We start from the raw sequence: 72,089 nt of genomic DNA on the forward strand, positions 1-72,089 counted from the left end.
GCAACCTTGGCTGAGCATAGTTGCACGTGCAAAGAGGCAATTTTGGCCTTCTGATTTGTAACCCTCTCTTCCTTATGCCTATACATGTTTACAATGATGCCACCTTTTCCATCCTCATTGTCTAGCAACAGTTTATCTACCTTTTTCCCAAACTAGGAGATGACATACTTGTCCACCCATTCCAAACCCAAAATTACATCAAAGTTATCCATGTCTACCTAGAGAAAGGTTGTTTGACCCTTCCAATCTCCAGCTTCTACCTTAACATCTTCAACTATTGAGCACGCATTTGTGAATCCCTGGAGAAAATTGATTGCAAGATTTCGTAGAGGTTGTGGTTTCAAGCCAAATTTCCTTGCACACATTGGTGTTATGAAATTATGTGTTGTGCCATTATCGATCATAGCTTCGCACGTGTACCCATTGATTTCAACTTGTAAAAATAAGTTGCTTGTGTTGCTTAGCCTTGCATTAAGGTAGATAGGTTGTGCTCTAATTGCTCCAGCTTGAATTATGGTTTCATCTACGTCATCCTCATACTGAGTTATCGTTGCATCTGCTTCCCACTCGGTTCCTTCCTCGCCTTCGGCTACCTCAAGTTGGGAAAAAGCAGCTCTCACCTGAAATTGTTTCTTTATTGGGCATTCTGATGCAAGGTGCGGACCACCACACTCGAAACATCCTCACCTCATCACAGGACCATGGGATGATGTTGTCGGGGTATTATTGAGCAGCGGTGTGCCTTGCCCTATATTGCTCGTCCATCAATTCCACGATGCTTCTCCTCGAGTTAAACCTCTCCCCATCGAGTTCATTGTTGTCATCCAACATCTATTGTTGAAGGTAGTCGGTTGATTCCCATATGTCGGATGTGTATTTGCTTCGATGTCACTAATTCGTTCTACTAATCACATGGCTTCTTCACATGATTGTGGGTTCACCTTCTCCACCTCCATCCGAATATGTGGTCTTAAGCTCGACACAAACCCATGAAGCTTGGTGATTGGATGTAGATGGGGTAGTTGTAATACTAATTGATGGTATTTCTCAATATAGATGGTAAGTTGGCCTTCTCCCTGCTTCAATGCCTTCCACTCATCCATAACGCGTAAATGCTCATTCTGAGGGATAAAGTATTGCCGCAACTCTCTTTTGAACTCTGTCTAGGATGCAAATTCGAGAGTGCTTTCTTCGGACGTATACCAGTGTTGCGACGAACCATCTAGAAAACTTGCTGACACCATCACCCATCGCTCTGGCTCTACATGACTTTGAACCAGGAATAACTCTATTTCCCTTATCCATCTTGTAAGTTTATGGAGTTCCTTTCTCCTGCATATGTACGTGGTTTGATTGGTTTGAATGTACCAAGGTTGTTGCGGCAATCTCTGTCATTGCCTAATTCCATTCTTTGGATCAACTCTTCCAATCCCCCTTGTTCGCCTTCCTCGTGACTTCTTCCTTGCATTTCCATTGTGTTTACTCCTGATCCCTCCTCTTCTCTCAACCATCTCTCCCTTCCTTGCTCCTCCTCGTGATTCCTTAAGTGATCTGCTTCTTTGATTTCTTGCTCTACTTTGTCTTGTAATGTATTGCTCAGTGAGGTCCCTACCCCTTCATTCATCTCACCTGGGTTGAATACCTTTCTCATTCTCCTTTTTGCCATGAGTGTGAAATATTTGCTTCTCCCTTTGCTTCCTCTGTTGTGAAACTCAACCCTATGGATCTTATTGTGCTCTGATACCAAGTGTAAGGTTAAGACACAGAAATTTAAGGAGATAAGCTATATTAATTTTGGAAATCCCCAAACTAGTACTTATGGAATTATCACTAATAGTTATTGAAAACCAGAGCACATTTCCCCTTCCCAAACATGGGAGGCCCCCTTTTCTAGGAAGATGAGGTTTATTAAATAACCTACCTAGGAATGAGGAATAGGGATCGCTTCATGATTGAAACGATTCCTCTTCTTTTATATATTCATATTAATGAAGGGCTTCTTTATTTTAACCGTTGTAACACGTTATTTAATTTTTAGTCTATTAAATATATTCTTTTACGAAATTGTAATGATAAGATTCTATTTTGACTCTAGCATGACACATGTCGGAGCAAGGATGATGTACCCACGTCTATTCAATGTCTCGTTGTTTCTTGGTGACATTCCTTCATGGGGGTCTATGTGGTTCCTTATAGAAAATAGAGTTCGGGATTGATATTTTGTTAGTAGTAAATAGACCATCCCATTTGCAAGGTCTTTATGGCTATAATGTATGCATATATATGACTCATGAGTAAAATTATGCTCTCAAATTTATTGGCATATTATTAGCTTATATTTTTTTACTTATCCACATTGATCCACATTGGTTTCTCTATAGGTATTTGTGGCCATTTCTCTTATTTGTTTTTTAATTATGTTGCCATCGACATGTTTGTGGGTATCATTGATGTGTGTGTGTGTGGGTGGCAAAAGGTGAATCAAAACAAGGCAAAGATGTTATGTATGTACTGACCCAACAATAAGGAAGAAGAAGAAGAAGACAAACCTCTTTATTGTTGGGTCGGCACATACACAAAATCTTTGCCGTGTTTTGAGTCACCAACTCTAGAAAGAAGTAGAATAGGTAAACCCTTCACTTTTACCACAAAGAAACAATAAACCTCCTCTCTTAAAGAAGAATAACAAACCTTAAATCTCCACACCCAAAAAACAAATTTAAGGATTTTTTTCCCCAATAGTTTAACCGCCATCTTTAATTTAGATTAGATCAGATTTAAACAATACACCACACAACTCATACACGAACAAAAAAATGTGATTTTATTTATTGAAGTACATATTAACTTATGCATAGGATATCTAGTGTCTCGTGAATTTGCGAGCCACATTGCTTTTGTATTCTCCCCTACACATAAGATATTGTGTTTTCTTTTCTCTCTCTCTCTCTCTCTCTATATATATATATATATATATATATATATATATATATATTATGGCTATTTTAGAGGTATTTATATTCATTCAAAGAGGAAAGGTGTGGGCATTAAAACTTATACTTTATGCTAATTTAAAAATGGCATTTAAAAATGGGCAAATCCCTCATAGCTTCACATTCTTTGCCACTAACAACATGATTGCATACACAAGTTCTGATTTGTTGAATAGACGTCATAATTCTATATTAATGTCTAATGTATGGAAAGGGTGCAGTAAGAGAAGTTCATTGAGATATCAGACAAAAGATAGACCTTAGACAAACACCCATGTACTCCAAAATGGTTGGGGATATGTTATAAATCATGATAAAGTTATAACATGGTGCAACATGAAAATGCAAATGAAAAGCATTCAAGAAAGTCATTTTCTCATGCATAAACAAATGTTTCTAGCCAAGCACATACGTTACAAAAGCATCACGAAATGTAATTAAAGGCAAAATTTTGGTTTAATAAGTAAAATAATCAAAAACATTTGCATGAGTAGAAAAGACTTATTCAAACAAAGTGAAGAATTTGACAAGCAACTCAGCAATTTCTCCAAACACAAGAGAAAACACGTACATGTGCTCAATTTTGTGGAAACTTGAAAGGAAATGTGTTGAGAGTTATACTTTACATCTTTTATGGAATTTTGTATACATTGTAAGAACTTATATGAGTAATGGGTGAGTTCAAAATTGACCTCTAAGTATGATATTTCTCTCTCTATAACTACCTTTATCTCGCCCCCCCTTGGTTTGGTGTAAACACGTCATAAATTTGACGAAAGTAGAGCTTCATCCTTGCCAAGGGCTAGGCCCCATCCCATATATGGTGATCACACTTCCATGGAAAAGAAAAAGATCTCTCTCTCTCTCTCTCTCTCTTTGTGGTTTAGACTCAGCATCAACGTCATAAATTTTACGGAATCCAAGTTCCATCCTTGCCATAGGCTAGGTCTTGTCCCACATATCACAATCACTCTCCTATGAATATTAATAAGATCTCTCTCTCTCTCTCTCTCTCTCTCTCTCTCTCTCTCTTTGATTTACACCTCAGTATCAACGTCATAAATTTGGGAGAACCCAAGTTCCATCCTTGCCATAGGCTAGGTCTTGTCCTACATATCACAATCACTCTCCTATGTATATTAATATGATTTCTCTCTCTCTCTCTCTCTCTCTCTCTCTCTCTCTCTCTCTCTCTCTCTCTCGGTGAAAACACAATTATATTAACAAATGTGTGTGACAAACACTACTTACAATGGGTGGCACAACAATGTATGGTTGCCCAATATACCCACGAACTACATGGGTAGTGGAACATGTTGATTTGCCAATAGGCAAGATGAACACTCCATTGAGGAATGAATTTCCACTTGCTCCAATAAAGAAAATTGTCACATTAATATTCCCTTCAACTTTTGTAGATATGCATTCACTCCATGTTTACCATCAAATACAAAAGCATTGTGCATATCCCAATTATGACAAATCCCCAATATCTCGGAAATAGGAAAACGATCTCCATCTCTAATTTTGGGCCAATCTATCTAAATTGAGCAAACATCCACTATCTAGGCGTCAAATAACATCGTGATAAAACTTGCCAAATTTGAGATACGTAACTCCAAAGTTGACAAGCAATTGCACTTGGACATTGTATAAACTATGAGTGTTATCTTCCATTTGAACAAAAGAAACAATTGCCCATTGCTAGTCCATGTCGCGTCGTTGCTTTAGAGTTAATCCCAAAGGCAAATCCCCCCATCAAAACTCTCCAAATGAAGAGGTTTGCTACGAGTGACAAATCTCTCTCTCTCTCTCTCTCTCTCTCTCTCTCTCTCTCTCTCTCTCTCTTGTAATTAGGTTACCCTAATGGTAAGTTGTTACACCACAAGCACTGTGTCTTGGGTTCAAAACCCAATTTCCTCACCTCTCTATTATATACTTCATACATATGTCTTAATTCACTAGATGCCAACATGGAATGTAATGGTTGAATCCATGACCTCCTTGTCTCCATTTGGCAACCTTACCAACTGAACTACATTCATCTGGGCAAACTCTCTCTCTTTTGTTTAGTGAAAACACACAATTATATTAATAAATGTATGTAAAAAACACTACTTACAATGGGTGTGACAATGGAATATGGTCACCCACTAACTAAACTACTTGGGTAGTGGAACATGTTGAATTGCCAAATAGGCAAGAGGAACACTCCACTGAAGAAAGAATTTTCACTTGCCCCAATAAAGAAAATTGCCATATTAGTACTCCCTTCAACTTTCGAAGATATGTTTTCACCCCATGTCTACCATCGAATACAAAAGTGTTGCGCATGTTCCAAATATGACGCAATCCCCAATATCTCAAAAATAGAAAAACGATCTCCATCTCTGATTTTGGGTCAACTTGTGTAAATTGTGCAAACACCCATTGTCTAGGTGTCAAATAACACCGTGATAAAACTTGCCAAATTTGAGAAATGTAACTCCAAATCTGACAAGCAATCGAACATTGTATAAATTGATGAGTAATATCTTCCATTTGAATAGTGCAAAAAAAGCAATTACATGTTGCTAGTCCACGATGCTTTAGAGCTAATCCCAAAGGCAATCCTCCAATCAAAACTCTCCAAATGAAGACCTTTGCTACAAGTGGCAATTTAGAATGCCAACTACGTTGTAAGATCTACCACCACCCATGATCATATTTGTGTATTTTCCATTATTCTTCAGCCTTAGATGATAGCCATCCAAGAAACTCAACAGAGCAATGATACAAAAGATTTGTAGTCACTTGTAACGATGATGTTTGACCCTGTAAACACCAATCAAACCATGGTTGTTGTCCTGTTTGTAGAGGTAAGGAACCTTGCATCAATGGAATATTTTGTAGTTGTTGCCAAATAAACCCACAATTAGGTGGAATGCATAATAATTGTCAAGCTTCAACAAATTCCAAAATTCTTTGAGATGGAGCCTCAACTATATCTCCCAACTCTTTGACCCCCAAACGAAACAAACGATTAAATTGAGAGTGCAATCTCTCCTTTCTTGGCCAACATAATAACCGAGAAGACACAATCAAGTCTTTTTGCAAAGAATTACAATGCTCTCTACTAGTTGATGGTTTCCATACACATAACAATAGTGCTTCTTGCCATGAGGTAACCAAGTGTTGAACACATATAGAGCCCGGAATCCTAAGTGAAATACATCCATTCAGTAATTGCCATCATGAAGACTTAATCATTTTCCACCCATGTGTTAAACCCTTATTCTCAATGAAATATTGAACAATTTATATCCATGGTTGTGAGTTTGAACACATGTCTTGTAATAATGAAAATATACGAGCCATCATATGCATAGATAAGTTAAATATTCCAACTCCCCCCAAGCGCTTAGGGGTTGCTAGATGATTCCATGCAACCCAAGTGATTCCCATCTTATCCCTCTTCTTCCACAACAAATATCAAAGAGGTTGCAAAACAGAATGCAACGCCTTGTTTGTCCATGGCAACAATGGCAAGTAATATAATATCATGGGTTCCATAATACATTGTACAACCTTCAAGCATACATGTAATGGCCAAGATTGTGACTTCCAATACATGAACTTATCCCTCAACTTACTAGACATCCATTCAATCAATTGACCATTTGTAACATTCATTCCTAATTGGATAGCCCAAGTGTCGAAAAATAGATCCTTTCTTCACCACGGATCCTTGCCATCCTAAACATTCCAAATCCCTTTTAGTACATGATATGCGACTAGACTTCCTCCAATTAATATGTAATCCGGAAGCCAATGTAACTTGGTTTCATACAAGCATCCCCTTCTCAAGATTCTCTAGTGAGGCTTGTAGAAACATGAAAGAATCATTGGGCAAAGCTTGTGCTACTAGTTGCCCTCTAGACGGAAGGTGTAGACCCACAATGTCACCATTTGTTGCAAGCCTTGATCGCATTACTAACAAGGGATGAGTAACAATAGCAAACAACAATGGGCTAAGAGGGCATCCTTGACGAACGGATCTTGTGAGGGCAATATCTGATGTAACTCCCCCATTAAGCATTACTCGAGACAACATCTTGTCCTAATAAAAATATAAGGCAAGACATATGAGGTCCAAAGCCCATTGTATGCACTAACCCAAAAACAAAGGACCAATTAACATGATCATAAGCTTTCTCCAAATCTAATTGCGTCATAATCAATTCTTGATGAGTGTTTTGAGCATAATCCATGGTCATTCTTAAAACCGTGCCCACCTCATCCTCAGTGAAATCCTCATCCAATTCATGACTAATGAGGCCATGCACAATACATCCAACCACATCATAAAATTCATGACGTGCTCTACTCACCTCATTTGTCATTAACAATTGTGGGCCAATCAACTCCGTAAAGTAATGAACACATGTCAATTATTGTTGTAGCAATCTCTCTCTCTCTCTCTCTCTCTCTCTCTCTCTCTCTCTCTCTCTGGTAAAAGCACACAATTATATTAATTGTATGTAAAATCCACTTAGTTACAACACTTCTTAAAATCATCTCTACCTATCATATGCCTATGTAGGGAGAGGAGCGTCCTGCAATGCCATTAAAAAACCTGAATATGCATTTGAGGAAATGATCCCCATATGCTCTAACATCCAAAAAATCCACATGAGAATACCTTTCAGCTACTTTATGTAGGCTTTCACCCCATGTCTATTATCAAACATGAAAGCCTTACGCATATTCCAATTGTGTTGTAGTCCCCAATAACGTAAAAATTAGAACAATATCTCCATTTCATCATTTGAACCATTTTGAACATATTGAGAAAAAACCCATTGTTGAGGTCTCAAATAACAACAGGTTAAAACTTGCCAAATGTTCGATAAGTACTTCCAAACGGTACATGTTATAGGACATTTAATGAACCTATGTGTACCCTTTGCACAAAATGGTAGATGGGAATGCCAACCGCATTGTAATATTTTCCACCACCTTGCATTTGACTACATTCCACAACTTCTTTGCTTTAGGAGATAGCCAAGATAATGACGTCATTGCATGAAGATACAATATATTTGTAGTGACCTGTAAGAAGCGTGTACCATCTTATAGTTACCGCCAATCCACCCAAGGTGCACCATTTGTTTTTTCAATTGCAAAGATCCTAAATAAGTCTGAGAGTCTAAGTATCACACTTTGATACAATGCTCTACCTTTGATCATATTTGACCATACTTTCTACACATCTTCAACCAAGCCCAAGACGTGCACAAATTTATCTCACAACCACAATGTGCACACTCTCGATTGCAACATTCACTGGTAAAGTTCTTGAACATCGAGAGTCACTACTCACTTTCACACATATCACATGAAATGTAATTTATTTGGTCTCATAGGTGACCTCCGAAGACGATAATATAATCTATCTATCTCTCTCTCTTTGTGTGTAAGTGTGTGTGTGTGTGGTTGCTAGCTTGGTGTTTTACACCATCACATAGTCGTAAAATTTAGAGGAGCCAAGTTTGATCCTCACCATGGGCCAGGTTCCATATCATTTATTACGATCGGTCTCCTTGGATGTTAAAAAGATATTTACTATTTATCGTTTGTTGGCTTAGTGGTTGACGTTGTAGCATAAAAATGATAGAACCAAAGCTCCATCGTCACCAAGGTCTATGCCCAATCCCGTATATCTCAATTGGAATTCTTTTCAATGCACCCAAAATATTGATCCCAATACTCAGGGAAAATGTCAAAACCCTTCATCACCAAGGGCTAGGACCAATGACATATATCTCAATTGGACTTCTTTTCAAATACATCCAAAATATTGGCCCCAATACAATGTAAAATTGTTTGAACATATCCAATCGCATCTCACTACACCCATGAGCCTTGGATCTCCGTGAGCCTTAACACTTGTTTGAACTTGCTCACATAAGTTTGGTGTTGAGGTAGCATCATGTCATCATCACACAAACATGAAGATATGCAATGATAACTTAGTGAAGGATGAATATTACTTACTTATCATATGCTAAGAATATATGGTAATTTGTGCAAATATGATGACTTGTTATACATGCATGATAATATGACCATCATACTCAAACTTCCACAGAGGGGTGGGCACATATGTGTGCAAATTATTTTCACATAGAAAGTTTTTACTACAAAGTAGTAAGTGTAATCACCCTTCTTAGGAAGGACTCACATACAAGATTATATGCGTCATCATAATCTTGGCAATATGTTGATTTCGTCGTAGGTCAAATTTGGCCCCATTGTAGCCAACAAAATTGCTATTAAACTCTATTATTGTTTTCTTTGTGGTTTACACGATAACATCAATGTCACAAATATGATTCACTAGAGCTCCATCCTCGCATAGAACTCACTCCCTCTCTCTCTTTGTAATTAGGTTACCCTAGTTCTTACACTTCAAGAAGTATGTCTTGGGTTCTAGACCAAAATTTCCCACCTCTCTATTACTTCATACATATCTCTTAATTTATTAGATGCCAATGTGGAGTCTCTTTTTGTAATTAGCTTACCCTAGTTCTTACACTTCAAGCACACTATGTCTTGGGTTCTATACCAAAATTTCCCACCTCTTTATTACTTCATAATAATAAGTATCTCTTAATTTATTAGATGCCATTGTGGAGTCGAAATTTCTCACCTCTCTATTACTTCATACATATCTCTTAATTTTTTAGATGCCACTGTCTTGGAATTTAGGGCTTGAACACATGACCTCCTAGCCTCTATCGGGCAACCTTACCAACTTATCCTTCAGAAGTATTTGAATAAAATCAAACAACTTATCCTTGCCATACTCAACAGTCAAAACCTTCACAAAATGAATGAGTGTGTTGCGTAAATGCGTATGAGTTTTACTTTTCCTTGTTACGATTAAATACATTTTTGTTATATTTTCTTCTATTATTTCGCAAAAATTATAACATGTGCGTTGTATTCCTCTTAATATATTTAAACATTTTAAGATGATTTGAACATTGTGGTTTTTTTCCTCTTAAGAATTCATGTATTAATGGAGAAATTGATCTAGCAGTAGTAGTGACATGCTTGTACAAGTGAGAGATTTACAATCAATCCCCATGAACTAGTAGGACGTCATTGGATAGAATAACGAAACAACAATATTTTATCTGCAAATGGGCAAGTTCATGAATAGTCATTCTTTTTTACCCATAAAAATATCCTCCATTGGTATTAACATAAAATGGCCCAAGGCAATATACAAAATAGTCCACTACTACAAAGAAAATTGCAACATAATTAACTAGAGAAGTATTGAACGCTTGTGTAGCTTCAACGGTCTCAACAACACCGGGTTCAAAAAACCCCATCTTTTTACAAACTGAATATGTATTTTTTGGCTTTATCAAAGTAGTCTATGCCACCTATATTGCTCAACATCTCTTCTATTTTGATGCAAATTGATAGCGTCATATGTCACATAATACCTCTCCCTGCAATTTGAATACAACTTTGCCGATGAGTTCCAATGTTTGTTGTCAAAAAATGTACGTTGCTGCTAGCAACGTGTAGAACTTGGAACCAAAGTGATATAGATTTTCACAGTTTTCTTCCCCATCATCTACAACAAAGAAAAGAGAAAAACACTCTCCAAATCTCCCTTTCACTCCCTAGAAATGCTTGATCCTCCATTAAAATCCTCCATCTCTTCCACCAATTTAGATGAAGTATATATATATACATTCTTCCCCTTTCCATCTATAAGGACAGTTTCCCCCATCGAAGTTGTCCTTATAACATCAACCATTTCGACGTCGGATATCACCCAAAGGATGTACCTATGACAACAAAATGATACGGTAACCTCATCACCTCAAGAAAAAATGTTTTGGCCTCCACACCATCTTCACTCAACCTAATCAGAAAAAAATTCTTCATTCACTCCACATCGACCATGTCGCTGATTATCACCAAGTTCCTGTATAAATAACAACAAACCTCATGATCTGCTTCGGCCATCAGTCATCATAGTAAGCAACCTAAAGTCTTCTTCATTCAATCCACATAACAAAGAAAGGAGGAAAACACTCTCCAAATTTGAAAATTAATAAACACATAAGCAATTCTCCCTTTCACTCCCTCAAAATGTTTCATCCTCTATTAAAATCATCAATCTCTTCCACAAATTTAGACGAAGTATATAATACATTTTTTCCGCCTTTTCCCTCTATAAGAACGGCTTCCCCAATCAAAGACATTCTTCCTTTGAACTCCATGAGGAAAATAATTTATAAGGGGCATATGGTGTGATTATGGTATATAGATGAGATCACCTATTTTTCCCAATATGAAGAGATCTTATTTGGTTAATACATTCTTCTAAAATACAAAACATATAGGGTTGCATGTAGTGAGACCATAAAACATAGCATTTCCATAGTTTCTAACATCAAAATTATTTGGAGATCACAATACATAGGAGATACACAATGATCTTCTTATATTCTCTCTCTCTCTCTCTCTCTCTCTCTCTTAATCATAATAAGCTTACCCTAGTGATGACTTGTTAACACTACAAGCATTGCGTCTTAGGTTTGAAACCCACTTTTTTCACCTCTCTATTACATACTTCACACATATCTCTTAATTCACTAGATGTCATTGTGGAATGTAGGGGTTGAACCCATGACCACCCGGTCTCCATTGGGCAACCTTCTCTCTTTCTCTCTCTCTCTTCTTCTTCTTTTTTCTTTTCATAAATCAATGTTTGTTATTAAAACAAATGATAATACAACCCTTGTTATCTTCACTACATCATGAATAGTGACAATGCAAGGGGAACCCTCTCAAGTGTTGCAAAACTAGATGACATACCTCTATCTCCTCTTGGGACAATGTCCCCAAACAACATAGTTGTGAAAATTGCCACATCAACTTCCCTTTCATCCTACGAAGTTGTTGTGTTACCCCATGAAGGCCATCAAACAAGAACCCATTTCTCATGGTCCAATTAAACCAAACCCCCCAATACCTAAGGTAGTCAAACACAACCTTATATGATGGTGCGGGCATGCCTTTATCGTCATTAATAAAAACCCAGTGAAAAGGTGACAAAATATTGCCTGTTATCGATGCCCAAATTTGTGATATAACAACCCAAATGGCTTTAGCAACCGGACATGTAATGAACCTATGTCTAGCATCTTCCTCAACCACTATGCAAAAAACATGTCCCATTTGAAATATTTCTACGTTTTAAAGTCATCGCCAAAGGCAACCCACCTACAATCACAGGCGAAAAAAACACCTTAGCACAGAACGGAAGATGAGACTGCCATGCTGCATCCAAAACTCTACGCCACCACTTTACATGTCAAGTAATGTACCATGTGTCTAAAACCTTAGTTGCAAACCAAGCTTTATCTTAAACCAACTTATGGTATACATCATTTGTGTTCACCACAAACATTGGTTGTCCAATACCAAATGACCAATATTTCCACCAATATTTCCATGGATCCTCAACCATCAACTCTGGAAGTAGGAAAACTAATCTAGACAATACTAATATTGATTCCCAAATATACCCATATCCACGTGGTATACAAAACTTATTTCTAACTGTCTGAATACATGACTCTAATATACCATCTTCCACCGTTACCAAGCCTAGCCTGGCCATTCAATTAAACTGTGTATTTAGGCTTTCTTTTCCATCCCAATGTATTATCCTTGAAGATGCCAACACCTCAACTGCCAAGGAATTACTCTCTCTCTCTCTCTCTCTCTCTCTCTCTCTCTCTCTCTCTCTCTCGATTTGTGCATGTCATCCTTGCGCAAGGGCCATGCAAATCTTCTCTGTATCGTTCCAATTTTATTAGATGTCTCCAATTTTCTCACCTCTATATTACTCCATAGATATGTATCTCTTATTTCACTAGATGACATTACAAAGATCTCTCTCTCTCTCTCTTTGCATCAACATCATAAAATTTGAGGAAACTCAAGTTCCATCCCTCGGTCCTATCCCACAAAATGAAATCGCTCTTTATTTATCTATCTTCAAGAGCGTGATGTTGCATCCTATTGCAATGCTCCACATTCAAGATTAGTTCGCCCCATTTTCAACTCTACCACACATTTATATTCTCAACCATGTTGGCTATTATCAACAAACACAATAATTATATCAAAACACAAAAACCAACACACACATCACCAACCATGTGGGCATCCAATACAAGCATCATGCCCAAACACCAAATTCACTTATTGTGCCATTACAATGTCTCTTCATTATACCATTCTAAGTTTACCTAATTACTAAAATACCATGAGATAATCCCATGCAGACCATTGAATGGTGTTGCCATTAGAATGCAACCCTTTCAGCGTACCATTTAAATGTCACCGAAATTCAAAATTGTCATAAGATAATGTCATGCATATCGTAACCTAATGTCCTTTACACATCATACGAGGATATACCATTGTTGTCTCCATGCCATTGAATCGCTATCATCCAATGGAGGTAGATAATAGGTACATCTAAAAAGCATCATGTTGCGAAAATAAAGGTGATCATAGAACTTGTTCAACAATAGAAGACTCCTTACGAGGAAAAGGTCATTGACACATCTGCCTATATATAGAGAGATAAATGAGCAAAACAACAACAAAACACTCATCCATAAAACAAACGCTTCAATATACATAGTTGTGGGCATCATCACACACTTTGATCTACTATACTTGTTTTGATCATCACTTTCTTTGGCTTATTTTTCCTTTGCTATTGCTTCAAAGTTTATCACCATATGCCAATATCATCTAATTGCCCGTCTCCTTCCACTAGTACTACTACCGACAAGGGAGCAGGAGAAGAGATTTGGACAAACCTCCTCGCACCTCTCAAGCGCGGCAAATTCAACCTCTCTCACCGCGTTGTTCTAGCACCCGTCACGAGATGCCGCGCTCTAGACTATGTGCCTCAGCTCGCCCATATTGAATTTTACGCCAAGAGAGCCACATTCGGCGGCCTCTTGATAACCGAGGCGGTGGCCGTAGCCCAAGAAGCCATTGGGTATAAAGAAACAACATACCATAATTTCAGCTACATACTCATACACGCATGTATTTCATACATTTCATACATTACATAGCTGTATCATTATCTCATCCCAAGTACTAGGTTAACCTATGTCATCATTAATTTGCATTGAGTGGTTAAAGTTACACTAGGTTCTGATCTTTAAGCTTTGAATGGATTGGGTTACACTAGGTTCCCGCATTCGCCGGGCATTTGGGCGGAGGAGCAAGTGGCGGCGTGGCGGCGTGTAGTGGCGGCGGTTCACAACAAAGGCGGCCTCATCTTCTGCCAGCTCTGGCATGTGGGCCGAGCATCCCACACATGTGAGTTTTAAACTTACTCCACCCACATCATCATCATCATCATCATCACTCCCAAGCTCATAACATTGGAAGGGAAGGCTGTATTAGATTCAGGAAATTTGTCTAATTTACCCTTGCTTGGTATGCTTATTGTGCCACAGATTACCAACCAGAAGACTGCAAGCCCGTGTCCTCCACATCCCGGAGACTGCCATCGGACTGCTTCATCCGATTACCTGATGGAGCCACCGATATTTACGCGGAGCCGCGCGCGCTCGAGACAGAGGAGATAGCAGGCATCGTAGAGCAGTTCCGCAGGGCAGCACGCAATGCCAGGAGGGCTGGATTTGACGGCGTGGAGATCCATGCTGGCCATGGCTACCTCATCGACCAGTTCTTCAAGGACGGCATCAATGACCGCACCGACACATATGGCGGAAGCATGCAGAACCGATGCCGATTGGGGCTGGAGGTAATGGCAGCCGTGGCAGCGGAGATGGGCGGGGAAGAACGCACAGCCATCCGGATCTCACCCGTCATCGACCACTTGGGCGCCACGGATTCGGACCCGGTTGCGCTCGGCCTCCACTTGATATCGGAGCTCAACAAGAGGAACCTGGCGTACCTCCACATGACGGAGCCCCGGTTCAACAACAAGGGTGCTACGGGGCTCATGGAAACCGCGGACGATTGCAGCATATTCCGGGACGCCTACAAAGGTGTGTTGATGAGGAGCGGCGGGTACACTCGAGAATCGGGGATGGAGGCAATTCGGAGTGGAGGTGCCGACTTGATATCATTCGGCCGCCTCTTCATATCCAACCCCGACCTCCCGTTGAGGTTCGCGATCGAATCAAAGCTCAATGCATACGACCGGTCCACATTCTACACGCACGACCAATTTGAGGGATACCTTGACTACCCATGCCTCTCGGAGAAGGAGATCTCGGAGGGGTGGGCGGCTCTCCGACAGAGACGCAAGAGCAAGAGCGCCCGAAGTGTCCGGATGCCGGGCTCGCTCCGTCTCAACTCGGGGGCCTCGGGGTCTACTTGTGGTGGGCAGAGGTTTTTATACAACATGTTACCTAGTCCCAGCCCTTCTCCAAGGACCCCTCACACTCCACTCCTGGCTGCCTCCCCCACAATGTATTCCTCTTGTGACTAGTGACCACAGCAAATGGTCAGGTCCCCCATACCGATACCTATGGACGGCATCCTCCTTCCCCATGTTTACCCCCATGGAAGGTTTGAGGAGAAATCTTCTCAACTATGGCCACCAGAATTAAGATCATTTTTTATCATTTTCAAGTCGAGTCGGGCCACCCCTCTCCCGAATGCTTGAGCTATCGAAGCATCTCGTCTTAACCTTTTGACAACACCGTGAAGCAAGACTCATCTCAATTCTCCTTGTTGATCACTACAACAAATGTCTACCCGATCTTCATACTCTAATAAACTTTCATGTGTTTTCTACAATCGCAGGCTAACTAAACAACTCAAAAGACTAATGTTATTTAGTCATGTTTTTCAAATATTAGAACTTACAAATATATTATACTTTGTCTTGAAAAGAACATGTTTCATTGATGTTTCTGGGACGCCTCCCCAAAAGAGAGAGTGATGAAATATCCACTTAGGCCCTAAAATGTGCTATTAATTAAGTTAAAACGTGAATGTGTGAAAGATGTCTTTAGCATGAGAGTCGAACAATATAAGTATGTGACAATGTATCTAGAGATGAGGGATGTCATGGGAACCCTGATTGATTTATGGTGAGCTGATAGGATATCATGTTCCATCAATTGTAATTTGACTTTGGTCATTAATACATTGTTATTTGAGAGAGAGAGAGAGTATTAATGTGGCAATTTTCTTTATTGGAGCAAGTGGATATTCTTTTCTCAATGGAGTGTTTGTCTTGCCTATTGGCAATTCAAGATGTTCCACTACCCATGTAGTTAGTTAGTGGGTGACCATATTGCATTGTGACACCCATTGTAAGTAGTTCTTTTGCACGTTTATTAATATAATTGTGTTTTTTCAAAGAGAGAGAGAGAGAGAGACGAAAAACGCGATGACGTTTCAAGAATAGTGTTGAAACATGTTTCTGATGTAACTTTGTCCTTAGAACTCCGTTTTTTATGATTTTTGGCTCGTTGCGAAGCTCGTTCAGAGGGCTTTCCAAACATTATTTGGACATTACGTTTCATTATCGTTACAAGAAGCTACAAGCAAAAGTGTCATCGTCTCAGGTTAGTTCTCTCAATCTCTATTAGGATGGCTGCCACAACAACAGGAAGTGAGTTGATGATTGTTGATGGATGTGGTAGTGATGATGGTTATAAAAATTACAAAAGGCAAAAGTGTATTGATTCTACAAAACATGAGAAAACATCATATGCTGCTATTCTTCGTGGGAAAGATGTTATTGGAGATGATTATGATATTGACAGTCGTTGTGATTTTGTTAAGGCTTTGATTTCCGATTTTATGGAAAAAAAATGAGAAAGATGCTAAAGATTGTGTGGAGGAGGATATTGTTGAGGTGGTCATGGAGACCAACTCTATGTTAGCAACTTTTGACAGGTTCTATGATTGTGGTGTTATTTTGTATTTCACTAGCAAACTTCCTTTGGTATCATGGATTAAGCAATGGTTGAATTCATTCATAATGCCTAATTGTGTTGAGGATGTGTATGTGGATCCAAGAGGTTTCTATGATGTAGTTTTTCGATTGTCAGACCACCGTATGGCTTTGATGGCAAAGGTACCATTTTTTTTTTATAGAAGATTAGTGCATGTGATGGAATGTGGTGGATTATAAAGATTTATTAAAACAACATTGTCCAATTTGGGTGACCGTTGATTGTAGTAACTCATTCTTTTGGGATTTACTACCAGGATTGATGTCCCAAATTGGTAAAGTTTTGGTTGCTCCTCATGTTAATTCATTGAACAAATGTAGATTTTGCATGTTATGGGATACAAGTTGTAAACTGTTGAGAAATTGTTCGGGCAAATCACAATAAACAAACTATGCTGAAATACGAATCACAGATATGCCAGATAAAGAAAAAAAAACAGGACAACAATGGTGCACAGAGATTTAACGTGGAAACCCTAAAACAGAAGAAAACCACGGGAACAAAGCTTCACTATGTTAGTGGATATACAACACTCCTTTGAGTGTATTAGCCATGTAGGGCTCTTGGCGTATTCTGTTACGCACACAGCTATGGCGCCGCTCTCACTCACTCTTTGTCTCACCCGCTCTCGTGCTACTTCTGTTCAACTATATTCTCACGTTTTGCCCTAAGTGTATTTATACTTATACACTATATGGGCTATTTACAAATGTAGCCTTTGCTACGTATCATTATTATTATTGCTATAATAATAATAGTCGAACTATCAAACAATCGACTCACTATTTTCGACTCTTCGACTATCGGCTTTCTGAACAGTCGGATCTTCCCTGTCTTCGACTGTTGGCACTCCTTGGTCCGATCAGTCGACTCCTCATAGTCATCGACTGTCAGCAACTTCGGGATAGTCGGTTCCTCCTCCCACTGGAGGGACATATTCCCAACAAACTCTCCCTTCACTCTAGTGGGAGGAAGTCAGTCAGTCTTGTCTTCTGTCGATAGACTCTGCGTCTATCCATAGGTAGGTTCTTCGTTAGCATGTCGGATCCATTGTCATCGGTATGGATCTTCACCAAGGAAAAGTCTCCTTCTTCGACTCTCTCCCGCAACCAGTGATACCTTCTTTGTATATGCTTGGTCCGGGAATGGTATGCAGCATTCTTGGCAAGATGTATGGCACTCTGGCTATCACAATGAAGCAAAAGCTCCTTTTGCTTCATCCCTAATTCGGTGAGAAAATTTCTCATCCAAATTAGCTCTTTGCCGGCCTCTACCACTGCCATATACTCTACCTCTGTAGTCGACAACGCTACAGACTTCTGTAGTCGTGACTGCCATGACACTGCTCCCCCTGCATAGGTCATCACGTACCTTGACGTGGATCGGCTCGAGTCGACATCTCCCAACATGTCCGAATCGGTAAAGCCTTCTAGTAGAGGTTTTCCGACACCATACCTTAGGCACACCCCCGAGGTGCCCTGTAAGTACCTAAGTATCCATTTCACTGCTGCCCAATGTTCTCTCCCTGGATTACTCATATATTAGCTTACTGCTCGTACAGCAAAAGCTATGTTTGGTCTCGTAAAGACCATAGCATACATTAGACTGCCGACAGTCAAGGCATACGGTACCTTCCTCATCTCGACCTTCTCCTTCTCCCCTCTCGGGCATTGCTTCGCATTTAACCTGCAATTTGTCGGCAACACTGAGTCGACCAGCTTTGCGTTCGACATGTTGAACCTTTCTAAGATCTTCGTCACATACTTTTGTTGTGACAACCATAGCACCCTTTTGGTTCTGTCCTGAACTATGTGCATGCCTAAGATCTGTTTAGCCGGTCCAAGGTCTTTCATGGCAAATGATTGCCGAGAGCTTTCTTCAAGCTTCCAATCTTCCTTGTATCTTGACCGACTATCAACATGTCATCGACATATAGCAAGAGAATCAAGAAGTCTCCTTCTTCGTACCTTTTGATGAACACACAGTGATTGGCCTGTGTTTTTTGGAACTGATGATCCATCATGAAGGACTCGAACTTCTTGTACCATTGATGTGGAGCTTGTTTCAGACCGTACAATCTTTTCTTCAGTCGACACACTAGATTCTCTTTCCCTTTCTTCTCAAAGCCTTCGGGTTGCTGGATATAGATTTCTTCTTCTAGCTCCCCGTGTAGAAATGCGGTTTTCACATCCAACTGTTCAATCTCCAGATCCATACTGGCCGCTATGCTCAGAACAGTTCGAATGGATGTCATCTTCACGACTGGTGCGAATATTTCGTCAAAGTCCACACCCTTTTTCTGTTGAAAACCCTTCACCACTATGCAGGCTTTATACCTGGGCTCACTGTTAGCTTCTCTAGTCTTCACTTTGTAGACCCATTTATTCTTGAGTGCTCTCTTACCTTTCGGCAGCTCTACTAGGTCGTAGGTGTAATTCTCGTTGTCGTAGTGTATTTTGTACACTACGTGAAAAACGTATATAGTATTAGATTCAATAAAAAAATGAAGAAATAGAAGAAAATAGCAAAATAAATGGAACATGCATAGGGCAAGATTCAAACCTTGCACCTCCATGTTAATAATGTAATGTCTTACCATTACACTAGCATTTCATTAGTGTTAAAGCATAGATGTCCCACATAGAAAGGTAAATTCACGCTAGGATAAACATTAGAAAAACGCATAACAAAAGAAAAAGCTACACATACACATCTAGCGTGCATGATAAAAAACACACAAGTTAGAAAAAGCATGATCACTTTAGATAAAGCATATAGTCTATCTATAGGAAAAGCATGGGGTCTATAGTTAGAGAAAAAGCATGGATTACTAAGACTTCCTCATCACTACATAAGGATGGGGAGCACAATGTAATTGTGTGTGAAAAATATTTGGAAACTAGATATGTTTCTAAAAAACACCAATTAATAAACTATACTCGTGGGATTCACGAGAATTCTATATCATTCTCTTTCAACCGAAGTTTATATTCTTATATTCATATTGATTAATCTAATACAATACACTCGTGGGATTCACGAGTTTGCTATAACTCTTTCTTACAACATATTTATATTCTTATTAGCCTTAAAACTCTCCTCTTCCTAGTCCAAAACCTTGGCGGTTCCCACCCGACTCACGCAAACGATCCGGAGCCGAAAGGCACGGCATCGTGCAAGGATTCCAACTCATCTTGCATCGCGCTCAGCCATTTCGCTCTGTGCTCATCGGCAATGGCTTCTTCATAGCACTCTGGTTCACCTTCATCAATCAAGAGGATGTATTGACTGGCATATGTAGTCGGTGCTTTCCTCTCCTTGAGTGGGTATCTTCTTCCACTCGTTGTTGGCTCACTTTTGGATGTCTCTGCCAACTCTTCTCTCTGCTCGGGATTCTGCTCGTCAATCAGCCTCTCAAGGTTGGGTAAGTCCAACTCATATTCATCAATTGACCTTTGCAGCTCTGCCGACTCTGACCCACAGTCAGTCGATCTCCCCGAGTCGACCGACTCGGATTCGGCTCTGTCGGCCAGTTGTCTCGTTACAGCTGTTGGTGATGACTCACTTGGCCTTAAGTCGATGGTAGTCGGGGTTGATTGGGGAATTGATTCCAACTTCTGTTGCTTCCAGTCTTCAATCGTCTTGTCTTCTAAAAACACTACATCCCGACTTCTCATTACCTTCTTGTTGACTAGGCCCATGTCTTCCAACTATGGTCGTGAATGAATGTCACAAAGTATTGTCCACCTCGATGCAATGGAGCATCAACATAGCACACGTCTGTGTGTACCAAGGTTGTTAGGTACGTTATGTACGGTACGGATACCATATGTATTTAACGTATTAATACCCGTATAGTACCTCCCAATTTAAAAATACATTAAATACGTTTTCTTAATATGTTAAATACTTATAAAATACATAAAGTACGTAAAATACGTAAAGTACGTAAAATACGTATTTTACGTATAGTACGTTAAATACTTCTAGAATTTGAAAATTATTTACCTTTCTAAAAAATATCTATAATATTGTAAAAAACATCTATGTTTACACAATTTTGTGATGTACAATATAGTTCTACATCCTAAAATGCATATAAGACATTTGAACATTTCACATCCTAAAATACCTGTAGTAATATGGATGTCGACATTCCCTTATTCTATAAATCAGTGTAAGTGTGTATCACGATGTTCTACTTCAAATTGTAATTATTTACAATTATTTCTTCATAGATTGAGGAATCATCTACGATTATCACATTCATGATAGATTTCTCTTTTCTTCATTTTCTTCTTCTTCTTCTTCTATCTTTTGCGATTATCACACTCAGGACAGGTTTATGTCTTCTTTTCTCTCTTCTTCTTCTTCTTCTTCTTCATCTTCTTCATCATCGTCTCTTCTATTCTTCTTTCTTCCTTCCTTTGGCTTCTTTTTCACTAAAATCTTTTTTTTCTTTTGCTTTTTGTTAGGGTTTTACTTACATTTTCTTTATAAATACGTATTATACCTATTTTTTTATAAATACGTTAAATACCCTATTGGACAAATGTACATGATATTTGACTGAACAACATTGAGGTATAGTACATACTATACAAATGATGAGGTACTATACGTATTTAAATGTTAAATATGGGTACGTAAACAACCATGGTGTGTACTAGTTCTAGTGCAACCTCTCTTCTTCTCGGTGGTCTTGTGTGGAATGCAACTTTGTTCTACTTTCCGGCTAAGCAGTCGAAGCACTTCTCCAGATGCACGCCCTTGACTTCTAGTAGAAGTTTCTGGTAAGCTAACAAGTGCATTCCCTTCTCACTCATGTGGCCTAGCCTCTTATGCCATATCTCACCTGCCGAGTCGGATACCACATTTACTTCCGATTTGCACAGTCAAGCATGCATCATGTACAATGTGCCTTCTTTCTGTGCTCGGGCCACTATAAGATTTCCTTGACAGAACTTCCACTTGCCATTTTGAAATCTACCACTATAGCCTTTGTCATCTAACCTTCCAGTTGATATAAGATTCAATCTGATATCGGGGACGTGTCGAACATCCTTTAGACTTAGTTGACGCCCTGTCGACATCATTAAGCAAACACTTCCGACTCCGGTTACCCTGCAGTCTCCACTGTCACCCATGATCCCCGACTATGTAAGTCGAGAAATACTCTCTCGACGGAGTTATGTGGAACGATGCCTTGGAATCAATCACCCACCTGCAATCTTCACTTGCAAGATTTGCACTCATCTATTCACAAATGAATAGGAGTTCTTCATTGCTCGTAGCAATGGCCGAAGTGTTCTTCTCATCAGGAATTTTCCTAGGTTTGACATTATTTTTGACACTCTTATCTTTCTTTAAGTGTCGACAGTCCTTCTGGAAGTGTCCAGGCTTTCCACAATAAAAGCACACGGGCTTACCTCTGGACTTCGATCTAGCGTGGGATTTGTCTGTTCGTTGTGGACTTCTTCTTCGCCGGTCTCTTCCTTAGTCCATATGTTGAGTCATATTCGACTCTAATTGGGACATGACTCCTTTGTCTTTCCTCCTTGCCTCCTCATTTAGGATGCTTGTCTTCACCATCTATAAAGACAAGTTCTCTTCTTGACAGGAGGTGCTAAGAGTAACTATCAAGTTCTCCCAGTTGTTTGGCAGTGTGCACATCAGCAGGATGGCCTGCATTGCATCATCCAAGGGAAACTTGGTCGCATCATGAATGTGTTGATGTGTTCGACGATGTTCTCACCGTCTCTGTATTTCAGCCGTACGATTTTTCTCATCAACGAGGTTATATTGAGCGCGTTCTTCCTCTCATATAGACCCGACAACTTCTACCACATCTCGTGGGCATTTGTGTCATTCGCCACATGCTGAACGACACTTACATCGACGCATTGTCGGATAGTGGCCACTGTCTTTCTATTCAGAAGCTTCCAGTCCGACTCCAATACGCCCCTGGGTATATCTGCTCTGTCGACTGGCTCGTACAGGTCTTTCATGATGAGGAGGTCTTCCATCTTTATCTTCCAATCTACATAGTTCTGTGAGTTTAGAACTATCATACCTGGGAAACCGCTCACACCTCCTTCCATGCTTGCACCTCAAGCTTTGATACCAGTTTGTTGAGAAATCGTTCGGTCAAATCACAATAAACGAACTGTGTTGAAATACGAATCACAGATATGCCAGAGAGAAAAAAAAAACAGGACAATAATGGTGCACAAAGATTTAACGTGGAAACCCTAAAATGGGAGAAAACCACGGGAACATAGCCTCACTATGTATAGTGGATATACAACACTCCTTCGAGTGTATCAATCACGCAGGGCTCTTGGCGTCTACTGTTACGCACACAGTTATGGTGCCGCTCTCCCTCCCTCTCTATCAAACTATCAAACGTTTTGCCCTAAGTGTATTTATACTTATACACTATATGGGCTATTTACAAATGTAGCCTCTGCTACGTATCATTATTATTATTGCTATAATAATAAATTATAGTCGAACTATCAAACAATCGACTCACTGTTTTCGACTCTTCGATTGTCGGCTTTCCGAACAGTCGGATCTTCCTAGTCTTCAACTGTCGGCACTCCTTGGTCCGATCAGTCAGCTCCTTGTAGTCATCAACTGTCAGCAACTTCTGGATAGTCGGTTCCTCCTCCCACTGGAGGGACATATTCCCAACATAAACTTCCAGGATGGTTGAGTATCGATACATCTCGATTTGGTCGATTTCGTTTTAAGCTTCAATGGGAAACTTTTGCAGGACATTGTTTTAAATGTGGTAAATTGGGGCATTTTATGGCTGAATGCCAATATCATGGTGAACTATCCCTAGAAAATGTGTCAAAGGGAAAAATAAGGAAGATGTTGAGAAGGATATTGTCTCAATGGTTGATATGGTCATGGATGAGGGAACATCTCATGGGTTAGAGCGAAATCCTAAAGCTCATGGTCATGTTAGAGGTGTTGGGGAGGAGAATGGAGTATGTAATAATGATGGCTCAAATGTTGAAGATGGAGAGTGGCATCAACTGAAGCATAAGATAAAAGGGAAGGGTGTTGCCATACAAAGGGAATCAAAAAATACTTATGGTACGACATTACCAAAAGATAATTTGAGATTGAAGGAGGGGTTTAAGAAAATTCCTTGGCAGAAACAAGTGCGAAATCAGAGATTGTCCAACCAATTACAATTCAATTCTTCAGGAAGGGTGGTATGACCTCAATTAAATCAAGGACTTCGTTCTCGTGGAGCTAGACAACAAGACCCTAATATTGGTGGAGGGGATGTAGTACACAAAAATTCTTATGCAGCTCTTGAACAAGTAGTTAGTACATTCATGAATACACTTCAATGCTCATAAAGAGCAAGTTCTTACCAAAGGTGTTAAATGAAAGTGGTATCATGGAATGTGAGAGGGGCATCTTCACCTCATAAGAAATATATATTATGGAAAACTTTATTTGATAAAGATTGGGATGTTTTATGTGTAGTTGAACATAAGTGTCATGATTTAGCAGGATCTGTGTTACATTTGCGTGGATATTCCGCATATTATGCAAGATAGTTATCACATCATTACTCAGGGGTTGTCCTGATTATTCGCGATTCGTTTTGTCCACATATAATCTATAATGATCCATATGGACGTTTTTTGGTGATGGAAGTCAAGTATTTTGAGGATTTGATATGGTTGGTAGGAATCTATGCACCCAATAATGCTAATCAACGCATTGAGTTATGGTCTTCAATGTATCCACGGTTATTAGTGGGACGTGTTGGTTTGTTAATGGGTGATTTTAATATGTGTGTTGATGCTTCACAATCTACTTCACGATTCTCATTGATGTAGTCTCCTGAGCAAGCAGTTTGGGATCATTTGGCATCAGAGGTTTTGAAGTTGGATGTATGGAAATGGTTACATCAAGATGAGGTTGGGTTTACATTTCAGTCTATGCAATACAAGGAAACATGGAGTAGGTTAGATAGAATGTATGTTATGCATGATGAGTCATCTTTGCCAGAGATGCTTAATATGTCAATTATGCAAGAGGTTGTGACATCAGATCATTTTCCCATATGTTTTGAGTTTAATAAACATGGGGTAGATATGTACTAAATATTGCTTCAATGAGTTCCTTTGAGGTTTAATTCTTCTTTACTATTACATTCTTTATTTGATGCCTATATGCAACAAATTTTTGGCAGGTTTTCAAAACAATTTATTTCAAAAGGATGGCATGCATGGGATACAACACTACAAAACATCAATGATATTCATCATATGTATGGTATGACTAATGCTAAAAGACGTAAGAAAATGATTGATAAGTTTTCATATATTCTTACCCGATGCAATGTACTATTGATGAATAATCCACATGATGAAGAGCTTTTGGATGTTCAAGTTCAAGTATAGGACATTGTGAAGAATTTGTCTTGTCAAAGTTATCAACAGACAAGACTACGTCAATTAAAGGAGGGATTTATAGATAATCAATCACAATCTCATATGTTTTTTCAAGGATTAAGACCACCATATGCTCGTTCAAATGTGGTACAAATTAAGATAGCGGATGACATTGTTGAAGACCTAGTCAAGGTTATTGAGTTATGTATTACTCATTTTAAGAATTTGATTAGGCTAGAGTTGATTATTAATGAGGATGTCTTGAAAGCATGACAAGAGTTTTATAATGTAAATGGGAGTGTCGTGAATACAAATATTTGTCAAGAATTGGATGCTGATTTTGAAGAAGCTGAGGTGGAAAAGGTATTGTTACACCTTCCAAATGGTAAAAGCCCTGGCTGGGATGCTGTTACAAATGAAGTTTTTAAGAAGTATGCTAGCATGCTTAAGAGTCCATTCACACAAATGTTTCAACAATGTTGGGATTCTGGTTTCATGCTTGAGAGCTGGAAGGTGGGCTTAATCAAATATATACCAAAGGTACCATCTCCAGAGTCATTTCATCAACGGAGGCCTATTTCATTGATGGGAGGGTTGTACAAAGTTTTTGCAAAGATATTGTTCAACAGACTTAAGAAGTTCTTACCTCAACTTATTCATCCATCTCAATATGGTTTTATTACAGCTAGAAATATATTGCATAATGTTTTGAATGTTCAAATGGGGACCGGTTATGCTTGACATACACATCAAGAAATGGTGATGGTGCAATTAGATTTGGAAAAAGCATATGATCATGTTAATTGGTCTTTCCTCTTAGGTGTGATGTATAATATGGGGTTTGGTCCTCGTATGTGTCGACTTATCTTTTTGCTAGGGCAAAATGCAACCTCCCGTGTGATGCTTAATGGCGGAGTCACTCCGAAAGTGTTTCTTACTAGATCAGTGCAGCAAGGATATCCACTAAGCCCATTGTTATTTGCTATTGTTACACATCCTTTGTTTGTAATGTTGTCAAATCTTGCGTCCAGTGGTGATATTGTCGGTTTGCATCTTCCTTCTGGTGGACAATTGGTGGCAAAAGCATTGGCAGATGATTCTCTTATGTTTTTACAAGCCTCAAAAGAAAATCTTAAAAGGAGTATGCAAGTTTGGGATCAATTTGCTTTGGCTTCAGGGTTTTATATAAATTGGAGGAAGTCTCGCCTTATTTCTTGTACGGAGAGTGATTTGGAATGTTTTGGATGGCAAGGGTCAGTGATTACACGAGGTTCAATTTATCGCCATTTGGGTTATCCATTAGGCATTGATGTTACAAATGTTCAATTGATTGATTGGATTGGTAGTAAATTGAGGGACAAATTTATGTATTAGAAGTCTCAATTATGACCCTTTCATGTACGACTCAAAGTGGTGCAATGTGTCTTGATACCCATGTTATTATATTTTTTGCCTTTACTTCCTTGGACTAAGAAGGCATTACAAAGCATGTTACAACCAATTCGGTTCATGTTGCGGCGAAAGGGAGAAATGATGGGAGTTACATGGATTTCATGGGACCATTTGGCTACTCCTAAAAGGTTAGGCGGTGCAACAATATTGGATTTGGAAAGGCATTTGATGGCTCGTAGATTTACATTATTACGAGATATATGTCAACAAGATCCACCATGGATATCTATGATGCAATATTTTATTGAGCATGAAGGATTGGTGCATGGGAAAACAAAGATTCAAGCATCATGGTGGTCATTACTGAATGGAAGTATTCCTCTAAAGATTAGACAATTTGTATCTGGACAACATTTGGTAAGATCGTGGCAAGATGCATTATCTCTTTTTGAATGGGGACCATCAAGTGATCGAGAATATTGTAATTCATTACAAAACGAATTGTTTGTTTCTTCTCGAGTGTTGTTTTGGCATGGGAAAGAGAAGTTGAGATCTCAATTCAATCGTTTATTTTGATTGGGGATTGTACATTTGGAAGATGTGATTGATAATGAATCTCAAACGTTGTCAGATTTTGAAGATGCCAAGAGATGGTTATGTATTCCCCCAAATTATGGATTTATTTGGGAGAAATTACATGATATACCATTGTTGCAAGGATCTTTGCCATTGAAAACCAATTTTGCACCTTGGGTAGATTGGCGGTTACAAGATGGTACACACTTGTTACAAGTCACTACAAATATATTGTATCATCATGTGATGACATCATTATCTTGGCTATCTCCTAAATCAACGAAGGTGTGGAATGTATATAAGTCAAATGCAAGGTGGTGGAAAATAATACAACTTGGTTGGCATTCCCATCTACCATTTCATGCAAAGGTATTCATATGGAGAGTCATGATTGGTGGGCTCCCATTAGGTTCGGCCTTAAAGAGACGACAACTAGGGTCTGGCACTTGTTTCTTTTGCACTGTTCCATTGGATGATAGTACACATAGGTTCATTAAATGTCCTATAGCGTGTACCATTTGGAAGTACTTATCTGACATTTGGCAAGTTTTAACCCGTTGTTGTTTGAGACCTCAACAATGGGTTTTTTCTCAATATGTTAAAAATGGATCAAACGATGAGATGGAGATATTGTTCCAATTTTACGTTATTGGGGTCTACAACACAATTGGAATATGCGTAATGCTTTCATGTTTGATAATAGACATGGGGTGAAAGCCTATATAAAGAAGCTTAAAGGTATTCTCATGTGGAATTTTTGGATGTTAGAGCATGTGGGGATCATTTCCTCAAATGCATATTCAGGTTTTTTAGTAGCATTACAGAACGTCCCTCTCCCTACATAGGCATATGATGGGTAGAGGAGACTAAGAAGTGTTGTAACTAAGTGGATTTTACATACAATTAATATAATTGTGTGCTTTTACCAAAGAGAGAGAGAGAGAGAGAGAGAGAGAGAGGAGGAGGAGGAGGACTCGAGGAGGCATCCCCTATAGAAAAAGCAACAACTTTATTTTCAATGTATTTAATTTCTTGATGACCATCCTATCATGTGGTGTTGGTGTTCATTTGTTTGTTTTTTAGCATGTTCACTTCATGCCCCTTTCCTAAACACTCAAGCAATCAAATCATCTAGTCTCAACTTTGACAACAGTTTGATAGCAAGCAACAAGACTCCTCTCTATTATCCTAATTGATCATATGCACAAATGTCCACTCAACCTTTGTACCAAAATATATTTCATGTGTTTTCTACATCATTATCATAGACGCCTAAGTAAACTACCCAAACACTAAAAACTATTCAATCATGTTTTCAAATATTAGAACTTACAAATATATTATACAAATATGTTTTTAAGACGCCTTCCCAAATGATAAAGAGTAACTAGAATGTACTATTCATTAAGTTAAGACATGCAATATACATTCACGTGAGTGTGTTAAATATTGTCCCCTTGAAAACAATAAGAGTACGGTCTTCGCAAATATACTACCAACATCTTAATGAAGACGTCACTCCATACACAATGATATATAATAAAGTCATGAAGAGTGCACACATACATGTATCAAGAATATGATGAAATCAATTATTCATGCTATCATATTGAGCCAATGCAATGACGACTAGAAAAAGATGGTTTAGAGATGGTGAGTCCATCACAACTCACCCTACATTCTTACCAATGTTCATAAATGCAAAATAGTAAAAAACATGATATAAACGTGGCAAAGGGATCAAATAAAATAGTTTCTTGGAATGCATCCCAACATAGATCTGGCCAGAAAGCATGGACTTTTTTTTAACACAAGGCAAAATGACGGTGAGCATGGATATGATAAGGAGACAATCATGTGCTATGAGAATATGTGAGTTGAAGGTGTGCCATTGGATGACATTACACTAGCTTGTGTCTTGAAAGCTTGTGCTAGCAATGGAGACACTACGGATGTTTCATGAACATATGTTGTAATTATCTTCATAGGATTAGAAAATGAGCTCCTTATCAGTGGTAATTTGGAAACTGATGTTTATGCTAAATATAGCCTACTTGCAAAAACTCAACAACTGAATGCGGGGATGTTGAGAAGCTAATCTATTGTATCGAGAATATGTAACAAAAAGGTGTTTCTCAAGTCACTATACCATTATTTTGCAGCGTGAAGTCATATAATAGTCTAGTAGTCATCAAGCAAATGCATGTTGAGATAATTAAGAAAGGATTAGACCAAGGTTGTTAGGAACGTTAGATACAGTACGGATACCATACATATTTAACGTATTAATACGCGTATAGTACCTCCCAATTTAAAAATACGTTAAATACGTTTTTTAAGATTTTAAATACTTATAAAATACGTAAAATACGTATTTTATGTATAGTACATTAAATACTTCTAGAATTTGAAAATTACTTACCTTTCTAAAAAATATGTGTAATATTGTAAAAAGCATCTATGTTTACACAAATTTGTGATGTACATTATAGTTCTACATCCCAAAATGCATATAAGACTTTTGAACATTTCACATCCTAAAATACTTATTAATATGAATCTTGACATTCACTTGTTCTATAAATTAGTGTGTGTATCACGATGTTCTACTTCAAATTGTAATTATTTACGATTATGCCGTCATAGATTTAGGAATCGTCTACGATTATCACACTCACTATACGTTTCTGTCTTCTTTTCTCTCTTCTTCTTCTTCTATCTTCTGTGATTATCACACTTAGAGTTGGGCCAGGTTTCAGTCTTATTTTCTTTCTTTTTCTTCTTTTTCTTCATCGTCATCTCTTCTGTTCTTCTTTCTTCCTTCTTTTTGCTTCTTTTTCATTATTTTTTTTCTTTTGCTTTTTGATGGGGTTTTACTTACATTTTTTTATAAATATGCATTATACGTATTTTTTCAAATGTACATTAAATACCGTATTGGAAAAATGTACATGATATTTGACTGAGCAACATTGAGGTATAGTACGTACTATACAAATTATGAGGCATTATACGTATTTAAACGTTAAATACGGGTATGTAAACAACCATGGATTAGACAAAGATCTTCTTATTGGCAGTACATTGGTCGATATGTATGTTCACATTGGATTGATGGAAGTAACACGTCAAGATTTTGACAACTTGCTAGTCAAATATGTGATCGTATGGACTGCATTAATAATTGGTTATGTAGAACATGAGCATGGTGAAGAAGCACTAAACCTCATGAAGGAGATGCAAACGCATAATATCTTGCCAAATACATGTGTCCTTGTTTCTGGCTTGAAAGTTTATGGTGATACTCAAGACATCAATCAATGTAGTGTAATATATGCCGAGATTGTGAAGAAAGGGTTACATACTGAGACCCTCATTGCCAATACCTTAGTGGGTAGGTAGGCCAAATGTGGTTTCCTCTAAACAACACAGGAATTTTTTATGATCTTTCTATGAAAGTGAATTTTCATGCAATATAGTGACTATAGAACATATGGAACATGCATACAGTGAGAGAGACAACAATCTCCTTTTTTTTAGCTATGCATGCCAAATATGGAGAGTTTGTAAAATCTCAGAAAGTGTTTCAACAGGTTCCTATTTCAGTACAGTCTCTTGGACTGCACTTATTGCTAAGTATGCTAAATAATGGCATTGCCCCATATACGGTTTGTAAAGAAGAGCAAGAGTGGCTGAGATGCAACGGAAGGACTGTGTGTATGTAAGGCAAAACAGAGAGAGAGAGTAAGAGAGAGCTTAAGACAAAGATAAATATATATTACATCCAACAGTAACAAAGTTACAAAGGGTTGGTTTAAATACCAACTAAATTAGGGCAAGGGCCCTTTCTACTATTTACAAAACTAGCATGGTATGTCCATGAGTTAGTGTGAATCCTATTTCTATGGGAAGTTGAGTTCGATTCTCAACACGCCCCTTTGAACACAACTTCCGGATATCGAAAAATGGTTTCGGATAGGTCCGGTCTTCGGAACGCTTCGAACTTCGATTGTTCAAGTTTTTGGTTGCATACTCCTTGTTCGGCTTTGATCAATCGATCAGTTCGATCAGTTCACTGTTCTGTACTCCCCCTCAAGCTTGGCTGGTCGTGAAGAGATAGGCCAAGGTTTGACGCAAACTACCGCAACTTGTCCATACCAAGGGTTTTTATGAAAATGTCGGCTACTTGTAGATGCATATTGATATGTTGTAAATCGATATCTCATGTACGCGCTCACGGATGAAATGATAGTGCACTTCGATGTGCTTAGTCCGCACGTGGAATATGGGGTTCAGCGCCAGGTAGATACTGCTCATGTTGTCATAGTATAGAGGAATTGGATCTTTGATGAGTACGCCCAACTCCTTTAGTATACGCTTGAGCCATACGGCTTCGCATGTGGTGACTGCTGGATCCCTGTATTCAGCTTCCATGCTCGACAGTGCGACTGTCGGCTGCTTCTTACTGCTCCAGGAGATCGCTCCGCTACCAAGAGAGAAGAGGAATTCGGATGTGGATCATCTATCTACTTTGTATCCTAACCAGTCTGCGTTTATGTACCCTCTTCGAGTCGAATGATCGTATTCAACTTAAATACATGATGTCGTAGTCCATAATAGTGCTGACATACCGAAGTATTTGCTTAACGCAATCCAGATGAAGATTTCGTGGATTTTGCATAAATTGACTAAGCAGGCCGACCGAATAGTTGAGGTCGGGTCTTGTGATGGTTAGATAAATTAAGCTACCGATCAGTTGAAGATACTGAGTCGGCTCGCTCTCGGCCGTGCCAGAGTTAGCATCGATCTTGAAATTACGATCGAGAGGGGTAGACACAGGTTTGCACTCTATCATTCTGAACTTGTAGAGTAAGTTGAGAACGTAGTGTCGTTGTGATATCATTATTCCGATTGGTGTTCGAATTACTTCAATGCCTAGGAAGTAATGGAGCTTGTGCAGGTCTTTCATTTCGAATCTACCGGAAAGAAGTGATTTGACCTTGTTAATCTCGGCTACATCTTTTCCTCCGATGACCAAATCATCCACGTAAAGGATGATGACAATCGGATTATCCCACTCATTTCGGATGTACAGAGAAGTATCGGATTTTGACATTTGAAATCCGATTTGATGAAGATACTGCGTGATCTTCGAGTGCCACGCACGCAGTGCTTGTTTGAGGCCGTAAAGTGGTTTGTTAAGTCGACATACGGTGTGCGGATAGTTACGCGATTCAAATCTGGGTGGTTGAATCATATACACTTCCTCTTCCAATTCTCCTTGGAGGAAGGCGTTTTTCATGTCCATCTGGGGGAGGTGCCACCCTTTCGCCGCTGCCAGGGCAATTACAATCCGTATAGTGGTCATCTTTGCCATCGGGCCAAAGGTCTCTTCGTAGTCTACGCCGTGGGTTTATGCGTATCCTTTTGCAACAAGACGTACTTTGAAGCAATTTACAGAGCCATCGGCATTGTGCTTCACCTTGTAAATCCATCTACAACCAATTGCTTTCTTGTTCGGCGGATGAGGAACGAGATCCCATGTCTCATTTTTGCATAACGTTTCCATTTCCTCATGCATCGCGTTGACCCATCATGAATCCTTTACGGCTTCGAAAAGCATTTCCAGCTCCCATACTGTCGCTACCTTCATCATAAAGGCGTAATGATACGCTATGTACTCATTGTAGCCGTAACGACTTACGAGGTTCTTCTCTCGGGTGGACCGGCGTAGCTTTTCATTCACAGATTCTAAAGCTTTCTTCACACCGTCTGTCCGGATGTCAAGGCCTTCGACTCACTATCAAGGGAGTGAGTCGATTCAAATTCAAACTGATCTTCGTATTCCCGTATTTTCGCCTTCCCTTTGTTCAACTTTGGACTCAGCCGAGATGTGCTTTGATCGCTCAGCAGCTCTGATAGCCCACTCAGTCGTGTCATAATTGGACTTTCGTCGAACATGCGCGTAACCTGATCTTCGGCTTCTGCCTCTATTTCGGCGTATATCTAAGTCGGAGTCGAAGTTGTCTCTGGTGTGTACCAGGATGCGGACTCGTCAAAAACGACATCTCGATTTGTTCGAACTTTTCGGGTAGATGGATTGTAGCATTTGTACCCCTTCTGTTCAAGCGAGTACCCCCACGAAGATACATTTCTCTGACTTTGGGTCGAGCTTTTGTCACGTATCGTCGAGAATATGCACATCAGAGATTGCACCGAAAATGTGGACATGTGATAAGTCCAACTTCTTTCCAACCAACTTCTCATGAGGAGTTATGTCGTGTACTCCCGAGGTTGTGCACCTATTAATGAGGTATACAACCATGTTCGCCGCTTTTGCCCAGTCCGATTTCGGCAGATTCTTCTCATTCATCATAGCCCGAACGACTTCTACTATGTGCCGGTTTTTACGCTCAGCTACGCCGTTCTACTGAGGTGTGTGACGGCATGAGAATTCTCGTCGGATTCCTTCCTTTCGGAGATACGCCGTAAACTCATCCGAAAAGTATTCTTTGCCTCCATCCGATCGAAGGTAGCGTACATGCCGACCCGTAGCTTTTTCGACTTCAGCTTTGAACCTCTGGAAGTGTCCAAACACTTCACTCTTCTGTCGCATCGGGTAGATCCAGGTGTTCCTAGAGAAGTCATCGATGAACGTGACATAGTGCCGACAACCGCCGAATGTAGATGTTTGGGTTGGTTCCACACATCTGAATGTACAACATCCAGGATTCCTTTGCTCACATTTCGCTCTTTTGGGAATAGGTGATGGCCTTGCTTTCCAAATTTGCATGCTTCGCATACACCCGTAATTTCCTTCGTCGTAAAGTTCGGGAGTCCAATTACAACTCCTTTCGATTGCATGTTCTGAAGTTTTTGGAGATTGGTGTGGCCGATTCTTTTGTGCCACAAATTTAAGTCCGTTTCGACTTTGAGGCCCTTCGCGAACATGGCTAACTTTACCTCGTTTGATTCGAGGATACACATACGGCCTTCTCGTCGACCGTGAGCTACGACTTGACCGCCCGTTTCGATGAAGCACCCGTCGTTGTTGAATCGTACTTGCATTCCTTATTCGACAATCTAGCCGATTGAGACCAAGTTTTTCGTGATGGTGGGGACATGCAATACATTCTTTAGGTAGGTTTATTTGTCGTCGTTTTTGAATGGGACATTCCCGATATGTTGTATTGGATGAGTCATGTCATCGCTTGTCTCGACATATCCAGGACGTTCGGGTTTTCGTAATTCCCGAAACCAATCTTCATGAGACGTCATGTGATTTGACGCTCCTGAATCGACAAACCATACATTATTTGAGGTGGACGCGCTAGTTGAAGCCTGTGCGGACATCGAGTGTGCTTCATGTTTCATTATGAACATTCCGCCACGATCGCCGTAGTCGGAATTCAAAGCGTAATTAGTAAGCTGTCGGCATGCCTCATGTTTCTTCTTTCGGCACTCCTCTTCGTAATGGCCGAGTTTTCCGCAGTACCCGCATTCTATTGGGTTTCAGCGATTTCTTGGTCTAGCATGATGACTCCCTCTTCCGCCAAACTCTTTGGGACCAGATCTGTCCGCTTGCCATTGGTGGGGGTTACGCTCATGATTGTGTCGGCCTTGGCCGAATCGGCCTCTCCTTTTCCGACTGTGTCCTCTTCCTCCATCGAAATTTGAATACAACATTTGTCTGTCATGCGTGTTGTTCCTTTGATGCATGTGATTCTCCTCGACAAGCAATAACGATTGGACATCAAAAAAGGAAGAAGGATTCTCTCTCGCAAGGATGGACGATCCGAATCGAGCCAAATCGAGGTGCTAAGCCGAGCCGAGGGTGTCACATAGTTCCGTGATCTTCAAGGTGTAACTTGTGATCGACATATCCCTCTGTTGCAGATTGTTTAGCTCTTGTCAAAGTTGGAGCTCCCGTGCAGCCGTATTGGCCGCAAAGATTTTCTTGAGGTTTTCCTACACCTGTTTTGGCATTTTTGCCTCTCTGATATATCCCGGCATATGATCATGTACGCATGATGCTAAGCAATACAACACATGGCTTGCGGCCTGCTCCCAAGCGGGATAGTCGATGTGTGTTGGGCCGGGTTGCGTTTTGTGAGCTCCTTCAATGTAGTTACAGTAACCTTGCTCGACAAGGTATTGACGCATCTTGTATTCCCAAGATGCGAAGTTCGTTCTGTTGAGCTTCTCCGTCAGAAGAGCGCTTCCCATCTGAGTATTCATGGTGGTTTCTTCTCTGTTGATGAGCTGGTTCTATTGTTCATCGGCGTGTAGCACCACACAAGAAATGAGGAGGATGATTAAGCAACCACGTGCTCTGATACCATGTAAAGAGGAGCAAGAGTGGTTGAGATGCAACGGAAGGACTGTGTGTACATAAGGCAAAACAGAGAGAGAGTAAGAGAGAGCTTAAGACATAGATAAATATATATTACATCCAACAGTAACAAAGTTACAAAGGGTTGGTTTAAATACCAACTAAATTAGGGCAAGGTCCCTTTCTACTATTTACAAAACTAGCCTGGTATGTCCATGAGCTAGTGTGAATCCTATTTCTATGGGAAGTTGAGTTCGATTCTCAACACGGTTACATATCCTAAATGCTTGTGGGACTCTTTGATTGATATGTGCATCAAATGTGGTCTGATAATGGAATGTGATGGCATCTGGATATACTGACTATGGCTCGAAAAGCAATTGTTTTATGGCATGGAACAAATGCAAGTAGAAGAAATTTGCTTGATTTGTTTGCTTCTTGAAAGCTTGTTTTGGCGTAGACTCTCTAACAAGAGGAGGGGAATTACATGGTGATAATGCAAAAGAAGGATTTGAAAAACATCATTTTCTTGGTACAATAAATGTGAGACAATAATTGAAGCCCAACAACCTTTTCATGGATTATTGTTGGTTGGAGATGTGGTACAATGGATTGTCTTGTTATTGGGCTATACTGAGCATGATAAGAATGAGGATGCTACACAACTCTATGTTCAAATGCTGGTGCAAGGCATCTTACCTAATATGATGACATTTTCTGGTATGTTGAAAGCATGTGGCAACATGGGAGATATACAGAAAGGGAACAACTTCCATGTTCTAATCTCCTCGTAATGCATGGAGGTCACACAAACAAGTGCCTTATTGAGAAGTGTGCTTGAAGCTTACCAAGTCTTTGTCATAAAACAAGCAAGAAGTCTTTTTCAATGGTCTAGTTTAATTTCGAGATATGCTCAAACGGAGAAACTGTGCAGAAAACATTCAATTATGGTTTCAAATATCGTCTCGTGGAATGCACTAAAAAGAGGCTATAGAGACTATGGATATGCCGAGGAGGGGTTGTATTAATTTTCAACAGATGCAACACAATATATGTATATAGTTTCCTTTAATTTTAATACCAATGGAGGATTTTTTTATGAAAAAAAAAGGGATCAAATAAAAAAGTATATGGTCAAATGTTAAGATGGATTATGTGGCCCATCATATTCATAACCATAGTACGTAAAATTCGTATTCGTCAGCCATATCATTCGTTTTCCTACATTGGAAAACGAACACGAATGATATTAAAAAATTCGTGTGTTTTTTTTTTCCTTTTTTTTTTCCTTTTTTCCTTTTTTTTTGTTTTTTCCCTCTTTTTCACCCTTTTCCCCCTTCTCCTCTGCACATAACGTTACGCTCTCCTCTCCTCTCCCACTTAGCCTCGAACAATTTGCACAGTGCATACCAACGACTCACGACATTTAGGTATAATTAGGTTTAATAATAGGTATTAGGGTTTAAATTTCTAAAATGAAATTTCAGAGATGAAGTGATTAAATTTTGATATTTACGTTTTACAGTAATTTAGGAACTAATGGGTAGACAAAAAGGCCTGGAGTGGGAACATGTTGTAATTCAAGTAAAGAATCCAAAAGTATGGTATTTATCATTCTTCAAAGGGTGTTTACCCTTCTCGAATGATTGAATCATTCTTGAACACGAATGCACGAATGGTACGCATGGTTCATACTATGTTCATAACAACCAACCTTACATTCTAGAAGGTGCAACCATGAGCTCTCAAACATGGCTTTAGCATGGAGGTGATATTAGAGAAGGACATGACAATGGTACTAGTTTTATCAGTTTGAGGATATCATCAAGCTAGCATGAAAGTGTTACCAAATAAATTTCAACAAAGCGATTTTATTTTTTTGGTGCATGCCAATTGTGACAAAGTTGTTATGAGTATGTAAATGAATAAATGGGCATTTCTCTAGACCATTCTAAGTTTAGTGTAAAAAGTAACGTGCGGAAGCAAGTGTGAAGACCGAACAGGAGGAAGAAAACTCAGGTTCAATGGAGAGCTTGAGCTTACACAGTATACGCGGAGAGACAGAGAGAGTGAGAGAGAGAACACAGAAGAACTATATTCAACCTCTATTCACGACTCTGTACATATGTGTGTTCAATGAACACTTTTATACAAGTCCTAGAAGGATTGACCGAAGTACTGATAGTACTTCAATACTCATTAAGAGCTCCTACACTAACTCCCAAATATATTCCTCACGGAATATCTTTCCTAACGACCTCCCGGTTTACGCACTCGGCCTAACCGATCGGTCCCAACCGATCCGGTCCTCGGCTTCTTCAGCTGATCCGGCCGATGTTGAGCTTGTCTCTGAACACTCCCCCTCAAGCTCAACTTGAGGCTCTTCGGGATCTTCGGGCTCACAGCTCCGGTTCCTCTTGGCTTCACGCCTCGCTCGCGCTCCACGACCTGTTCGACTCCACGCACTTCGACCCTTCCGGTCGGCTTGTCTGCTCATGTGGCCCTTATCAGCTCTTCTGTTGTTGCGGTGTTGACGCTTCTCCTGCTGCCTTTTCTTCTGCTTGGGCCTCGGTTGATTCAGCGTATCTGAATCAAACATCCGAACCGGCTCGACTACCTCCGATCGGTTTCCGCTCTCGTCCGAGTTGGCTGTCTCCAACTCGTCTTCAGTCTTCTCGCCCTCGGTGGCGTCATCTTCCCCATGCGTGGTTGGCTTCGGCTCTCTCCTTCGGTTGCTCCCCTTTTGTCCGCTTCCGAACTTTTCCGCGGGTCCGCCTTCGGCTTCTTCAACCGATCCGAAGTCCAACTTGACAACCGAGTCAACCGACTCGGTGTCGCGGTCTCCGCTCCTTTCCTGTTGCCTTGCTTGGTCGTTCGGGACTGTTCTCCCCCTCAAGTTTGGCACGTCGAGGTGACGCAATCCGAGCGCACCTGAGAATTGCCCCAACTTGTCCAGACCAAGAGGCTTGGTGAAGATGTCGGCAGTTTGCCGATCCGTCGGAACGTACTGAAGTTCGACTTCACCGGAAAGGACACGCTCACGGACGAAATGGTAGTGCACCTCAATGTGCTTGGTCCGTGCGTGGAAAACGGGGTTTTTCGCGAGCTGGATGCTGCTGAGGTTGTCGCAGTAGATCGTCGTCGGATCTGACACCTCCTCTTGCAGGTCCTTAAGTAGCCGCTTCAACCATATGGCTTCGCATGTCGCGACAGCCGCTCCTCGGTACTCAGCTTCGGTGCTCGACAGTGCAACTGTCGGCTGCTTCTTACTGCTCCACGCGATCGCAGCACTCCCGAGGGAGAATGCGTATCCGGACGTGGATCGGCGATCGGCGGCGTTGCCAGCCCAATCAGCATCGGTGTAGCCGACTAACTGCGCGGCTGCACCAGTCCGATATAGCAGTCCCCGGTCCTTAGTGCCGTTGACATACCGAAGTATGCGTTGCGCACACTGGAGGTGCTCCTCGGTAGGTCGCGTCATCAACTGACTGATCACTCCGACCGGATAACTGAGGTCGGGTCGGGTGATGGTCAAGTATATGAGGCTTTCGATAATTTGTCGGAACCTCGTCGGGTTGCATACCTTTCCCGTATCGGGACGAAGCTTGACGGTTCTGTCCAGAGGAGTCGAGACGGACTTACAGTCGGCCATCCCGAATTTGAAGAGCATACTCAGCACGTAATGACGTTGGCTGATCAATATGCCTTCGGGGGTACGGATCACTTCGATCCCGAGGAAGTAATGAAGGTCCCCCAGATCCTTCATGTCGAACGATGCTGCAAGCTAGAGCTTCACGCGGTCGATTTCACCTAGATCGGCGCCGGTGATGACCAAGTCATCAACATATAGTAAAATACTAACCGGTCCGAGTCGACCTTTCCGGATGAACAGGGAAGAGTCCGATTTTGACGTGATGAAGCCCATCCGACGCAGTTGTTGCGTGATCTTCGCGTTCCAAGCACGCGGGGCTTGCTTCAATCCGTAAAGGGACTTCTTTAGTCGGCATACTGCCGAGGAGTTCGTTCCAGAGTGAAATCCGGGGGGTTGTACCACGTACACCTGTTCCTCAAGGTCACCTTGCAGGAACGCATTCTTTACATCCATCTGATGTAAGTGCCACCCCTTCACCGCAGCTACTGCGAGCAAAACACGGACGGTCGTCATTTTCACGACCGGCGCAAACGTCTCATCGTAGTCGATGCCGTGTTTCTGCGCGTAGCCCTTTGCCACTAGTCGAGCCTTGTACCGGTTGACCGAGCCATCAGTGTTGTACTTGACCTTGTACACCCACCTACACCCGATCGGCTTCACACCATTCGGTGCGTCAACCAGGTCCCAGGTCTCATTCTTCGCCAATGCGTGCATCTCTTCCTCCATCGTGGCACGCCAATTCGCGTTTTTAACCGCTTCTGCGTAGCTCTCCGGCTCACGCACTTCCGCTACACGGGTCATGTACGCATAATGATGCGCCATGTACTCGTTGTATCCGAACCGCAAAACAGGGTTCTTCTGGCGGGTAGATCGGCATAATCTCACATTAGCCGATGTCGAGGCCTTCTCGGTCGACGCAGACTTCACCTTTAAAGACCCGTCACCGGTTCCCTCGGAGTCGGACTCGCGTCGGTCTGACTCGTTCCTATCCGTGCCGGAATCCGACACCTTCTTCTTCCCTTTCTCTTTGCGCGTAAGCCGTCTCCTCGGCTTCCTGCGCGGGGAATGCACGACCGAGTCTCCACTACTCGCCGGCTCTTCATCGGACTGATCGTACCGACTCAGTCGTCCAATCGGTCCACTTAAACGGAGTGAAATCGGACTCTCTTCGCGGGTCTCAATTTCGGGCTCATCCGGAGGCATCTCAGCCTCGTTGACCTCATCGTTAGAACACGGATTGGAGTCGGGGTTCGGAGTCGGGGGCTGGTACTAGGACGCAGACTCGTCAACCACAACGTCGCGGCTAACACGCGCTTGTTTGGTGCGAGGGTTATAGCACTTATAACCCTTCTGCTCGTCCGAGTAACCGACCAAGATGCATTTCTTGGCCTTTGCGTCCAACTTCCTCCGTTTCTCCTTCGGTACATGCACATACGCAATGCTACCGAACACCCTCAAGTGTCGCAAGTTCGGCTTGGTTCCGAAATATAGCTCGTGCGTTGACACTTTGTCTCCGATCCGGTTCTGGATGTATACCGTGGTCCTTACCGCCTCGGCCCAGTAGAACTTGGGCAAGCTCTTCTCCTCCAGCATTGCCTGTGCCGCTTCCACAACTGACCGATTCTTCCTCTCGGCCACGCCGTTCTGCTCCGGCGTGTATCTACAACTAAATTTGCGGCGAATTCCCATTTGTTGTAGGTAACCGTTGAATTGACCGGAAAAGTACTCTTTCCCGCCATCCGACCGCAGGCACTTGATCTTTCGTCCCGTTTCCGTTTCCACGAACCCTTTGAGGTCCCGAAAACAGTCGAAGACTTCGCTCTTCCTCTCAATGAGGTAGATCCACGTGTGTCGCGTGTGATCGTCAATGAAGGAGACGAAATATCGGCTCCCGCCAAGACTAACATTTTGTGCCGGCCCCCATACATCGGAGTGTATAAGGTCGAGCTTGTTCCGGCTCTGGTTTCGCTCGTTGGGGAAGGGAAGTCGGTGTTGCTTCCCGAGTTGGCAGGCTTCACAAATTTGTGCCTTTCGGCCACTAAATTTGGGCAATCCAAACACTACCTGTTTCGTTTGCAGATCTTGAAGCCGTTGGTAGTTGACGTGACCTATCCGCTTGTGCCACAAGTCGATGTCCGACTCGGATTTTTGTCCCTTCGCGAACATTGCGGTGCCGCCGTCAGTGGAGTCGAGGATGAACATCCTCCCGTCTCTGCACCCTTGCGCAATCACACGGCCTTCTTCCTCAATGAAGCACCCGAGGTGTGTAAACCGAACCTCCATCCCTTGGTCGACGATCTGTCCGACCGAGACCAAGTTCTTCGTGATTGTCGGAACGTGCAACACGTTCATGAGTTTCCCTTTCTGCCTGACATGGCTAAGGGGAACTTCTCCGACATTCGCGATCGGATGCGGAGTGTCGTCTCCAGTTGCGACTACTCCAGGTTGTATCGGTTTTTCAAGGTACGAGAACCACTCCTTATGGCTCGTCATGTGGTTTGACGCGCCGGAGTCTACGTACCACACCTCGTCCGATCTCGGGGTGGTCTGTTTCATTGAGTTTGCTTCGTGTCTCGTCACGAAGGCAGACCCTTCTCCGGCTCTCCCGGAGTCTTCGGTGTAGTGCGATCGCTGCCGATTTCCCTTGTCGATATGTCCGGAGCCGTTTCCGGAACCGGTTCTCTCCGAATCGGCGCGCTTCTTCCAACACTCACTTTCCCTTTGGCCTTTCTTGCCACAGTACCAACACTTCGCGATGGCCTTCCCTTGCCGGTTCTCATCGCTTCGACTCCCCCTGTTTCCGGAGGGTCCGGAGTTGCTGTCGGCATCACTTTGGTGCCTTCTTCCTTGATCTCGTCGGCCGCCTCCATTGCGCGCCGACTCGCCTCATCCTCCACGTCCACGGGGCCTATCTCCCTCCGTGTACAACATTCTACTGTCGGTGTGCGTGCTTGTAGACGCACACGCATGGTTCTCCTCTACCAGGAGCATTGACTGTAAGTCGAAAAAGGACGGCGTATTCTCCCGGGTACACACAGCCGTTCGGAATGCTCCGAACTTCGACGCCAAACCTCCGAGACAAATCTGGACCATCTCGCTCTCCTCGATGTTCACCTCTATGGAGGCGAGGGAGTCGCAGATATCCTTGATCTTCGAGGTATAGTTCGCCACCGACAAGTCGCGCTGTCGTAGGTTGCTCAACTCTTGTCGGAGCTGAAGCTTCCTGGCTGTGGTGCTCGCGGCGAAAATCTTCTTCAGATTTTCCCACGCACCCTTCCGCGTCTTTGCATCCCGAACATAGCTCAATAGTTGTTCGCCCACACACGACGCGAAGCAGTATAATACCCTGCTCGCCGATTGCTCCCACGACGGGAAGTCTCTGTGTGTCGATTCGGGTGCCGCGTCATTAGCTCCTTCAACATAACTCCAGTAGCCGTGCCCGAGAAGGTACTAGTGCATCTTGTAGGACCAAGATGCGTAGTTGGTTCTGTCGAGCTTCTCTATTGGAAGCGAGCTCGCCATGCCTCTATCCATCGTTCTTCTTGTTCTTCTTCGTCAAGCTGTGTCGGCTGCAGAGAGGTTGTCAACCCTCGCGCTCTGATACCATGTAAAAAGTAACATGCGGAAGCAAGTGTGAAGACCGAACAGGAGGAAGAAAACTCAGGTTCAATGGAGAGCTTGAGCTTACGCAGTATACGCGGGAGAGACAGAGAGAGTGAGAGAGAGAACACAGAAGAACTATATTCAACCTCTATTCACGACTCTGTACATATGTGTGTTCAATGAACACTTTTATACAAGTCCTAGAAGGACTGACCGAAGTACTGACAGTACTTCAATACTCATTAAGAGCTCCTACACTAACTCCCAAATATATTCCTCACGGAATATCTTTCCTAACGGCCTCCCGGTTTACGCACTCGGCCTAACCGATTGGTCCCAACCGATCCGGTCCTCGGCTTCTTCAGCCGATCCGGCCGATGTTGAGCTTGTCTCTCAACATTTAGGCACAGTGAAGTACAAAGAACAAGAACGTGCATATTCTAATTGTTTATTGTAATCCCTACAACTCGCCAAATTCCGGAAAAGGCACACAATATTAATGCCCACAAGCTACAACATTGGAATGCATAGTTACACATGCCATATTTCATAAAATTTCAGAAAAGCCACAAAACATCAATGCCCCACAAGCTAAAACTTGGGAATGTATAGCTAAACATGCCATGAAAAAGCCGGAACCAAGAAGCATGCATAAAACTAAAAGCTTAAATGTACATGCACACAGCTTCTCGGCTAGTCAAGGAAATCGATCAGACATCATCAGTCAAGCCCGATGAAACAGAAAGACAAACCGTTAGTTAAAGTTGATGGTATTATGAGCTGGTCATCCATCTCGAATTCGGGCAAAGTTTGGTCGATAGGATCCGGAAAGTTCCGCTCCGAGAGCGGATTCGATCGATGACACGCGAAGCAACGAATATTTCTCTTGTTTTTGTTTTTGCTTGACAAATGTGGAGGAGGGGTTTGGATCGATCGGAGTCTAGGTGTGAAAGCGAGCGAATGGGCACCCCGCGAATTCGAACTCTGAACCGAATTCGGAACCGAACTCTAAACCGAATTCTGAACCGAACTCTGAACCGAATTCTTGCTTGTTCCCTGTCGATCAGAAGAAGAAGAAGAAGAAGAAGACGTTTCTCTTTCCTGCCATTTCTGAGTTCCCTCCCAGTCGACGACAGAATTCGCCATGCCTAGGAGGAGGCAGCGAGAAGTCATCAAGATTGCGCTGGGTTCAAGAGCTCTGTTGCTCCTCCTCATCGTGCTCTGGCGTCTCCTCGGCCGACCCTATGACACCTCCGCATCCCTCGATCCGCCATGCCTCTCTGCTCAACATCTCCCAGAAGATGTGGGGAGAGGAAACAATGGAGGAGCGCCATTGTGGGGGTGGATGAGTACTAAGATCGAGAGTAGCATCGTGTGGGATAGTGTTTACTACGTCCGCATCGCTCAATGCAGCTACGAGTATGAACAAACCTTTGCTTTCCTTCCTGTCTTCCCGCTCGCCCTTCGTCTCATCTCTAAAACTGGTAGGTGGTATGTTGTATAAGTATAGATATCTGTATAGATACATAAAATATTGTATATTACATATACATATATGCATACACAGCATATATGTGTATACATTTATGTGTTTCCATCTGCATATATATATAATATGTCTATATATGTATATATGGGTTGATAGATAGTTAAATCGATGGAGAAACAAAGAAAGCAATATTAACATCTCATAATCTCTTATGAAGTATATAGAGGGATTAAAAGAAAAACATAAAATTTCCAAAAAAGACCTTAATGGTTAATGACTCCAAATATTAATTGGAAAAAAATAAAATTTACCCAAAAAGTGATAGATAACTCGAAAGGTATGGAGAAAGGAAATATTTAGTGAACAAGTCTCAATCTCAGGAAAGAATAATTTGAAGTAGCAAACCTTCACTGAAATTTGTTGAAATTATTCATTCACAAGATATCTCAGCATTTGAGGGTTATTTATCTCTAAACAATCTCACAATCTGGAGGTAATAGTCATTTTTACTTTCAGATTCAAAATTTAAATTCAATGTTGAACCTTTTTTGTTTCTGAAATACTGCTTGTGAGGCTTAATCAAAGGTTACAATGGCTGCTAACCAGGGAACAAAGACATGTAATATAATCTCCTAGAGAAGCATAATGAAAGCTTTAACAGAAATGGTGGATAGTGGCCAAAACTAATCAAGGGAGATGCATGATCACCGGAACTGAATTTGTTGCCCTCTTAGATTTCCAAATAGGATATTAACTTGTCATCTTTTCTCTCTTCCTCTTCTGAGAGGTTTAAACATCATCTCAAAGCCAAAGTTAACATATGACACAATTCAGATCTTCAATGTGTGATGCACAGCATGTCTCAATTCATAATAAACTGGGAATGCAATTATATGACACAAGCAGAAAAACCTGAAATTTCAAGTGTCTACTACTTCCTTCTAGCAGAAAACTTGTGGCTCAGAAATTTTCTGAATGATACTTCTATGTTTCAGAAGACGTTGCAGACTGGGCTTCTTATTTCTTATGTGTTACCTTTCTCAGGGATGAATCTTGGTAAACTAAACACCATTTGGAAACTTACGTAAAGTGAAGAGTTTCCCATCAACGGCATATCAGTGATGTAAATAAAAAATGGCTGGTCACTGGTATGAAATGGCTGAATAAATGTGGAAGGACAAAAAGTGGAATGGATGCCTGAGGATTGACTTTACATCCATGATGTAGTGACTGTGCTGGTTGATACTTTGTCCTCGTTTGCTTAATTTCAGAATCATGGTTACCAAATTCCAACCAGGGAAACACAAAAGATGTTTTTTGGCAATTCCTGATGTTTTCTTGATACTTTGCAACGTTTACTAACTTTGTGCTAATGGGCCCTGATTTTCAGCCAACTTTCTTCAGCTACTAATTTGTTTGGCCAGTCTCTCTTCTATCATTTTGAAATTGAAATATCATGTGGTTTATGTGTATATTTATTTTTACAATTTTATTAATGTGGATAACTTGATAGAATCTTGGAAGCCCTCTTATTATCATAGTACAGCCCCATATTCTACTTTTTTGTGCACCACCATTTATTTTCAAAGTGTTCTCTAATACATTGGATGAGTCCAGAGTGGTGGCCTTGATCGCCACCCAGACCCATGGAGAGAAACAAGCAACACTAGCAAATTTCTTTAAATAAGTAAGAAATATATTTAATGTAATGAGATATGAAACAACACAAGAGGCCCAAATGATAGAACCATTCAATTTGGTCAGAAGAATCCAACAAGATCATTGTACTGCCTGGAGATTGTTTTTAGTGCCTCATGTCACCGACGTAGCTACCCAAGTTCAATGCCAACATGAAATATCTATCAGCAGGACTGAAATACCTTGTGGAAATGTGGAATTCCAAATTAAAAATTTCATACTGCTATCTTTTGTGTCAGATATTTCTCAAATTTTACACATCTATTCTGTGAATGAAAACCATTCTAATCTGTGTAGTCCTTTCTAATCGAAACCATTTACTGACTGCTTGTTTTATCATTTCGATCCCCCTATGTACCTCAAAGAATCTTTTCTCCTCCCTTCTCCCGTTGAGCCTGTTGTCTTCTCTGAAAATATGTTAACCTTTCAGAGTTATTTTAGGGGCTTGCTCTTGATATTCCTTGCTATTTGTGTTTGACTTTTTTGGCCACACCTTTGTTGAATTGATGCTACTGGATGAACTAAGATGAATGATACCAAAAATCAAAGGAATAACCTTACCAGAGTTGATTGAATATATCATATCTGCCACCTGTGCTGGCATCTTGTGCATTGAGGAATTTCTTATAATTTTTATTTCTTAGGTAGTGTTTGACCTGTGATTTCTACAGTAATGAACTTCTAGAAGGGGAGCTTGAGCAAGAAAGGATTTGGTAATGCTTCAAATGAAGAGCTGATTTCTATTTATGGAAAATTTATCTGACAGTATTATCTGGATTGGTACCTTTGGTGGGCTATAGAGCTACGCTTGCCTTGTCAGGCTATCTCCTTAATAATGCTACTTTTGTATTATCTGCTATTTTCTTCTACAGGTAGATATTTGTATTTTGCATAACCATATTCTAGATCATTCTGTTTGCAACTTTGTAATACTATGAAATAAGGTTTTCTTGTGCTCACACTTTTGGCTGCACCCAGAATTTCTTGTATGGTGTTGAGAGATGAAGAGATGGCATTTCAATCTACTGCATTATTTTGCGTCAATCCAGCATCTATCTTCTATGCATCAATGTAAGCTTGAATTTTTTATTATGTTTGGTTACTTCATACTGTAAAGATTGGATGGTAATTGCATCAATTTTGCTGCAGATATTCAGAGAGCCTTTTCTCATTGGTTTCATTCGCTGGCATGTGGGAGTTCCTGCAAGGTTCACGATGGAGATCTGCATGCTTATTTGCCATCTCAGGTGGCATCAGGTCTAATGGCATATTGCATGCAGGATTTCTTCTGTTTGAAGCTATGCATAGAACTTTCAAGGCTCTCCAGCATCAACAATTGAAGGTTGGGTTTCGCTTCTAACCCTCTCACTCGTTTTTAATGCATCCTGCAAGATGGTATATTACTGACACATTCATGGTTTCCAAGATGGCAGGCAAATTTTTATGCATTGTTACAATGCAAACTATTCTTGTATTTGTCCCCTTTGTAGCATTTCAGACCTTTGGGTTCTACAAGTTATGCTATGAAACAAGCCAGCCAGGAATCAAAGATAGCCGGCCATGGTGCCGGAAAAGGATACCATATTTATATGGATTTGTCCAAAGCTATTATTGGTGAGATAAATCAACAAATACTACTTTTGCTCTAGTTTTAGAATCTGTTGTTCCAACCTCAGACTTCTTATATAAGACAGGGATGTTGGATTCTTAAGATACTTTCAACTCAAGCAGCTACCAAATTTTCTTCTGGCATCACCAATGTTGTCACTTGCAATGTGGTCTATAATCAGTTTTGTGAAGCATAGGCCAGATGTTATTTTCTCGCTTGGTCTACGTTCAGCATCTACAGCATTGCTGAATTGTGTCGATAAAGAAGATAAACAGTTAGAATCGTTACGATTCGATGGTATAACACTCATGTACATTGTTAATAAATGTTGCATTGTTCATGCTTTAACCATGCAGGCGAGGTTCTTAAATTATAACTACCAAACTCGCAGGCTTCTTGAGACAAAGAGCACAAAGGAAATCACAGGTCATTTTTAATGATAAGTGTGATATAGATGTATCGAAAAGGTTGACTACTAGTACAAAAGGAATCTTCTCGTTGGAAGCTTTACCATTTGTTTTAGAAATGGCATTCATGATTTTTGTTGCGTGCTTGATTATGCACGTTCAGGTGTAGAGCTAACTTTCAGTTATTGCTCTGTTATCAATTTTGACATCAGTTATAGATGATGAGAGTAACTCTTTTTTTGAACTTGCAGGTTGCAACAAGGTTTCTCTCAATTTGTAGTCCGATATATTGGATTGCTGCTCACAAAATCCATTCTTATCCCAAACGTTATAAACTAGCTTTTGTCATATGGGGAGCATTCTTTTTTTATGTGACATTGGGATCCTTACTCTTTGTAAATTTCTATCCCTTTACATGACTTCAGAATTTTCATTTATATAAATTCATTGAAGTTCTATTGAAGGTCTCACTTATGGATAAGGTAGTAAGTAAAAACATTGTTTTGTGGGAAAATTTAGTAAAGGACATCCGTTGTTGATGTCACTTATTGGTTCTTTCAAATAATATCTTATCATTCTCATTATTTTTCCTTGTCTATCCTGGATGGTGGTATGATTTTTCTCCCTCAACAAGTGATAAATTTCATATGGTGAATGGTGTATGCAATTGCCGGTCCATCACTTGCATGTTAGAAAAGAAATCCAAAGATACCAAAATTTAAGATATTTGGAAAGGGTAGTACTCGAACTTGAGCTGTATAACATAATGACTACATGAAAGCATCACTTTAAATATTATTTGCCTCTTTCAATAATGAGATGAACCATCCAGATCTTCTAGGTCTGTGTGTAATTTAGCTGTTAATTTACATGAGAAGGTTCCAGGACGTGTTCATTGTTGAGTAGAGGATTGTCACAAACAACATTGAAATTGGAGTTGTTCCACCTTCAGTGATACCAGAGATATATCTTTACCATTTCTTTCTAAATATGGAATTCCATGGGAACCTTTAACACACCAAAGCAATGTTGCATTAATGCCCCCCAACATCAAGATTAGAATCATCACAATTACATCCTTATGTATGAGATGACTTCTTATCTGCAAATATGCATCAATGTTAGAAATATACATGTGAAGGTAAGAAAGTCCCACAAAAGTTGGAACAATATGTAGACATAGTGAGTAGTGGGAAATATGTCACCACGATAATTGAAGTTGATGGCATGATGGAGGCTAGGAAAAAGGTTATTAAGAGATATGTATTGTGACAGAAAATAAGGAAAGAATTTGACTTCAAAATATTAAAGGCATGCAACCAAGAACTTATAATATGTAAACAACAGTTAGACAACGGCATCACAATTGCATAATGAAGTGGACACCTTAAAAGAACTTGAATAAAAGGGCTGAGCTATTCCTCAAGCGACTGATATGAGATAGAGTTTATGAGATTAGCCCTTGAACAAGACATAAATATGTATAGAAGATATTTGTTGATGATTGTGCCACACCTATGAGCGAACTCAGCGGAAAGAATTGACTGGATATACATGTTGGAACCAAAGGTAAGAAGGAAGTGCAATTTCTTCTGAGTACTCTAAACTTGATACTCAACAGTAGGCAATTTCATGTCTGAGAAAGGCCACTTCGAATAGAAGTTGTCTATGTCTCATCATACTTCAAGTTAACATAGACAAGACTCGGTTGTATCCAAATATCGATGATATGATTTTGTGGAAGAGACTTCAAACATATACCAGACTGCTATGTGATGAATCAAGGAAAATACAAATGGATATGTTACTCAATGAATTAACAAAGTTAGTGACCATTTCAATACAGAAATCAGCTATATATATGCATTCTCCCATAAAAAACCCATGCATCACACCATGAAGATGTATAGACCCTCAAAATAGTTGTTATGAAAATGAATGTAGGCCATACCAAGAAAGCATGGAGATAGTTTCCATGAGGCCAATTAGTAACATATAAGTTTATAACACACCAACCCAAGGATTTTGGTACTAACATGATCATTAACTATATGATGTTCCTAATCACGAGCACATGCCAAAACCGGTTGAAAGTCAAACATTACACCACAAACTCTTCGCAGAAAAGAAGGCCAAGACATATCATTAAGAGACTATAGAACATAATATCCCAATATTATGATGGCATGGTGGTTGAATATCATAGCCCCAAATGTAAAAACTTGGGCACAATTGCTTGCTTAAATATTTGACTTGAGTGAATGGTCCAAGGAATAAGGAACAAGATCCTTGGGACAAGCAATTTTTAGATCATATCTTTACACTAAGAGTAACCATAGATGAAGTCTGGGCAAGAAAGAAAGAGATGTATTGTTGCTTTTTAGACTTTCATACAACATTTGACATAGCGCCATGGTAGGAACCAATGAATATACAAAAAATAATTTGAGTATCAAACCATATATGATTTATTTGGGAATATTACCTTGAGAATATGAGCACCAAGAGGGTAATGTAAAATGCGATATGGAAGACCATCAACATGAAGCAAGGATGCCCACTATGGCCCACAATATTTGGTATTTAAATAGTTGAGCTCTCAAAATACAATGAATGAGGGCGTGAAGATAGGCTATAAGATGTGACAAAGTTGTGGTTCATTTTTGACATCTCTTTGGGACTTTTGAAGCCCCTACACACTCTCCATACTTTGCAAAGATGGAGATGTCACAATGAGAAATCTAGAGGGATTGTGTCTGCCATCTTAGGAGCATGGGCCAAAACATTTGGTAATCTGTTTATTTGTGGACGAGAACCTAGGAATATGTTCCATAACGTCGGGGTCACACGCAAAGGGTCATAATCCTCTTCGTGAGACACATCATAAACATGGTTGACAAATGCAATACACATGCCTTGTCACACAAGTGACAATGCACACATGTCTAATTTCAAGATCCACAAAGCAATCTATGCCTTTTTGAAACCATTGTCACTCCCACAATTGTATGTGGGTTAGAAATTTGTATGTGTGAATTAGGTGTTAAAGTTGACATGCTAAGGCCAAAAAGTTAGAGGACATGGTTTAGCTTCGGATAATACTAAAATGACACATTATTGGATCCATTTTCTCTAAAGGAAGTGCGTAACCATTGCCTAATTTCTTACCTTAATTCCACCAACCCATGTTATTTTGATGCTTATATATACCCCTCAAATCACATTTGTAGGTATCCCAAAAATTATTTGAGAGAAAATCTTGTGAAATAAATTTGTGAAGAAACATTCTTGGACATATAATTGAGTGTGGGTTGCGAGTTGTAAGTTTTGTAAACACTATGTATTTTCTCCCTTACGTAAAATGATATGCATTTAGTCCTAAGATGCAAGCACAATTCACCGAACTTTGCTATCAAATTTGTGTGTTATTTCCATGTTAATTTTATTTTTTAAGGACTTGTTAAAAACAATCCAAAGGTAGTTAGAATCGAGTGAGAGCAATGGTGGCCGACTCATGAAAGGTGAAATTCATGAAATTTGATGACTATCTGTACAAGAGAAAGCTTTATCAATCTCTCTTAGAAAAGAAGCCAAAAGGTATGAAATATGAAAACTAGACTCCTCTTGACAAAAAAACCCACAACGTTATCCTATACACGTTATCTTGTGATGTTGCTTTTAACATTGTAAAGGAAAAGACCATGCCAAGTCTTATGGTGGTTGCCTCGAGTATGTATGTGTTAACAATATCTTACTAATCATAGAATAAATAAAAGTAAACGAATGGTGAATAGATTGGATAGAAGAATCCAATCCTTCAAACCACCCTTGAACTATGATAAACACATACCCAAACTACACCCAACGTCCCATAACGACGAATATTAAGATGACTAGTACCTTGGAAGAGGTAACATAGTTGTTGCCATGAAAGCCTAGCCCCCATCACTGGTGTCTCAAGACTTCAATTCTCCAATGTAATGTGTTTTATGAGGTTAGCTCCGCCTCATATTTATACTTCTTCCTAGGCCCCTTGAATAGATGTACTTTTCTAAAAGACTCTTTATTCATTGATTGTCAAGATCATGATAGTGCATGCACCTATCATTCCTTCTATCAAGTCTCATTAATCACTTTCTAACATTTGTTTGAACTTATCCTTATGTTTGGTAAATATTAGTGACCTATCCAGACTCACTTGCATTGTGCGTGCATAATAGGAAAATAGGAAGATGCATCAATAGCTCAAGATGTCAATGAAAGTACAATCACAACCCAATTGAGTTCAGTTGGAATTGAATTTGATGAAGTTGTATGAGCATCGATACTTCTGTTTTTCTACCAGAAAGTTCGAACGCTATTGTCGCAATTATAAATAGTTTGTCAAGAAGCAATATGTTGAATTTTGATGATGTCGATGATCTAGTACTCAATGAAGAGATCCCATGGAGAGAGTTGAGTGAATCATCAATGTCTTCAATTTTGCACACAGAGTCAAGAGGAAGAAATTCAACCAGAGCTAATGGACCTGGTAGATCAAAGTATTGAGGCATAACAAGGAACAAATCTAGGAATAATAATTTCAAAGCTTGAAAATGTTGAGAGTTGGACTTGTGGGAAGACCCAACACTGTACAAATCAACACAATACTACATCGAAGGACCAAAAGGCAAAGGCATATGATACTTCCACCTCAATAGGAGATGATGCATTGATATGCTTTTGGAGAGCAAGGAAGAGTCTTGGGTGTTAGAATCTAGAGCATCATTTCGCACTACTTTGAAGAAAGAATTATTCGAGAGGTATGTCCTTAGAAACCTTGGAAAGGAATACCTTGGTGATGGTCAACCTTTTTCTATTATTTGTTAAGTTGTAGTGAAGATTAAGTTGAATGTATCTAATTAGGAGTTGATGTCAAGTGTACTCTAGACATGAGAAAGAACTTAACCTTAGTAGGTTAGCTACACTATGATTTTCCATGGCAATAATAGGAAGGCTTCACAGGTGCAATAATGGTTAGGGAAACTTTCAAGTTTACAATAAGTTGAGATAGACATGTGCAAAGATTGCATACTTGGAAAGAAGAAGATGGCCAACTTTGTGACAATTGTCAAAACGTCAAAGAAAGAAAGGCTAGAGCTGGTTCATCCAACATTTGGGGACCGACACCTATTTATCATTGGTTGAAACACTACTTTCTAACTTTCATTGATGATCACTTTTGGAAGATATGACTTTACTTTCTAAAGAATTAGTTTAATGTGTTTGAGGCTTTGAGGATATGGAAAGTTATCGTTGATAAATGATGCAAGTTTGAAGATTAAAAGGCTAAGAATTGAGAATGGTGGTGAATATGAGAACACTAGATTCAACAAGTTTTGCTATGAGCATGGGATCAAAATGGAGAGAATCCCATTGGGTATGTCTCAACATAATGGTGTAGTTGAGCCTCTGAATGAGACATTGAAAGAAAGAGGAAAAACCATTTGTGCACAATTAGGTTTACCAAAGCAGTTTTGCACAGACATGGGCAAGACATCAACTTACTTGGTCAACAAAGGCCCATTGGCTCCATTTGAGCACAAGATACCATAGGGGGTATGCAGTGGAAAAAGAGATAAAATTGTCACATTTAAAAGTTTTTGGATATATAACATATGTTCATGACAATGATCAAGGTAAGAGTAAGCTTGATCCCCAATCTAAGATATGCACTTTCTATGAGGAGGATGAGTTTGGATACTGCATTTGGGATGACTAAAACAAGATAATAATGCGCAACAAAGATAGGATTTTCAATAGAAGAGTGATGTACAAGGATAGGCATAAAACTAATGCCAACGACTTAAGAGCAAAGTGCAACAATATTTGCAAATGCAGATGATGTCCTTAAAAGTCATGTGACAAAGCCAATTATAGCAAGTCCTTAATTAGAACTTGCTAGATAGAGCAATACACAACGGACCTCCTTCTCAAGCTCTTTTATTCAGGTCTTCTTAACCTCATGTGCCTAACAAGAGATACATGAACTATTTATTACATTGACTTATGGAACGGAGCTTGAATGTTATCATGAAACTCAATACTATTGTTACATCGATGTTTAGTATTGTTGTTGAAGATTCTTACCTTGAACAACGAGACGTGAAGACTACATTTCTCCATAGATACTTAGATGTTCTGCACAATGATAGTATAGTGCAATAGATGTGGTGAAGAATTGAACATTTGATTCCAAAACCAAGTATACTAAATATTATAACATTGTCAGATATTTATTGGAAGATGAGGTGTTAACACAGAAGAAAATTCAAGGACACAAGAACTCAATGATATGTTCACAAAGATAATAGCTATCGAGCCACACAATACTATTCCAAGAATATCACGAGGCATGAATTTTCTTTTCCAATGGGGATTTAACATGTCAATCTTGTGTATGGAATAAGTTGGAACCAAGAATATCACAAGGCATAAATGTTCAACTTTAGGAAGTCTTTACTTATGACGAAATGAGTGAAGCACTTCAAGCTTTGCCCAAAAATAGTTGCTCAGGCATGGATGGTTTAACCCCAAAGTTCTTCATTAAATATTGAGACTTGTTCAAGGCCGATTTATGTATAGCCTCCCAACAAATTCTTAGAGATGGTTGTATGCCTCCACATTTTACAGAAGGCCTAATTTACCTTATCCCTAAGTCAGATGGCCCTTCATTGGACATCAAGAAATGACGTCCTATCGCAATACTCAATACGATGTATAAAATCTTGGCTAAAGCAATTAGTATACGTTATCGCGGATATCCGCATGTACATGTTGGATGGGGTGAGACCACCAGGGCCTTGAACTAAGGAGTCAGAGAGGGAGACCACAAAGCCTGCAGTGACTAATTGGCTCGATTGCCGGATCTCCTAACTTAGCGCACGGGCTCGTAAAACCTGTATCCGATCCGGTACTACTATCGCTGGATTCCGGAAACGGAGCACACAGGTTCTCAAACATGATGAGTAAACGCAAAATGGAGGAGAGCGGCCCCTCTTGATGAAAGAAATAGAGAAACGAATGTAGACCCAACACAGAAAGGAGTCGGATACATCAAAACCTAGAATAAATTAACGAACAAAGAAGAATACAACCGGACTCAGCCGGTGATAGAACTTCGAGCCTCGCTCACACAGACATACACATGCATGCACGTTGTCGCGTAACTACACATGCATGTGTGAAGCTAGGCGGGACCATGGGGGCCTCAAACCGAAGAGTTCAAGAAGAAGAAGAATAAGATAGACAGAGGGTGCGTAGGGCGTTAGGTGTCAAGATGCATAGAGCACAACTAGCTCGGTCGGGATCGGAGCAACACGCTAGATGATCAACAAGAAACACATACCAACATTTCAATTAGGAGGCAGAGAAGTTACAACCGGCTCAGTCGGTAGCCGAGCTACGATCTCAGCGAGCAACCCACGCACACCAATCACCGAAGTACAACGTGGAGCCTCTATTGGGAGCACACAAGCTTACCACGCGAGTCGAGGCGTCCGACCTAAGAGGAAACAAACAGAAAAAAAAATGAGAATATAGAGAATAGGCACTTGGTTCCCAGTCCGATAACACTTCGTTCTCCCTAAACATGCGATCCCTAACTCAGTCCTCTCTACCTCCTTTTATAGACCAAGGAGGGAGATGGATGTTACATCAAGTAATTAATCTTTGTCGTCTCAGACAGAGATTCGCCTAGATTTATTCCTTTATTTAATTTTCCCTATTAAAGTTTTATACATCGCGCTGACCTAGCCTAGTCCTATGTTATTGACAAGTACACAATTTATTTTCACGTGCGTCCATGCACACACCCATTCACGCCTCTCCTGTCCCTTTTCTCCTTGTGGCCGGAAGTCCCCACCAAACCGCACTCCACCGGTATGTGCCGAGAGAGTGAGAGAGAGATGGGGAAAACCGGCCGTTTGTCACTTGTTGTCCTAAGATCCGTCGACTCCCCCGTCTTCGTCTGTTCTTTCTGGGTCGTCATTCTCGTCCACACAATCCGGGTCCGGCTCGTCCTTGTACCGCTTCTTGAATGCCTTGATCCACTTTCCCGCGACCGGTACTGCTATCCATGTTCCATCGAGCTTCACGAGATGGTATGTGGCATTGTCGTTCGGGCTTGTCATCATGTAAGGCCCGAACCATCTCCTTGCGAATTTCCGCGTCGCCTTATGTTGGTTATCGAGGCTACTGTCGTAAACCAACACCTAGTTGCCTTCCTCGATCTTCTTCGGTCTTAGCCGGTGTGTTCGGTCGAACCGGTCCTTATTCTTTTCCCGTGCCGCGCACAATTTCGCCTTCGTCTTCGCCTGCTCCATGTCCTCCAGCCTTCGCTCGAGCTAGTGAATCCGCGCCGCTAACAGCTCCTCTCGACTCATTTCGTCTATCTGGCCGATCGCCGCCCATGAAGAGATCGTCTGCTCCATTGGCATGATCGGCTTCTGCCCGTACATAAACTCTGCCAGCATAAACCCGGTCACCGAACTATGCGTAGTCCGGTCTGCCCACAACACGTAAGGTAAGAGCCTTGGCCAGTTCCCGACTTGTCCCTCGCAAGCCTGTACTAATGCCTTCACGATTGGCCCATGTCCGCACTCCACCTTCCCGTTTGCCTCTGGATTGTACGCCGTAGTGAGAGAGAGTTTTACCCCTAACCGACCGAACAACTCTTCGGCTTCCAGCGCGTCCAACTCTTCCCGATCGGCCACGATCTTCCCCACGCATCTGTATTGGCAAACCAACTCTTCGATTAGGAATCGACATACGACCGCGGTCATTTTGTTCTGCAGTGCACGACCCTCTACCTGGTTCGTTAGGTCCTCTTACGCAAGCACCAGGTACCGCATCTGCCCCACCCCCATCGGCATTGTCATTAAATCCACCGTCCATTTGAAATGGAAAGTTGGCGGGTAGGTCGGGTGCAACTCGTCTCTATGCAGGATCGTGGAATACATCTGGCAACTTTCGTAGGTTGTCACTAATTGGTGCATGTCACGGTAAATCCTTGGTCACCAATATTTTGCCTTCAGCTTCTCGAACGTAGCCCACGTTCTGCGGTGTCTAGCCCAAGGGCTCTCGTGGTACGCTTACAACAACGCCTTCTGCTCTTGGGTAAAAGCATGCTAGTGGAAACACTATTATAGCTAATTAGCTACTAAAATGGCCACAACTAATTAGCTATTTGTTTAGCTAGTTTTTTGTGGGAAAATCATAAGGATGGTTTACGAAATTTTATGTTTTATTAGTTAAATACATGTCATTTTATTGATGGGAATACTCAACTATTTGAACTTTGGTTTTTGACGTAATGGAACATGGGGAATAGTGCCATCATCTAAGGTCGACTTGAATGTCATCAAATTCTTGATAATCTAGAGTTCGAGTTCGAACTCCAAACAGATGGAGTACTCTAAGCATGAACGAAGATGACGCCCCCGCAGCAACACAAAAACTTTGAGATCGACATTGCACCTTCAGAGCTACAACACACAAGCTAGTTGATCCTCATCTAGGTATGTATCAGTTACATATTAAAAAAACTTTTTTTTCCTAATTTATAACTGTTTGTAACTTTGGTGCCTATTCATCTTTCCCAAAAATCGAATAGGGCGAAGACGTTGGAGTCCCAAACAATGATGTCTCGAACATCGGGGTGTAGGAGCAGGTGTGTTTCTGATTGACAGAATTTTGTAGTACGGTTGATTTCTGCCTTTAGTGATGATTAGGGTTTGTGTTTCCCTTAAGTGGTTTAGGGTTTCTGATTACAAATTTCAGATTGCAAGTTTCTAGTTACAAATTTCTAATTACAAATTTCTGATTACTGTTGCAATCTGTTGTAATTTTGCACCAATTCTCATGACAAATTTTGATTAGGGTTTCTGATTTTTTAAGTGGTTGATTTCTAATACATGTTGAAAAGGACAGATTACAAATTTCAAATTACTGTCTCAAAGTGTTGTAATTTTGCACCAAATTCACATTAAAAATTCGGTTTTTGCACCAATTCTGATTACTAATTTTCTATTTCAGGTGGCTCGTTCCTCCCTATCCTAGAGTGCTAAACTTCACAAAATTTTGCGAGACAAAGGAGGACTTTCACAACATATATGGTCTGTTGCTCGAGGGCATTGACCCTGCTGTTCTAATTGATAGATTGATTAGTGATGTAGATTGGATGTCAGTATATAAAGTGTCTAGAGTGAAAGGCCAGGTCAAGCTCAAGCATGTACGACTGGACCTGTACAACGACTGCATGAGACTACATCAGAAAGTACATCAAGAGATCTCAGTCAACAACGAGTTGACCGTTTCATTTGCCAAAGCTTTTGCATACGAGTATTGCAAAACAACGAAGGAATCTTGTGACCCTGAAATGTAAAGGGTAGCTTGGGCAATTTATGGTGAGGCATCGGTAGAAAGATGTCGGAAGATGGGGAGCTTGCAACAAAAAATGGCAAGATTTTGGAGCATGGCAGTTGATGATGCAACTGTCGACTCCCAACAAACCCGCAAGTATACGCCAGATCGACACACAATTAGCTAAGTGGTAGCTCATTAGATACTACCATATGTTAGCTGAGTAGCTAATTAGCTACCACTTAGCTAATTAGATACTACCATATAGGTTCTGCACTTCCCAATGTAAAAATATATCCATACTTTAGCTAATTAGTTATAGTGGCTAATAAGCTAGTACCATACTTTAGTACAGTAGCTAATTAGCTAAGTGGTAGCTAATTAGCTACTACCATAGTTTAGTACAATAGCTAATTAGCTAAGTGGTAGCTAATTAGCGACTATCATACTTTAGATGAGTAACTAATTAGCAAAGTGGTAGCTAATTAGCTACTACCATAGTTTAGCTGAGTAGCTAATTAGCAAAGTGGTAGCTAATTAACAACTACCATAGTTTAGTACAATAGCTAATTAGCTAAGTGGTAGCTAATTAGCTACTACCATAGTTTAGTACAGTAGCTAATTAGCTAAGTAGTAGCTAATTAACAACTACCATAGTTTAGTACAATAGCTAATTAGCTAAGTGGTAGCTAATTAGCTACTACCATAGTTTAGTACAGTAGCTAATTAGCTACTACCATACTTTAGTTATAGTGGTTAACTAGCTAGTATCATACTTTAGTTGAGTAGCTAATTAGCTAGTACCATACCTACGCGAAGTAGCTAGTTAGCTTAGTGGTAGCTAGTTAGCTACTGTCATAGTTTAGAAAAATAGCTAGTTAGCTTAGATGTAGCTAATTAGGGACCATGTTGTTGTAGAATCTTGCGGATTAAGGAGGGTGCATGACCTGTTTGGTGCTGATGACGCTGCAACCGATGAGGAGATAGTTGCCAACGTGGCTGAAAGTAAGAGTCCTGCTATACATCTCCTTCAGATCAACTCCACCCTATTCTTTTGGAAGATGGTAATGAATTAGGCAACGATGTGAAAAGCCATGAAATATTGGAAACAACATGTTGGGAGACATGTCCCTCCGGATGGGAAAGGAGAAGAACAGTGCCGATGAACAAACTTGGCCGAGGCCGAGACCGGATGAGGAGTACCCGGCTACGGAGAGCCGGATGATACAGACCCGGTGAAGACCGGATGAGGAGTACCCGGCTACGGAGAGCCGGATGATACAGACCCAGTGAAGACCGGATGAGGAGTACCCGGCTACGGAGAGCCGGATAATACAGACCCGGTGAAGACTGGATGAGGAGTACCCGGCTCCGGAGAGCCGGATGATACAGACCCGGTGAAGACCGGATGAGGAGTACCCGGCTACGGAGAGCCGGATGGTGCAGCTACGGAGAACCGGATGAAGAGACATATTCGTAAATATGTTTTCTGATAGTCCACCGAGGCTATATTTGTAAATAGCCGAAAAGTCATATTAGTATAAATATGACTTAGGGCAAACTAGTAGTTGTTGTTGTCATTCTTGTTGGTGCAAGAATATAGAGAGAGTGCGGAACTGTGTACAGAGAGAGAGAGAGAGAGAGAGAGAAAGAGGTCGTTGCCTCTGTTGTAACCGCCGCCTGTGGCGAAGATCTGTGAGCACGAGGTCGTTGCCTTAGTGAACTCACTGTTGTACATTCTTACATAGTGACAGTTTGCAGCCTGTGGGCTGCCGTGGTTTTTCCCCTAGTTTGGGGTTTTCCACGTAAACCTCCAGTGTATCTTCCTCTTCTTTGTGTCGTGTTCTATTTCCCGTTTTCTGTGTATCATTCTAAGCTCGGTTGTGGCCGAGCGTAGCGCATAAGGAACGTTGAGTTCCCGTCACAACATGTAAATCTGACGTTCACAACAATAGTGTTTTTGAACACTTAATGTGCCAACATTTCTTCAAATCCCAATACCTTGATTCCACCCCATTGAGCCCAACTACTGATAATGTCCAAACAGATCCCACTGTACTGGAAAAGCTAGTGCAAGACATGGCTGACTTGCATGCCGCTGCTGAGGTGATGGAAAGGTTGTCTGAGGAGGACACACTTGCGCAATGGGTCAAAGAAGCAAGGCTAAATGGGCAATCGGCTAGAAAAAGGCTAAAGAATGGGCCACGATCGGGGACAAGACCAGTTACTCGTTCAAGGGGCTCTTGAATTGGAGCGAAATACTTATTAGTGGGACATGATTGCTAGCGATTTTCCTAGGGTTTTATGAAGTTTTGCTATGATCTATTTGGACAAGTAAAACCTCAGATTGGTTGTTGCTTGATCCACATTATGTAATGGAACTCTATGATGTTTCTCCAAGATAATTATGTTCATGTTTCTATGATGGAAAATATTTCATGTTCATTATGTTGTTTTGTGAGACTGTTAGTTACTTTGTGAGTGTGAATATGTTGGTGTTTTCTGATTTTGCAGAGTCTAAAGGGTTTGAATCTATTGCTCCTAAGGTCGATGGTAGTGTGGAAATTGTTGATGTTGTTGCGTGTTTAGAGGGCCACATCTTGAAAGTAGATGTAGCAACTGACACAAATGATCTGGTCACGCAAGTTGATCAAGCATGTTGCATAGATGATCTGATTTTGCAGGTAGATGCAGCATGTGATACCAATGGGTTGATATCGACTAGATCAATATCTACATACACTGAGCCAATGACTAAGTCGACAACACAAGAGCACCAGAATGTGAAGCCAAGCCCAACACAGTCGACCAAGGGTTTAGAGAGGAAAAAGACACCAATTGTGCCGACAGAACCTGAGTTGATTGACCTTGATCGTGTGCTACCAGTAATTGGTGTAACAGAGGCTCAGTTACAGGAATGGAAACCTAAACCATTAGAAGTCGAAAGAAGAGCCTTGATCTTGGAGCTTGATAAAGTCCTGATGAGTGTGCGATATATGACACCAAGGAGGGATGCAAATCAATTTCTGGAGTGGGTTGTGCAATATTTTGATGTGTTTATTTGGAGCGAAAAACCATGTACAGATGTGTGGAAGTGTGTAGAAAGATTCTTCCCAAAGTGGCGACAACATTTCAAGGGTCAGTGGACACAAGAGAATTGTGAGCAGAATGATGTTGCAAGATTCAAAAGACTTTCTGATTTTTGGGACACTTGGCCAGATTATAATGCCGACAATACGTTGATTCTGGATACATAACATTTCCAACATTACTTCAACATTCGCAGATGCTGTTTCATTCTACCCGATGAAATGTCTGAACACTAATTGGTGAAAACATTGACCTGCCAACTAGTTAAATGGTTGTGGACTCCATACCGTGCTCGGCATGCAGAAGATATATGTAGAGAAGTTCCACTGACCAGCAAGAGCTTAGCTGTTTATAGATGATTTCAAGACATTGGCAATGAGATGTTATAAATATGTAATTTGCTACCACTTAATCAATGAAGAATTAAATTGCTTGCTTTGAGTAACTTATCTACTGTGTAATTTTAAGAGTATGTTCAGGATTGTTGATTTCATGATAGTGCTTTTTCTTAAAATTATGCAAACTATTTTAACTTGTACATGGTTCACTTGAGAAAATCTGTATCTCAGAAAGAAGAACCCTAAACGATATTATTAAACTATATATATCAGAAAGAAGACTGTATATAAAAATGACACACGATTTTGTTGAGAAAGAAGCACAAAAAGTAGACTGTATATGGAAAAAAAAACTCCCAAACAGGTCCATTAAACTGTTTATTTGCAATACATGCGCTTTGTTTGTTTTACAAGAAAACTGGTAATTGCTACTTGTAGCTACAAATTCCATGGCATACTGTTGTAAATACATTCATACACATTAGCACTAACTGTGTGTAAACCTAAGCAACTATTGTATTGCGACATTGGTACATTGATGCACCTGACCAAATGAGAGTACATGTACGCCACTGGTTTGTCTTCTAATAGCCTATACACATAATTGTAATCATCTAGTCTTGCATAAAAAATACCTTCGATGTAGAATGTCCCGGTAGATACAACATTTCCCCAAGCATCTAATATATTCTACGTTGCACACTGTTTCTAACCGTGCACTTCAATATATAGAAATTAGCACCCTCTGAATTGCCTTCTTCTGCATTTATAGCGAAATTATCGCCAACATTTAAGACATCACTCCGAGTATCTCCACGTCCTTGATACGTGAAGTTAGCATTCTTTTCTGTTTCTCCATCAACTGCTTCCTTATCGTTCAATGTATGATACTCCCAATTCTGAATATATGCTTTATTTAAACAATACCTCCGATTTCCCTGCACACAATGGAAGAAAAAACAAGTTAATTCTCTAACCGCAATACAATGACCATCCAACCTAGAATAACTGCGAACAACATGGAGAGATCGCAATTCGGGAATTCCTTGGCAGTCCCAGGTCTTCTCCCTATTTACTTCATCTATCTTCACTTCCCAAAATTCACGTTTGATATCTCGGACCTGCGAAGAATAAACACCAATTGCACTCGTTGACATATAAGCTCTTAAAAATTCAACTACATGTGTTGCACAATTCATCTGCACACCATCTACCTTTAGTTGTTCACGGGTAAGTGCCCACTTTATAACAACACTTGCACCATCATGTTCACCTTTACCATGGCCAGACCCAAAAAAATTCAATCTCATCTCCAAACCTATTATAGTAGGATACCTCCCCACAAAATAAAATGGACGTCTAACCTTGAACTGTGACGCAGCTCCATCAAACCAAACCCAATGTTGAGTAAGCTCCAAACGTTTAGCTAATAACCATTTTCTATGTAAGTTAAAACAATGTTGGACGAATAAGGTGTCATGGTTCTTATCATCATAAAAAAAAAAATGAATTACTTTTTTAACATCACCTGAAACTCGAAAATATGTTATGTGCACAAAAATGGTTACCTACGCTGAACACCAATGCATAGATTGAATTTCATTCTACTGCTTGAAAGTATAATTCTCTGCGAAATCTACTATTGAGACTACTACATCATTTGGAAAATTAGATATGCAAGTCTTAAACTAATGGGCTTGCCATGAATAAATGAAGTTGTGTTTAATGAACTTTCCTAGAGATACTACAAATAGAGACGCTAAATCCCTTGGTTTAAGAGACTTCCTAACTAGATCCTTTCTTTTACACACCTTTCCTTCAAAATTGGTGTCAACTGACTCAAATAACATGACAAAAATTAGTATTTCACTACTCAATTCATTTGGACACCACCTAAATCTACTACTAGGGCCACAATCTTGACATAAACCCATGACACATTTATGACTGTGGAAGATGGTCTTAGTTTCTGTCAGACACAATACTGAATCTAAAAGACAATTCATGGAAGAGATAACATGCTCAGATGATTTACAGTGCTCATGCGGGCTCGATCGACAAATTGGGCACACACAAGTGCAAACTGCATTTTTTAGGGAGGCACTATGGTGACGTAGTAGATTAACAGAGTCCTTGAGAAAACCCATTTGTACATGGTAAATGCAACAATATGTGCATCGATCCTTCAAGCGTCTCACAAAGTGTGGCTTAAGAGACTCGAATGTTCGTAATTGAACTTTGATATTTGGATGCATTCACCTGAACCTAATAAATAAATCAATTTGCGTAATAAATGGACATACTGATTAGCTCTATGGCTAAGTGGTAGCTAATTAGCTACTACCATAGTTTAGTACGGTAGCTAATAAGCTAAGTCGTAGCTAATTAGCTACTACCATACTTTAGTTGAGTAGCTAATTAGCTAAGTGGTAGCTAATTAGCTACTATCAAACTTTAGTTGAGTAGCGAATTAGCTAAGTGGTAGCTAATTAGCTACTACCATACTTTAGTTGAGTAGTTAATTAGCTAAGTGGTAGCTAATTAGCTACTATCAAACTTTAATTGAGTAGCGAATTAGCTAAGCAGTAGCTAATTAGCTACTACCATACTTTAGTTGAGTAGCTAATTAGCTACTACCATACTTCAGCTGAGTAGGTAATTAACTAAGTGGTAGCTAATTAGCTACTACCATACTTCAGCTGAGTAGGTAATTAACTAAGTGGTAGCTAATTAGCTACTACCATACTTTAGTTATAGTGGCTAATTAGCTACTACTATACTTTAGTTGAGTCGTTAATTAGCTAACTAGTAGCTAATTAGCTACTACCATACTTCAGCTGAGTAGCTAATTAGCTACTAACATACTTTAGCCAATTTTGGTAGCTAATTAGCTATTGTTATAGGCAACTAATTAGGTATTGTGGTAGCTAAATAGCTATGAATGGTAGCTAATTAGTTATTCTGGTAGCTAAATAGCTATGTTTGATATACTTAGGGAGCTAATTAGCTATTACTAGTAGCTAGTTAGCTATGGGCATATTTTGAGGTATGTAATTAGCTATTCGGGTATGGTCATATTCAGAGGTAGCTAATAAGCTAACTAACTAAGCTCAAAAGTCAAAACAAATGTTGAGATAAATGTAAATACCTGAGGTACATCAAGAAGATGAATGGGATGCTCCTCGTATTGACTCCTTCCAACACGTTTCCTGCATAAATCCTTCTTATTGGGTGAAACGCTACTCTCATTAGTCCAAAATATTGTGATTATATCCTTAATTTCTGATGTTATGGGTGTCATTGGCTTACATCTTGTTGTTAGCTTTAGTAGACTAGTTCTTCACCCGAGGAAACTATTCAGTTCAATGTATTGTACACACTTTTTCTACTAACACCATTTACCTTAGATAGCACACTAATGTTAATATCGTCAACATCACTATTAAGTAACATCATTAGACTAGACCTTTTTAATACAAGATCATCTTCTGTCCTACTCATGGATACGAAACTATTATGGAGATTATTTACTAGTACAGATGTTATGTTTGCATTAGACCATCACAATCAACTAACTCCTTTATCGATGAATCATTTAATATTCCATAAAGTACTACCTTCTTGTCTTCATTGCTGATGTGCTTGGTTTGAACATTGAAATAGTCTACAACCTTTCTCTCTATGATAGTAGTCTCATTACTTTTCTCAGTGATATTTAGACCTATATCCCAACCAATACTATCTTTACCTTTAGTGAGTGTGGCTTTCGTATCCTTCAACAATTGACGATGTTTTTTTTTTTCTGCCCAATACTTTCGTATTGCTTCTTGTGTCCTAATAGCATCATCCCTATCCTGATGATCATTGAGGGGCAATTCTAAACACTCTCCTTCCCCTTCCATTTGGCTTGACGGGTTTAAACCCTAATTTCCGGAAAAAAAAGCATGTATTAAAGATGGCTATGGGCAACGACTATACACAAAAATATTCCGCAATACACAAGATTATACACAACAATACACAAGATAATCAATAGAAAGAATAGTTATTCAAATCCAAGACTGAACAAGGGTGGTAATCTAGGGTCGAATAGTGGCGGCAACTGAGTGTAGAATGGCGGTAGTGGAGGAGTGAACTCTGTTTGATCGAACAGTTTTGACAATCCAGGACCGCACAATGGCGGCAACTGAGTGTAGAATGATGGCAATGGAGGAGTGAATTCCATTGGATCGAACAATGGCAGATGGTGCTTGGAACGCATAGTGACGACAACTGAGAGTAGAATGGTAGCAGTGGAGAAGGAGTGAACTCCTTCAGATCGAAAAGTGGCAGCAATACACCATTGAACAGTAGCGGCAACTAAGTGTAGAATGATGGCAATGGATGAGTGAACTCCGTCAAATCGAAAAATGGCAACAATCTAGGACCGAACAATAGCGGCAACTAAGTGTAGAATGATGGCAATGGATGAGTGAACTCCGTCAAATCGAAAAGTGGCAACAATCTAGGACCGAACAATAGCGGCAACTAAGTGTAGAATGATGGCAATAGAGGAGTGAGCTCCGTCAGATTGAACAGTGGCAGATGATGCTTGGAACGCACAGTGACGACAACTGAGAGTAGAATGGAAGCAGTGGAGGAGTGAACTCCTTCGGATCGAGAAGTGGTCGCAATACACCACCGAACAATAGCGGCAACTAAGTGTAGAATGATGGCAATGGATGAGTGAACTCCGTCAAATCGAAAAGTGACAGCAATCCAGGACTAGTCACCGAATAGTAGCAACAATTGAGTGTAGAATGATGGCAATGGAGGAGTGAACTCCGTCAGATCGAACAGTGGTAGATGATGCTTGGAACGCACACTAATGGCAACTGAGAGTAGAATGGCGGCAGTGGAGAAGGAGTTAACTCCGTCGGATCGAAAAGTGGCAGTAATATACGACCTTCACAATAGCGGCAACTGATTGTATAATGGCGGCAATGGAGGAGTGAACTCCGTCGGATCGAACAGTGGCAGATGATACTTGGACCACACAGTGCCGGTAACTAAGTGTAGAATGGCGGCAATGAAGGAGTGGACTCAATAGGGTTTAGCAACAGTGGTAGTAATCTAAGCTAGAATACTCAACCAAAGATGGCCCACGTGATGTGGCAAAGGATCATGCATAATGGACCTAGGAATTCGGTATATAATTTATGGTGGACATATCAATTTATGTTGCACATTTATGGTGCTCATTTATATAATTAAAACTCTCTACTATTTTCAATGGTAGCTTTTTGCATAGCTAATTTATCAATGGTAGTTTTTTGCAAAAATGACTATTTATCAACAGTAGCTTTTTGAATAGCTAATTAGCTTTGTCAAAGACATAGCTAATTGTTTCCACTTGCATGCTTTCGCCCTCTTCCCTTCTTGGGATGCCTCCATATACTCCCATTCTGCAAGAAGAACCGATATGCCTTCTTCCGGGTCCTGTTCGCCTCGTCCCTCGTCCATGCCGCGTCCGGTGTCAATGTCCTCAAGAATCTGCCTATTCTAAGCCACTCCCCTTCGTACTCATTCTCATTGAACTCGTTCAGTGCCGGAGCGCTCCCCTCCCTTGCTATTACACAAGCCGACTCGAAGAAGACCATGCCGACTTCTTCGTGTTCCGAAACCATGCTACCCTCATCATCAAAATGCTCTCTTGAAAGCATATCGGCCATGGCATTATCTTTGCCGGAGATGTGTCAAATCTCACGCTCCCTTGTTACAAGGCACGCGAACACACAAGGAAAAGGCTTACTTACACACACGAGAGACAGAGTTTCGAATGGCTTTGTGAAAAGAGAGGTGCATGGGCAAAGCCCGAACGCTCCCTTGTTACAAGACACGCGAACACACAAGCAAGGTTTACACACGGGAGACACAATTTCGAACGCCCTTGTGAAAGGAGAGGTGCATGGGTGAGCCCGAATGCTCCCTTGCCACAAGTTGTACGAACACACAAGCAAGATTTACACTAACACGCAAAACACGATTTCGAATGCCTTTGTGAAAAGAGAGGTGCATGGGCAAGCCCGTACGCTCCCTTGCCACAAGTGGCACGAACACACAAGCAAGATTGTTGGGAAGTCAGTCCCTCCGGGTGGGATCCAATTATGAATGAAGAGGACCCGGTGAGAACCGGAAGAGAAGACATATTTGTAAATTTGTTTGGAGTAAGCTTATTGAGGCTATATTTGTAAATAGCCCTAAGTTCATATGAGTATAAATATGACCTAGCGCAATCACAAAAGAGAGTGTTGTCATATTGTTGTATGTGCATAACTGTTGTATAAAGAGAGAGGAGATACAGAGCGATACTCTGTTGTAACCGCCGCTTGGCAAAGATACAGAGCTCGAGGTCATTGCCTTCGAGTCTCTGATTGTATCTTTCTTATATAGTGATAGTTTGGAGTCTGTGGGCTCCCGTGGTTTTTCCCTATTAGGGTTTTCCACGTAAGCATCCTGTGTACTCTCTATTGTTCGTGTGTGTATACATACCAATCTCCAACCCCATTTCTGTGTTTGATTCTCATCGACAAGTGATTCAAGACTCGGTTGTGGCCGAGCAATATTCCGCGTTATTTTCTACAAACTTTACATTAACACGTAAGACACGATTTCGAACGCCTTTGTGGAAGGAGAGGTGCATGAGCAAGCCTGAACACTCCCTTGCCACAAGTCGCACAAACACACAAGTAAGATTTTACACTAACACACAAGACACGAAAGTTTGAATTTCTTTGTGAAAGGAGAGGTGCATGGGCAAGCCCGAAACGCTCCCTTGTCACAAGATACACAAACAGATAAGCACAAATGACAATAACATATAAGACACGTAAGTTTGATTGCTTTTGTGAAAGGAGAGGTGCATGGGCAAAAGCCCGAAACACTCCCTTGTCACAAGACACACAAACAAATAATCACAAATGACAATAACATATAAGATACGTAACTTTGAATGCCTTTGTGAAAAGAGAGGTGCATGGGCAAGCCTGAAACGCTCCCTTGTCACAAGACACACAAACAAATAAACACAAATGATGATAACATATAAGACACGTAGGTGAAACCAAACATTAGTTTATTACAATATAATAGATTCCTTTATAAAATAAGAATAAATTTTACAAGGGGTTTGATATCAATATGAGAGATAATTTATAAAGGAAGGGGGAAGAGAGGTGGAGGAAAGAAGAGAGTGGAATATAGAAGAAGGTGATTCTTTGTTGATGATGCCTCTCGATGTTGTTGATCCTTCTTCTTTTGCCTTCCAATTGAGTAGAGTTCCGCGTTCCTTCTCCCTCCCCCCCTTCTTCACTAGAATAGGCTCTTATTTATAGGTTTAGGATTGCTTGCCTTTTTCCCCTAAAACAAAGCTTGTCTATATGAGTCGACTTTTCTTTTCCTCACTATTTCTGTTTTCTAGCCCCAAATTTCACATACAAGATATTCTTGGAAAGCTCTTTGGGTTAACTTTCTTATGTATCTTTTCTTTTCTAATTTAGACAACTGACAAGGAAATTATGAGCTTTTTTCTCTACTGTGCTCCTCATATCCACGCGTGCTCTTTTTTTTTCTCTCTCCATCTTTTTCTCTACTTTTGTCTACTTTTGAAAACCGCCTCTAACTTAATATTCATCATTATTTATTGTAAGGTTCAATCATTTGACCATTTATTTATAAGGAATTATCTTTGCCAAATGAAAAAGTATTTTTGCTACCAATAAAGTTGACTTCACAAGACTAGTTTATTTGAACTACTATTTTACTTCTTTTCGAGGGCAGTTTCACACTGTGTTAGAAACATCACGACACCGTTCTTCTTTGGCACCATAAACCACCGATTCAAATATGGGGCACTCGACGGCTCGAGGATGCCCATCTCCACCTTCTACTTCAGTAGCTCCATCAGCTTCGGGATGTGAGCTCTCGGTACCGGGATCGGCTTGAGGTTCCACGACACATGTGGTATCGTGAAGATAACCATCAGCTCCACGACGGTCCGGTCGACACACCCGATCTCCTCTGGCGAGAATGTGAAGGCCTTCCTACACCTCCCGAGCATCCTCCGAAACTAGTCCTCTTCCGCTTGTAGTAAGAAGCCACCCACACCGATCTTCAGCTCCCGTAGCGTCTCGTCGATGAACCGGTGCCCTATGCTGGCCGGATTCCGCAAACTCGGGTCTGACGCGACCCCCTTCATTCGCTCCTCACTTCCCTCCGGCAAGGGAGCCGTGACCAACCTCACCTTCTGGTCCACAGTCTTGTACTTGGTTTCAACCAAGGTTGTTAGGTACGTTAGGTACGGTACGGATACCATACATATATAACGTATTAATACGTGTATAGGACCTCCCAGTTAAAAAATATGTTAAATACGTTTTCTTAATATGTTAAATACTTATAAAATACGTAAGATACGTAAAATATGTATTTTACGTATAGTACGTTAAATACTTCTAGAATTTGAAAATTATTTACCTTTCTAAAAAAAATCTATAATATTGTAAAAACATCTACTTTTACACAATTTTGTGATGTATAGTATAGTTGTACATCCTAAAATGCATATAAGACATTTAAACATTTCACATCCTAAAATACTTATAGTAATATGAATGTCAACATTCCCTTATTCTATAAATTAGTGTAAGTGTGTATCACGATGTTCTACTTCAAATTGTAATTATTTACAATTATGCCTTTATAGATTGAGGAATCGTCTATGATTATCACACTCATGATAGGTTTCTCTTTTCTTCGTCTTCTTCTTCTATCCTCTGCGATTATTACACTCAGAGTCAAGACAAGTTTATGTCTTCTTTTCTCTCTTCTTCTTCATCTTCTTCATCTTCTTCATCATCGTCTCTTCTAATCTTCTTCCTTCCTTCCTTTGGCTTCTTTTTCACTAAAATCTTTTTTTTCTTTTGCTTTTTGTTGGGTTTTTACTTACATTTTCTTTATAAATACGTATTATACCTGTTTTTTAATAAATACGTTAAATACCGTATTGGACAAATGGACATGATATTTGATTGAACAACATTCAGGTATAGTACGTACTATACAAATTATGAGGTACTATACGTATTTAAACGTTAAATACGGGTACGTAAACAACCATGGTGTCAACATGGGTTGTCCTCTCCGAAGTCCGCGATGACTTCGTACATTTCCACGGAACTGACCGGAATTACTCAGTCTTCGTTCAGGCCTTCATTGGCTACCCTTCCGATCTCTTCAAGGGTGACGTCGAAAGATATCGCCTCCACGGCACCGCTGATCTCGTCGTCGGTGCTAAGGGCACTGCACGCCCTTAAACGCTCTTCGACCCTCTTCCTTTCCTGGTCTCTAACGCCGGTTATAGTACAAGCCCCGCTGTCGGAGAACCAAAATTTCCTAGGGTCTCCGGACTATCGCGGCCCCACGCCTTGATAGCCCTCTCTAAAAATCCTCTCGGCCATTGTTGTCGAGAGACTCGCGGTTACCCTCGTGGTTCGGTCACACCGTCAAAAATTGGACGGAGTGACGCCCATCTTGGCCCTTCACCCGTCCGTACGCCGAACAGTTGTCCAACACTTTGGTCTCCATACAGACCGTCGTAATGTATGGTTCGCCGAGAATCACCAGGTGTGAGGAGGTCTCCTGCACGAAAAACTGTTGATCAATCTAGATATTGCCAATTTTCATGCGTATGTTCGAGCACGCCCCATGTAGTTCCTCCGTAGCGTGCGTGGTCGCGCGTATTCTTCAGTCATGCTTGGTATTGATCGGCCATTTACCCTTCTTGTAGAAATCCATGGACATTAGGTTGATTTCGGATCCATGGTCTATTAACGCCACCACTGGTTCCGGAACGTTCCCGATCCGAACGAGAGTTTCTGTAGTTGCCCTTGCCCAGTGCGACTTCAAATAGTGGCTCTCCGCCACTTCATCTTCCACGACCGCGTCATCCAAGTGCATTGTTCATACCTCCACAGGCTTCTCCGGCTCTTTCTCCGT

General features: G+C 40.6%; 2 protein-coding genes and 1 non-coding gene across 3 annotated transcripts; 2 read left to right on the plus strand and 1 right to left on the minus strand.

The window, feature by feature from the left end:
• Positions 1-12,799: 12,799 nt before the first annotated feature.
• LOC147864032 (U6 spliceosomal RNA) lies at positions 12,800-12,905 on the minus strand. Its single transcript, XR_015529884.1, has one exon. It is a non-coding gene; the product is annotated as a U6 spliceosomal RNA (small nuclear RNA).
• Positions 12,906-13,688: 783 nt separating this feature from the next.
• Positions 13,689-15,956, plus strand: LOC147864033 (12-oxophytodienoate reductase 3-like). Its single transcript, XM_087319646.1, has 3 exons — positions 13,689-14,088; positions 14,287-14,417; positions 14,558-15,956. Exons 1-3 carry the CDS (start codon positions 13,823-13,825, stop codon positions 15,559-15,561), a joined length of 1,401 nt encoding a protein of 466 aa, XP_087175772.1. The 5' UTR covers positions 13,689-13,822; the 3' UTR covers positions 15,562-15,956.
• Positions 15,957-44,093: 28,137 nt separating this feature from the next.
• Positions 44,094-48,681, plus strand: LOC147864034 (transferases, transferring hexosyl groups). Its single transcript, XM_087320136.1, has 8 exons — positions 44,094-44,506; positions 46,976-47,081; positions 47,188-47,280; positions 47,359-47,551; positions 47,636-47,823; positions 47,904-48,128; positions 48,220-48,388; positions 48,477-48,681. Exons 1-8 carry the CDS (start codon positions 44,167-44,169, stop codon positions 48,642-48,644), a joined length of 1,482 nt encoding a protein of 493 aa, XP_087176262.1. The 5' UTR covers positions 44,094-44,166; the 3' UTR covers positions 48,645-48,681.
• The last annotated feature ends 23,408 nt before the right edge of the window (positions 48,682-72,089 follow it).

This window comes from Azolla caroliniana, unplaced genomic scaffold (genome assembly GCF_043228905.1).
Source record: "Azolla caroliniana isolate FFs.n. ecotype wild unplaced genomic scaffold, voAzoCaro1.0.p SCAF_5, whole genome shotgun sequence".
NCBI lineage: Eukaryota > Viridiplantae > Streptophyta > Polypodiopsida > Salviniales > Salviniaceae > Azolla > Azolla caroliniana.

Coding starts and splice junctions, on each gene's coding strand:
- LOC147864033 (XM_087319646.1), top strand. CDS start 13,823: ATGCCAATATCATCTAATTGCCCGTCTCCTTCCACTAGTACTACTACC. Junction 14,089..14,286: donor GTAGCCCAAGAAGCCATTGG/GTATAAAGAAAC, acceptor GGGTTACACTAG/GTTCCCGCATTCGCCGGGCA. Junction 14,418..14,557: donor GGGCCGAGCATCCCACACAT/GTGAGTTTTAAA, acceptor ATTGTGCCACAG/ATTACCAACCAGAAGACTGC.
- LOC147864034 (XM_087320136.1), top strand. CDS start 44,167: ATGCCTAGGAGGAGGCAGCGAGAAGTCATCAAGATTGCGCTGGGTTCA. Junction 47,552..47,635: donor TCCAGCATCAACAATTGAAG/GTTGGGTTTCGC, acceptor ATGGTTTCCAAG/ATGGCAGGCAAATTTTTATG. Junction 48,129..48,219: donor TTCGATGGTATAACACTCAT/GTACATTGTTAA, acceptor AGGCTTCTTGAG/ACAAAGAGCACAAAGGAAAT.